Source organism: Poromitra crassiceps (assembly GCF_964638095.1).
Source record: "Poromitra crassiceps genome assembly, chromosome: 1".
In the NCBI taxonomy this organism is placed as follows: Eukaryota; Metazoa; Chordata; class Actinopteri; order Beryciformes; family Melamphaidae; genus Poromitra; species Poromitra crassiceps.
In genome coordinates this window covers 62,280,325-62,352,413 of record NC_139623.1, presented here as the reverse complement: position 1 = coordinate 62,352,413, position 72,089 = coordinate 62,280,325, and the positions used below count along the sequence as shown (strand labels likewise).

Sequence of the window (72,089 nt, the reverse complement as noted above, 5' to 3'; positions counted from 1 at the left end):
GTTTTCGCCTATCGGAGTTTTGAATGGGTTTTTGGCGCGATGCTTCTAATAATCTCTCTGAGCAATGCTGGCTTAATCAAACGCGAACCAGTGTTTAGTAATATCATCTTCACACACGAGGACCACTTTTACGAGTTTTGAAGCTTTTATGTGCCGTTAAAAGGACGGCTAGCTAGCAAACGGCTAAATGAGACTACACTTTTGAGTCGATGGGGATATATACGTCAATAACGTCACCACTTCAAAGGGCGAACACGGAAATTATCTTTCCCTCACCTGGTTCAGCCCGTTCATCCCGGGGTAATCAGTGCACACATCAACAACAGTCCAGACGTGACGTGGAAGCCTATGCGACAGTGTGTAGTTCTGGATTAGCTTAGCTCGAGCATTTTACTTCTAGGGCTCGCATTTACGCTACAAAACTCATGAAAGTGGTCCTCATGTGTGAAGATTATCCGACGGAACTCTGGTTTGATTAATCTTGCGTTGCCCAGAGACCGTATTTGAAGCATCGCGGCAAAAACCCATTCAAAAATCCCATAGACAGAAACAGTGAAGAACCAGGAAGTTCGGGACTTCCGCATTCTGCCTACAAAAATACGTCATCCCTGCGGCTCTCTATACAAAGTGGATGGGCAGCAGCGTCAGCCCGCGTCAAACGATGCGTAGATGTGGCCGTACCGTGAGTAAACACACCGCAAGTGCAGTGTCTACTGGGTTCCATCTGGTAATTAGCAACATCATTCCGGCTGTAACAGCAATAAAATGTCACATGCATGTCACTTACAAGCAACCAAAGGCAACCAAAGGCCAAGAAATGGTTGATATCCGTTAATGTCGAGCCCTGTAGCAGTAACAAATGCAGTTGTTGTGATGCCGTCAGGGCAGAGAAGATTTCCCAGCTCGTCGCGAAAATGGTGGCTGGAGCGAGCATATCTCCTTGTTGTGGAGCCGGAGTAGGCTACAAGCCACGACCAGAGAACAACAGCTACAAGGGTGGAGAAGAAACGTGCGGGTGACGTGCAGGGGGTGTTCAAGGAGAATTTAGTTTTTTTGTTAACCTGGAGCCCTCTCCTCACATTAATTATTATCTGACGACTCACCCAGTGTTCTCCGCAGCGATTTGGACCGTCGTAGGCGTTGTTGTGATCGAAATAGTACTCCAAGCCAGAGCCTGAGGGTAAATCTGTCAACATTCCCTGGGCCGTCTAACTACGGTCAGAAGGCTTTGACCAGAAGGTTAAAAAGTAACACATGGAATAACTTTAGCCTTCGCTTCCCTCAATGTAGTGCTTTGTTTTTCGTCCTACACCAAAATGCCACCTGCACAGAATAACAAATGTTGTGTCCAATTCCAGAATAAGATAGTTGTAAGATTCTTTCGTGCGGTATAATGCACGATGCAATTGTACAGAAATGTGGGTGTTGTTCAGAGTAAACGAGGGGCTACTCGTAAACTATTTCACATCCAAGCCGAGTTTCAAGTCTTGAACTACTGTATATCTGCGTTAGCCTCCCAAGCTACATAACATTAGCATAGCATGCTAACCGCGTCAAACGAAGAGTGAGAAGGGCCTTACAAAACGTGAGCTGTTTACCTGTTAGTTTCTTATCTGTGAGCTTTTTACTTGACAGTTCAGTAAAGCTCACAGCTGCCGCGGCACCGATGCTTAGAAAAGTAGAATGATGTAACCGGGTGATAATGCGGCCCCTCCACGCTGCTGTACGACACGAACAAGTCCAAGATAACATAGCATAGCAGGCAGTCTGACTGAATGGGTAGGTTGCGTTCAGGCGCAACTCGTAAACCCCAATTTCTTCTTCTTCTTCGCCTTCTTCTTCTTCTAATTCTTCTATTGTTTTATGGCGGTTGGCAAACAGCTTTTTGTGCATTACCGCCACCTACTGGAGTTTGATTTCTTCTTCATAGTGCAATATATTTACAGTGTTCATCCTGTATTCACCCATAGTGCTGTGCTCCCATTCACGATACTATGTCCATTCTACGACTCAGTCATCCCTCAGCGCCTTCTCAGTCTCCTCTCCGGAAATGTCAACAACATTCAAGAACTGACTAAACTGTTTGTATAGAAAAGACTTGTAGTAGGTTGAATTGTGTCAAATAAAAAGTACAAAAAAGGCACGCACATCCAGTGAGGGGTTAAAACCAGGTGCAGGACCGAAGTGCAAATAAGGCTTTGCCCGAAACGTCACTTTTTTGTGGTCAAATAAATAATTGGGAGCAGCTGCCAGTGTGCGGACTCTATTTTTATTACTGAATTGTGTCAAATACTGACAGTTTCGACTGCTAGTCAATTTAATTCGGTTAGACAAAATGAACCTATTTGGACCATTGAGATATAAGATTTGGACTAACATTCAAGAACCTTCTAGCTGCATCCATCATCATCTTAATCTTTACTGTTTTCCCTTTGATCTGCTCTGCCCAATTAATCACCATGTCAAAAATCCTTTTTTGTCCACACAAATGTTTCGTTCATCTCCCTTCCGTTTCTGCTCTGGTTTGTTTTCCATTTTATCGCTCTCCACTCTTTTAACCGCTTCAGCATATGATATACCCTTCTCTTTTACCCTAATCTTATTCACTTTCACCTCATTTACTCTCCTTGGGCACTGTGTTGATGATCGCCACAGTGTAGGCATTTTGCCTCATCTTCCTCTAAACACGTGTCTCTCTCACACTCCTCTCCCCCACACCTCCTGACCCCTCTACACACAGCAGCAACGTGACCATACTCCTGACAACAGTAACATCTCAGTGACGCTCTTTCAAACGGCCTTACCCTATAACAACAATAATCAACCTACACTCTCTCAGGCAACTCTCCATCAAAGGTCAAACACACAAACAAACTCTCCTCCCTTTCCCCCTCACGATATTGTGTCAACCTCTTTGCGTCATACACACCCTCCACACTGAAAAATAACTCAGCCTCTACCGACAGAGGCACACCACTCACCACACCCTTCTTACTTGCCTCAGATCCAAGTGAAAAACATGTCACACTGAGTTTAAATATCTTGGTGTTATAATAACACGGAAATATACAGATTTACTCAAAAATAACTTTGTCTCTACTCTTGAGCGTACCAGACGTGATTTCTCCCGCTGGTCCTCCCTCCCCTTGTCTCTTACAGGTCGTGTAAACTCTGTAAAAATGAACGTTTTGCCCAAGTTCCTTTATATTTTTCAGGCGGTTCCAATCTTTATTCCCAAATCCTTTTTTAAAACTTTAGACCAAGCCATTACCTTTTTTATATGGAATAAAGGCCCTGCTAGAATTCGAAAGAGTATTTTACAAATGCCTAAGGAATCCGGTGGGCTCGCCCTTCCAAACTTCCAAGCATACTACTGGGCGGCAAACATCCACAGTATCTTACACTGGCCACACTGCCACTACGGCCTCAGTGACTGGGTCCCCACTTGGGTACAAATGGAGGAAGCTTCATGCAGTCCAAAGTCCCTTACTGCACTGGCCTGTGCTCCATTATCCATGTCTACATCCAGACTAAATGAACATCCTGTAGTGAGTCAATCACTGCCAATTTTGAAACAGTTTAAACGTCATTGCGGAGTGCAAGCTATCTCAATACTCTCCCCTTGCAACAACAATCCAGTTTTTCTTTCTTCTTTGAACAATGCTTTTAGGTTCTGGCATAGGAGAGGCATTAAAACGTTCAAGGATTTATATATCGATAACATTTTCCCCTCCTTTTCTCAACTGTCTTTGAAATTCGATCTGCCCAATACTCACCTTTTCAGATTTTTTCAGATTCGTAACTTTGTAAAGAAAAACCTCATAGACTTCCCACTGCTACCCCCTAAAACTTTGTTTGACAGTATTCTAGAGACGAGTATTCATAGCAAACAGGTTTTTTCTCACCTGTATAATCTTATCACAAATTCTAACTCCTCTCAAGATCTGCCTGTAAAACAACAGTGGGAAAGGGATTTGAATTATGAGTTTCAGGATGACGAGTGGGACCAAATCCTGCGCAGAATTCACTCTTCCTCTAGCTGTGCCCGTCACAGCCTTATTCAACTTAAGCTCATTCATCGAATATATTGGACTAAAGTTAGACTGTCTAAATTCAATCCCGCCCTTGACCCCCTTTGTGATAGATGTAAGCAGGTTCCAGCCACTTTGTTTTGGTTTTGCCCCAATTTATTTATATTTTGGAAATCAACTTTTGATTCTATTTCTACAGTATTAAAAATAAGCATTGAACCCTCCCCGTTCATTGCACTTTTTGGCCTTCCACCCAAAAACACCTTCCTTTCTAAGCCCCAGAAAGATGCTCTGGCCTTTTCAATGTTAAGCGGCTGATTCTTATGGGATGGAAATCCACTCAACCACCCTCTCATGTACAGTGGATGAGAGACCTAATGAGTTGCTTACATCTTGAAAAGATCAGATATACTAGACAAAACAAGGCAGAGATACTTTTATTTCTCTCTGGAACCCATTTATTTCTCTTTTTTCCTCTCTCCCTGCTAGTGACCTCACTCCCGCAGTGGCTCCCCTAGTTAAAGTTCCTATAGTCAATAGTCATAGTAAATATTCTTACAAATCTTCTATCGCACTACCAGAGATAACTCCTTTGTTTTTGTTTTTTTGTTTTTTTGTCTTAGATGTATGTATGAATCCATGTATGTATGTTCTTTTTTTCTCTCTCTTCTTCTCCTTTGTTAATTGCTGTCAGGGTTGTGGGTGGGGGGAAGGGATTCTGTTACATTATTTTTTTAATGTCTTTTAGGTATAACCTGTTATTTACTGTCGTCTGAGATCTCTTATTTTGTCTGGCTGAAAAAATAATAAAAAATGTATTTACAAAAAGAAAAGAAAAACATGTCACACTAGCACTTTCACCTCCAATTTTTCTACACCATTCCCTCCCCACAGCATTGTCTCTCTGCTCTTTTGACACACACTCGATTATAACTAGCCCACTTCTTGCTATCCTAACTGATCTTACCTGCCCACTTACCTTTTCCACAAACTTCCCTACCTTACGTTGATCACTAAAGATTCCATCCACTTTCGATACGGCCACCATCCCTAGTAGAAACTCCGCCCTCTTTCTCACTGATCGACTGTAATCACTGTCTGAACTTCTTTTCCTTTAAACCTCAACTATCTCCCGCTTCAACGTCCGCCATCTTTTTCCTCAAGCCTTGGCTCAGGAGAGGTCCCATGTATCCGCCTCGCGTGATTTCTAACCCCACATAGGATAAGCAATAAAACCACGCCCTGTGGCGCAGGGATTGGCCAGGAGCAACACTGGAGGGCACGCAGCCCAGCGATTTCATGAAGAAACTGAATAGCTCTTGAGAACGAGAACGGACAGCGATTTCGAGAGCGGACATTGAGAGCGGACATTGAAATGAATTATGGTCACCTTAGCATAGTAATAATAATAATAAGCATAATAATTGTAATCTACACAATGTACACAATCTACAAAAACATGCAATAATATTGTAATAATCTGCTCCCGGACCGGAATGAAGGAGCAGAAGAGGCGAATACTTGGTGCAGTCTTTATTCACCCTCACACCCACAGCTTCTAGCGCCTAGCCACACTTGGCTACGCTCCTAGCTAGCACACACAGCTCCTAGCTACACACACGTCCAGTCTGCCTCCTCGTATCTTCAGACTGCCAACACACACACATTTCCCTGCCGACAAAATGGCCGCCTCCCGCTCAACCAATCCCCAGCGAGCTAGCAACCCCACATGACTCCATGTCCCCTTCAGGTGCGTTACTCCTATTCCCAGCGCGTTCACGTGTGGTGGGACACACTCTAGTCTACAACACCCCCAGCGAACTGAACCCAACACTCAGACACCCATGTTTACTGGCAACTAGGGGTGTCACGATACACTCAGTTCACGATACGATACGTATCACGATACTGGGTTCACGATAACGATACGATACGATACGATTTTAACAATATTTTTTTAAACTTGAATAATGACAATATATGACTGGAAAAGTAGTATTTTATTTGAAATGCACAAATACAAAACATGCTGTTGTGGGAAATTGTTATTACAATAACAACTAGAAAAAACATGATTGGAGATAAGGCTTATCTTGAAATAGAATGAGTTACACCGTCACTTACCGTAGATTTACTTTGAACTAAAAGGTTTCTCAGCAGTATAAATTCTCATTATGCATCTTCAGTTTTTCTTCAAACTCAAACAACAAGACTTTTCTTAGTCTATTTTTTATGCATCTTCAGTTTTTCCTGTCAAGTAAACAGTTTTGCCAGAAACTCAATTGAATGGTTTCTCTCCTGTATAACTTCTCATGTGTCTCTTCAGAGACTTGTTCAACTGAACTACTTTCCACACATTGAACTTCAACAAACAAAGACGTTTCTTTGTCTACTTTTGAAAAAGAAAAAAAAAAAAAAAAAAAAAAATTTTTTTTTTTTTTCACGATATGAGATTTCATCTCAACGATACATATCGTGACGTTTTACTATCGCGAAATTTCGTGGGACGATATATTGTGACACCCCTACTGGCAACCCCACATCGCTACACAGCCCCCCCTTCTAAACAAACACTTGTCCCAAGTGGTACAGTAAACATGCACAACAACATCAACACTACAAGTCTTTTTTTTTCTTTCTTTTTTGACAACGCAACCACCACCAGAAGCCCACTAGTCCCACTCACCCCCCAGCGGGGTCAGTCCTCCGCAGGGTAACTCTCCTCAGCCCCCCCTTGTGCTCTACAGACACCACATGCACGGCAATAGCTCCGCACATCCTCCTTGTGTTGGTTCCAATAGAAATTTTTCCGAACACTGCGGAGCGTCTCCTGAGCCCCCTGATGACCTGGTCCCAGTCCCCTGTGAGCCCACCGTAACACTAATACCCGCAGGTGGCTGGGTACAACCGTCTGGACCCCCTTTATCCCATGCCCTGTCCTCTCCAACAGCCCCTCTTTACCCAGACGCAGGTCGGTGAACATGTTCCACAGTCCCTTCGTGGTACCGGAAAACATGTGCATCTCCTCCACAGGGGGCCTGTGTCCGATCGCCACCCACGCGAGCATCTAACTGATGTCCGCGTCCTCCACCTGCCTGCGTCTCCACTTACCCACGTCGACATCCGTGATGTCCATGTCGTCATCCTCCAGGTCCACATCTGAACAGTACTCCTCTTCCTCCGCCTCTTGCACGCGCTCGTCCTCCCATCCCCCTCCCCCAGGGGGCGGCGTGTTCAGGTCAGCGGGGGTACCACAACCGGTCGCGATCTCCACCTCGGCCTCCTTCACAGCAACCGTGGGGGGTGTGGAGCAGTCAGGTTGGGCTGGCTCCTCCGGCATTGACCCCTCTCGCTCACCCGGAGACACGAGCGTTGCTCTCCCGACTGTAACAGCGTTGCAGGTGATGTCCTCTACCGTGGGGGTTGCAGAGCAGCTAGGCTCCTCCGGCGTTAGCAACACCCGTCCATCTGGACACACAGCCCACACTCTCTTGACCTGAATAACCGGCTCTGCACTGCTCCGCTGCTCCGCTGCCTGTTGCTCCGGCTGCTCCCCCGGCTGTGTGTCTCCTCCATTCCCCAAAGTCTCAGTGCACTCTCTGGCTAAGTGCTCAGGTGAACGGCAACTCCAACAGAGTCTCACCTGCCCGCCGCCGGCACGTCTCTCTTCTCTCGCTGTCCTCCGGTCTCCGACAGCCTCTTGACACTCCCTGGCTAGATGTCCAAACGCACCGCATGACCAGCAGACACCCGGGCGCCCCCAGTACCGTTGCTCCGCGTACCTGGTTTGCCCCGAAGGAATGCTGTGACACCACCTCGCCAGATGACCCTGTGCTCCGCAAGTCAAACACAGTCTCTGCGGCTCCTCCGTCTGCCGTTCTCCGCGCTGCGTGGCCTCCCTCAGTAGCTTCATAAGCACCTCTGCCCAGGCAGGCGTCGCCCCCAACAGCCGTCTGATCCCCTGCTCTAGGCGGGCCTCCATGCCGGCCAGCACCGAGCAGAACTCCGGAGTCGGTAGCTCCTTTTCCCCCCCGTCGTAGTGTCCACCAACGCGCATCATTTCCACGTGGCGTTTTTTTTACAGCTAGCAGACACAGCTAACTTCTTAGTAGTTTAGCAGACACAGCTAACCTTTCAGCAGCTAGCAGACACAGCTAGCCGCCCACGCCTGGCCGATCCTCCAAGGCGTTAATTTTCGCTTCCTCTCCGCTCCACCTTCCCGCTGCTACCGCGCGAGGCGAGCGGCCAAAGTTCGTAGTCACTTCTGACGCCAATGTAATAATCTGCTCCCGGACCGGAATGAAGGAGCAGAAGAGGCGAATACTTGGTGCAGTCTTTATTCACCCTCACACCCACAGCTTCTAGCGCCTAGCCACACTTGGCTACGCTCCTAGCTAGCACACACAGCTCCTAGCTACACACACGTCCAGTCTGCCTCCTCGTATCTTCAGACTGCCAACACACACACATTTCCCCGCCGACAAAATGGCCGCCTCCCGCTCAACCAATCCCCAGCGAGCTAGCAACCCCACATGACTCCATGTCCCCTTCACGTGCGTTACTCCTATTCCCAGCGCGTTCACGTGCGGTGGGACACACTCTACAACACCCCCAGGGAACTGAACCCAACACTCAGACACCCATGTTTACTGGCAACCCCACATCGCTACAATATAAACGGTGTTGTGTTCACGTTCATAGCTCATATAATATAATGTATCATATCGTTAATTTCAAGCTCAATTCTTACCCAGAGAAAAGGTACAGCACTGAAAATGTAACAAGCAATAGTTTTTTAAACATCTTTATTTTAAAAGATGAAAAAACCCAGGCGCTTTAGTCCCAAGCTTCAATGCTCCTGGCCAATCCCGGCGCCACAGGGCGTGGTTATTGCTTATCCTATGTGGGGTTAGAAATCACGCATCCGCCTCCTCACCACCTTCTTCTTCTTCTTCTTGTTCTTCTTCTTCTTCTTGTTCTTCTTGTTCTTCTTCTTCTTCTTAGGTCAAACACACAGACTAGCTCTCTTCCCTTACCCCTTCACAATATCGCGTCAACCTCTTTTCCTCAACCACACCTTCCACACTCAAAAACATTTCCGCCTCTACCAACAGAGGCACGCCACTCACCACTCCCTTCTTCCTTACCTCAGTTCTAAATGGAAAACAAGTAACGCTAGCATGACCAGCTCCAAACACCTTAATTTCTCCAAAGCTTTATCTCTTTGTTTCTTTGACACACACTATTAGAACCATTCCACCTCTCGTGATCAGGGCTGTAGTTTGTTTGTTTGTTTATTTGGATCTCTTTTAGCCCAATTGGACTATTCTTCCAAGAGTCCATAGCATAACATGTAATACAATTAACAGAAACATAATACAATAATAAAATCTGAAGTTTAAAGCTACATAACAGTACACTCAATGCAAATACAAAATATTTCAAAAATTACAACATGTTCTAATCCTAATATACAAAAACAAATACCTATATAATTACCTATACCCACATTTAAAAGTTACAGTGTACATAATCAAACTGAGCATATCAGAGATACAGAGATTTACTTCCAGTGTTCTTTGAAAATGCGTTTTGTTTAAATAATCTTTTTGGTAAGTTGCTAATGGGCTCAGGTAAACCATTCCACAGTTTAACAGCATGATAAGAAAACCTTATTTTCCCAGTTTCTAGCCTAATCTTAGGTAGTACATAATCACTTGTGCTTGCTGCTCTGGTGTTGACCAAATGTCTGTCTTTCACTTGCTGGAACCTGCTTGCTTTTCAACAGTTTTGGCCTCTTTTTGACCTGAAAGTTATAAAATGAATGAAGAACACTTATGTCTATTATATCCTTAATAGGTGACCAATCATGCTAGTATTTTATGTCGTTCATCAACAGGGGTGTATCTTGGGCATCTAAGAATAATTCTTGCAGCCTTATTTTGTGCAATTTGGAGCCTACTGATTTCTCCAACTCCAGCATTACCCCAAATGGCAGCACAATAATTCACTTGACTTCCAATTAGAGCTGGGGTCACTTGTCTTAATATGGCTAGTGGCTAGTAGTGGTGGCTAAACGCACGTAAACACCGTTTAGGTACCTTTTTCAATGCTCTGCAGCATTTAGGCATCTTTTAAGATAGTTTACTCACATTTTTAAATCATTTATGCACCTATTATTGCACAAGTTTTAAAAAGTTCAAGTAAACTCCGTTGATGCGGAGACCACGCCAAGCACGTCACACACCAAAAGAAAAGAAAAAAGATGACACATGGCACTGACCAGGAGCTCCGGGAACCGTAGCCTATTGTGGTGCGCTCCGCGGGAAAGGTACACGGCCCCGGTCACGTTGGTGCCTTTCTCGAGCTGTGCTTGCCTGCCCAGACAAACAACTTGACGGTGCCATTGTGCCAGTGATGTGCAATGCGCATTTGGAGACCAGCTCATGGTGAGCTGAATGTAGGTTGGTTAAAAATGTGTGTCAGGAGGGGGGGAAATCATATAGACCTACTGTTTTACAACTGAAGAGTGAATCACTGGTGTAAGAGACATGATTGATTTCCCTCTGATCAACTAGTTTGTAACATTAGGTGCGACTTGAATAGTCCAGGTGGTACTGTATAAAGCCAATACGATCATGTTGAAAACTATCTAGAAACATACTGGTGTTTGTTATGCCGAGATCTGTACCCCTGGCCTGGCTGCCGGCAAATTCACAAAATGTTTTATTATTCGCGAAACGCCAGAGGGCGAACTACAGCATGCAGGTGATTTTCTTCTTCACGCAATTAAGACAACATGACAATTTCTGACGCAGAAGAAGCAGAATGGACATTTGTCAGTTTTTCACGAATAACTTACTTTAAAATGTACAACATTTTCTTTGACTTGAGTCACTAGATAAACTCAGAACAGACTGCTTTCTTTTCCTTTCATTCTTTTCAAAAACTACCACTTCATCTTCTGATTCCATTTCCTCATAATCCGCCAAAACCCCCTTTTCCCCTGTTCTTCTTCTTTAGTGTTTATTGGCGGTTGGCAAACCAGAGGTGCATTACCACCACCAACTAGACTGGAGTGTGGCCAGTGGTGATCAAAGAAGTACAGTAGTATTTTTTTTAATTAAAAGTAGTAATGCCATACTGTAAAATACTTTGTTACAACAGATCAACCAGAATCAGGATTATAGCCAAGTAAGTTTTCACATTACAGGGGATTTGCCTTGGTTTGTCGATTGTGCAGCCTAGTAGGCTAATAAACACAGAGAAAAGTAAGAAAGTAGCGCAAGTACTGCAAGTGAAGTTGGTACAGTTCTGTACAATTTAGGGCCTACAACAATGGATGTAAATGATAGCTGATATACATATGCTATTCTGATTAATTGTCTGTTTACACAGGATTTAACAGGACGTGTGTGTGTGTGTGTGTGTGTGTGTGTGTGTGTGTGTGTGTGTGTGTGTGTGTGTGTGTGTGTGTGTGTGTGTGTGTGTGTGTGTGCGTGTGTGCGTGCGCATTTGTGTGTGTGCGTGCGTGCGTGTGTGCGTGCGCGTGCGTGTGCGCATGTGTGTGTGTGTGTGTGTTTGGATGTCATTACCCTGATGATCCGTCGGTCAGCTGCTCCTCATGCAGTGACAGACTCTCTGTAGAAGTAAGTCAACTCATCTGTTTCTCCTTAATGTCAAAGCCCTCACTGCAAAACACCACACACCTAGCAACTGTTTTGATTTTTACAGATTCATACAGATTATTTGAAGTCATTTAATCTTATCTACATCAGTCTGTCACTTCAAGAAACACTGTATCATTTTTCTTAAAACATTTGTGCTTCAAGATTGCTTCTTTGTTACAAGGTTGTGTCTTTTTCAGAGTATAGGCTACCACAGGGATGACATATTTTTTTTGTAGCCCCTGAAATTGCCGCCATGCTGGTTCGTAGGGGGAAAATGCAATCGGATTTTTGAATGGGGATTTCGGTTAAATGTATGAAATAAGGTGTGTTGTTAACAAAAGTTTATGAAACAGCTCAGTTTGTGTTCAGCAAGATAATCTTCACAAATGAGGACCACTTTTACTGTATAACTTTTTTTAATGCATTTACGCTTCAAAAGTCATAAATGTGGTCCTCATTTGTGATTATCTTGCTGAACAAACTTTGCTGTTTCATAAACTTTTGTTAACCACAGACCTTATTTCATGCATTTAACTGAAATCTCCATACTAAAATCCCATTGCCTTTCCCCCCTACGAACCAGAAGTGCTAATTCCGGACTCATTCCTGCGGTATTCTATTGCCATAGGTGGACTTTTTAAAAACAACCTAAATTATCTCGGTGTCATCATCAGTTATCCCTGTTATCAAAGTGGATTTTGGACAACTTCACTTACAGGTCACTGACAATATGAAAGGTCCCATAAGGTGTACTGTAAAGCAGTTACCTACGACCTCTGTGATGATAAAGGAGTTGGATGGGCTCTGAACTTGGAGAAAGTATCAAAATGCACGGTCAACTAAACCCAAGCCATATTAGAAAAGCCTCTAAACGAGCTGTTTCGACTTCCTCTTTGTGGCATCACAAGGTTCACTCATTCTCATTTCTGTAAGAAATAATAAACTAAAAAAGTGTTTTGTTTTTGATTGTTTTTCAAAAGCAGTTGAGTGATTGTTATTGTTTATTACCGGAGAGTTTTCCCTACCTGTAGCTGCTAGGGCCGTGGCATTTCACAAACGCTTAGCCAATCAGAACAGAGGCTCATCAATATTAAAGAACCTTAAAGACAGCTGGAAAATAAAATGTGGAAAAATGGATTGAGAGTGTTTTTGGGAGCCTGCCCTACATGACAGCTTTGAATGCACCTCAAGAAAACAAATGCCTGTCTAATAAAACACTAGACATTGCAGAATATGGAGCTTTAAATACACTTAATTCTTAAAAATTCTGAAAACAAACCCAAACAGCTTGCTATGTAGGCTATAGGCCTACTTTTTAACAGCGACAGTTGCAGGGAGGAAGTTATATCAGTGGGCTGTTTTATTGTTTCCACACCGTTTCCGTTCCTCTTTTCACATTGCAAAAGTCTAGCTGAAAGGTAATGAAACCACACACATCTGTGAAATAGAGGCGGCTGTTGGGAAAATAATGTGGTCAATAAATGGTGTTAGTGTCTTTATGTGGAGTCATGTGATGCCAGGATGTGCAGTCTGTGTTGTTGTGTGGAGTCTATGTGACTCCAGGATGAAATCACCAGGGAATCCCCATGAGCAGGGGCATATCTTCCACTGGGGACAGGGGGGACATGTCCCCCCCACTTTTCAAAACCTAGATTCTGTCCCCCCCACTTTTTAAACTGGTACCGAACTTAAATGTGTTTTTTATCAGAGATCAGATAAGGTGGAGAAGGTGCCTGAAGACAGGGAGGTTGATACATGGCCAAGCGGCTCTTTGCAGGTAGCTTGTAAGTGCTGCTGTGCACTGTGGAATATAATAATAATGATAATAATTATTATAATAATAATAATAATAAATGGTGCTGCTGTATAAAGGGTTAGGTGATTTTGCTTTCTTGATAATGAGAGGAAGGAGTGAACATGGTAAGCAGTGAACATGGTTGAATTTAAAATAAAGTACACTAATAATAATAATAATAATAATAATGATAATGATAATACAATCAACATGATTTCAATATGGCTCTGGCTTTCACATCAGTATTGTTCTATGCCTGTTCATGTCAACTGCTTTCATATCAGAGCTCTGATGAGATGGAGGAGGTGGTGTCTAAAAGGCATGTATTTAGTGATGTGTGTAGTTTTTCATAGATCTAGCTTCATAATCTTGCCCTCAGAGTGCACCAAATTGATGCATTTTACTTTAAAATGTAAAAAAAAAATCCTCCCAGGGAAGCATGCCCCCTAAAGGGTCGGCACTCCACATTTTACTTGCCCCCCCCCCACTTGCGAAACCAGGTATTCGCCCTTGCCCATGAGACAAATGAGGAACATTTCAGGGGGGAATTCAATATTTGTTTTATTATTATGGAGGCTTGACTGTTTCCTGGCTTACAGGTTGGAGACGGTCGATTTGACCAATCGAATATCATGGTGATATTTTACTGCAGTAGGAGAAAAGGGTGACGCTAAGCAAGAGCAGTGTGCGGGATCTTCTTCAAGACTGCAGTAGGAGTAAAAGTACTGGTGTAAAAATCTCCTTCAGTAAAAGTTAAAATAAAAGTTTAATTTAAAATGTCTTCTGGTAAACGTTATTATAAAGTGTTACCATTATTTTCACTGGTAATAGAAATGAGACAATAAAGAGCAGAAACAAAGTCAATTCAGACTCCTCTCCTCACTGTGAATGATCCATACAGTAGTTTGTCAGTTGACCTTGATCAGAGACACACTCTCCTCTCCTGTGATGAATGCATTTCAAATGGACTGAAGGACAAAACTGCAGGAGAAACCCACTTAAAGAGACAGTTCACCCCAAAATCCAAAAGACGTATCATTTCCTCTCACCTGTAGTGCTATTTACCCATCTAGGTGGTTTTGGTGTGAGTTGCCGAGTTTTGGAGGTATCACTATCAGCCGTAGAGATCTCTGTCATTTTCTTCTGGCCAAACTACAGGAGAAAGAAACTATTTCCTACATGAAACTGCTCACAGCAAGGTCTGTGGATTATCTTGGGTAAACCGGTTCATGATTTCTGGAAGGAGACATTGCTGTTGAGTTTTTCAAATGTTTTTTTGGAGCATGCAGTACAAGCAGAGTGCCATCCAGTTCCATTGTATTGGAGAGAAGGCAGACTCTCTTTCTATGGCCTATTGCTTTATGGCCGATATGGCGATATCTCAAAAACTCAACAACTCACACCAAAACCATCTAGATGGATACATAGTATTTGTATAGTATATGTATTTTTGATTTTGGGATGAACTCCTTTTCCTTCAAGTGAAAGTAAAATTACTGTCTTAAGAAAATACTCAAAAAGTACAAGTATAGTTTATTTCCTAGTTTCTTTTTCTCTGTGTACAATGAGCTGCATGAGCTTCAAAGGTGTAAAGGGGAACTATGCCTTGTGGTAGGATTGTGACACCCCCCCCCCCCCTCCCACACACACACACACACACACACACACACACACACACACACACACACACACACACAATACACACAGTATATAAGCCCCCTGGCCCTGCTGCCTTGCTCAGTGGATTCCTCTCTGAGTCCAGTGTGAACATGGAGGCAACGTACATCAGGCACGTGGAGCTGCTGGGCTGGGAGAAGAGGTTCTTCCCCAGTCAACACTATGTAAGACTCTCATACTTTTTTTCAGCTTTCCTGCAATATGGCTTCAAATCTCTGTGGAAAGTTAGCCCGGGCATTTTCAACAGACATGCTTGAAATTATTTCGTTGTTTTTGTCTCAATTTGGTGTTGTCAGACCTTTTTGTTTGTAAATGTGCTTGAAATTATGGCTGCAATATATCAATATTATATCGATGGTGATATAAGACTATGGTGTTAGATTTTGGTTATGGTTTATATTTTGGTTATATGGCAAAGTGTTGTCTTTCCCAGGTTTTAAAGGCTGCTTTACAGTAAAGTGGTCATTTTCTGAACCTACCAGACTGTTCTAGCTGTTCTATTATTTGCCTTTACCCACTTAGTCATTATATTATTGATGATTATTTATCAAAAATCTGTAAATATTTGTGAAAGCGCCAATAGACCAAATCAGCGGGATGTTTACATTTACTTCCGGGTACCCCTGGGTCCACACATTATAATGGCGGTGAACGGCACAAACTGACGTGTTGAAGACAAAAACAGACAAAGAAGACAAAAATGGTTCGTCCGTGTTGTGTTGTTGTTTAATATCATTCATAACAACACTTTCACTAACGTTAGTGGAGACCAGACTAGCTTATTTACCTGTTGGACCAGACCAGAGTAGACTTGACGCTAAATTAAATTAACGTGGCGTCGGTAGCTCTGTCTGTAACGTTAACGAGTCTGCTCTCGCCGAGAAGAGCCTGGTGACGCGAGGTTACGAGTCTGCAAAAAAACAGCGAGTTTGACAGACAAACAAACATTATTAGCTAGCTAACACTACATAAAACAAACACAGAAGAAAGGCTAGATACGTCGGACAAGCATGTTTACCAACCGTTTAACCATTTAAATTGAAAGTAGTCGGCCGAAAACAACGAGAGGGTTTGACAGCATTTATTTGACAACACGCACATTTAAACCTGCCGCCTTCCCCAAGTGGTACCCGGAAGTAAATTTGTTTACATGGTGACGTCACGGTGATTTGGTCTATAGTCACCCCTAAAATATTGTTGCAATATCGATATTGAGGTATTTGGTCAAAAATGTTGTGATATTTGATTTTGTCCATATCGCCCAGCCCTAGGCTATCTCACATGTGGCTTTGACTTTGACTTTGGGTGACTTCTGATTGTGTGTTTTCATTATCAGGAAACATGCTTGAATCATAAAAGTGGTTTGAAGTCTGTGTGCATCAGAAGGTTTCACTATACAACTAATTAGTGATACTTTAACAAGAATATCAGATACATATCAGCTTTAAAGATAAATGGCATTTCTGTCTACCTTAAAGGAATATTTAGGAATGACATGAAACTGTCTAGTCTGGCACTGGAAACAAAACCTTGACAACGGCCCTGGAAAGTTATTTAGGGAATCTGAATTTGACTTCTGAACAAACAAGGCCTGTTGACAAGTCAAAAATGTCCAAGTCAGAGTATGTCCCCAATAGCTGTCCACAATAACTACAGGCCTACCTCATTTCATACAAATGTGTAGGCTATGTGCATTTGAATCTGGGGAAAGGGGATATAAAGACCCTACATAGCTACTGTGTTCCTGTGGACAGGTGTACATGCTGATGGCTAAATGGAGCGACCTCTCTGAGAAGCTGATCTACAGGAGCTATCCTGAGATGCATACCTTCCATGTGAGTTCCTCTGCAATAACAAAACAACACTTACTTACTTACCTACCTACCTATACCTACCTACCCTATTACAGAAATAGTGGCCTATAGGACGAATCAGCGTTACGTCACTTGCCACCCAGAAATGCGGAACCCCCGCGGCAGTTAACTAGTATGAGTTGTGCCAAACAAACGTTAATATCTCAATTCATCACGTTGCTTTTATTTTGACATTCTGAGTGAGAGCAGAATTGGCTGAAGAGTTTGATGTATAATATATGCATGTCATGTTAAAGTTGTGTGAACTGCAGTTTTTAAAATGGAAACAGAATCAGCAGGCTACAGTCAGACACTCAAGCCTCCCAAAGCTCACGCTCCATAAGGTTCCATTGCCATTGCCACCCAGGTTTATTTACCTACTATTTAAAATGCTGCTCCGCTGATATACAGTATATATATATATATATATATATATATATATATATATATATATATATATATATATATATATATATATATGTGTGTGTGTGTGTATATTAGGGCTGTCAGCGTTACCGCGTTAATCGCCATGCGGGCCGACCATAACGCGTTTTTTTTTTATTGCGTTAATCGCATGCCGCTATTTTGTCCCTTCGTCGCACCCGTACTTGTAGTCAAGCCATTCGCAGCGGCTTCCCGTCTCCTGCCTGTGCAGGCATGTAAGAGAAAGACAGCAATACGGTTCTAAATGGCTCGTTTTACTTTAAAAAACTCCCCAAATGGCACAGTGGACAAGTCAAGAGCAGTAGTTTGCACCTTGTGTAAAACGGAATTAAAATATCACCGAAGTACATCGAGTTTTGAGCTATCACCTAAAAGCTAAGCATACCGAGCAGCTAGCGGCCAGCTAGCAGCCAGCTAGCTAGCGCGAGACTCATCACTCGTTCTTCCTTCAGAGTCTCGGATGCGCGGGTCCTCTAACCACTGGGAGGTCGGCTCCAATGGCTTCACATGATATACACGTTATCAATACACAGTTTCCAATACCGAGCCATTATTCACATGGAAGTGCCAAAGTTTTTAGCTCAGACACAGCCTTCTTCGTCTGTGTCATTTTGGGTTTAGACTGCTCCACAGCGCCGCCGCCGGAAGTATCGGTTCTGGAGCGTAATTTTGTTACCTCCTGTCTACATTGCACTTCTATTGAATTGAAAATAAATCTAAAATTCAAGATCACAAAGTACATTTATTTGCATTAATTTGATTCCCAATCACAACACACTGGTAAGAATTATTAATATCTAATTAAAAATGCTTTGAAATGCAAAATAATGGCATTTTAAACATGCGATACAAAGATGCGATTAATCGCGATTAACTATAGTTAATCGCAAGATTAATCGCGATTGAGAAAATTAATCGTTTGACAGTCCTAATGTATATATATATATATATATATATATATATATATATATATATATATATATATAATGTACCCTACATTTTCTCCTATATACCGCAATGCAATGCGGTCATGTTTGCCAAAGGAGAAGAGTGAGGTAGTGTGCAAAACTCGTTTGATAGTTCACATGATAAACACCGCATCTGGAATTAATGAGTTAGTGAATTAATGAGTGTAACATTCCGAACATGGCTACGGTCTCTTTTTTCATTTGCCATAAATTGTATCTGCAAATAGACAGAGACAATAGAGTGAACTCAGTCTGTGTTAACGGACGTGTTTTGCTCACAGAAAAACCTGAAGGACATGTTTCCCATCGAGGCTGGTCGGATCGAAAAGAGAGACAGAATCCTCCCTCAACTACCAGGTAACACACACTCAAAACATTGAGATCCACTGGGTTTCTGTTGCTCTCCTGCACATAGTGTATTTCTTCCCTTCCTTTTATCAAACTTACATTGATATGATAAGAACCGAAGGCTAATAGAGACACTGCATGAAAAACGCCACGCCCATCACAGGGGAAAGCTCTCCATTCACTCCCATAGACCAGTGTCATTTTCCTTGAATTAAACATAGCTCAAAGCTGTTGTGGGCTGCGCAGACACCAAATGTAAAAATCGGCAATTAAAGTTTTTTTGTACTCCCGAGCAAAACAAGGAAGCCATTGAGAATTGCAGATGAAGAAAAATGTGGATCTAGCTGTCAAGGAAGTAAGTTGGAGTGTTGATCTTCCGTATATATGATCTTTGTGTGCTACACGTGACATAGGAGAAGGCCAGGATTGGAGGTGTGGGGGAGTTTTTGTTTCCCCCCGTTTTGGGCGTGGTTTCTGAATGACGACGCGTTCGCAGTGTCTCTATAGGTTATTCCATTGCAACATCAGCGCACAGCAAATCTGGCTGTCATCTTCTTCTTCTTCTTCTAATTCCCTGTAGGCTCCTATAAGTGGAGCATACGGCCACAACCACAATGCACCAACGCCCTGACTTAGTTCTCGCATTTTTTATATTTTGGATATGCCCTAATTAATTAAAGGCTTTTTACTTCATCCTTGACTCTGTGTGCGAGTGCCTGAAGCAAGCTGTGGCTTTTCGTCTGTTTCAAGTTTATATTTTACTTCAAGAGCACCCGGCATCCACCTGGAGCCTATGTGAAGTGAGCACTCGGTAATCCTCTATTGGGGCTCCAGGCATGTGATTGTGATTTCTGTAGCAAGTGGGTTTTTTACGGGGTGGGGTTGCTAGCCCGACGGCCGATTGGCTGTCATGGTTCTATGTTGTCTCATTGGCCAAGGAGGAGGCTTTTTTTCAGGCCAAAACGGTGGCAGCGCTGTTGTAAAAAAAAGCACCACCAGAGTTTCGACTCTTGCCTTCAATACGCTTTGTTTTTAAAGACCCCCTACAGTTTTTCTTCTTGTTACTCCAATTGCATGTCTGAGCTTCACTGTGCAGAATGACGTCTGTGCAGAGTTTGCTGTTTCCATTATCGTCGGCTGAACATGGATTCTCTGAGCTCACTGAAAAGGCAATTTTCAACAAGCATGATTTGTGACATCAGGAGAATACTGGAGCCAATCGCTCTCCAGTATTCAGAAGTTAAAGCCCTTGTTTGTATGCTGTGATTGGCTAGTTATGTTCTAGAACTTAGATAATCCTGATTGGTTGCTTTGGAATTTCTAATGAGGCAGAAGGAGGGGACACCATTTTAAGGATTTTAACAAGATAATTTCACCTTTTTTGTGTGGGAAAAACCATCAGAAGTAGTAGGGGTCTTTTCATGTAAAGTCTGTTGCAACAAAACATTAAACTGAATGACTGTTGGCAGAAAGGTTCAGGTGAATTTGTCTTGATGTTTGTGTCAAGAGATGAGAAGTTACACAGCTGATGGAGCCTCAAACTCAATATGACTCCATGAGAAATGGAAAGCAGTGCTAGTTTGAATATGTGATGCCAGAGTCTAGTAATTGGGTGAAGTATCAGAGAAAAGCTAAAGACGACAGAAGGACTTCAGCTTCAACCTTTCAGTTAAAAATACATGCTGCAATAATGTTTGAGGAAGCACCTGTCAACCAGACGGTACATCTACTTCTTTTTTTTATGTTTATTGAAGCAATTAGAAAATTTGTGAATTTTTTGCATCAAAGCTTCAGAGCTTTTGGCAGGTGTGAGTCGTGGTTCTTTAAAACAGGACAACTCAAGACAAGACAAGATGAGACATTTGAGTGTTTCTACATTTCCAGAGACAAGAGAATTAGAAAACTCAGTCCAAACACGCTGCCGTTTCTTTACCACCTCGTGACAGGTGTCACAAAAGAAGCGGTAATGTTGTGTAGTTGTGGGTTTTCAGCAGAGTCTCAATTCCTCCTCAGCCCTTCAGAGCGAAGGTGTTCTGGTGAAAACAGAAGTCACACAGACAGCTCGCCTTGTGAAATGTTTGCTTACAGAACATTTGATGCAATATGGAGAAGGAGACGTGATGAGGAACCTCACCCCTCCTGCTACATGGACGAGACTTGCTGGCAAAACAAATTCATTGCTGATTTTGTTATTTCATAGGATTAGTTGACAGTACGCCAATGCATTATGATTAAAAAACAAACAAAACTAGAAGTACACATCGCGGTTGTACAGGGCCATGCAGAGACCTTTAGAGGGGCAGGTGCTCAATGCTAAAAAGGCCCAGCGAGCATTTTTAGATTGAAAAGACATTTAAAAAACGTTTAGGGTCAACATTGAAAAAACGTGCAAGAAAGGTTCAAAAGTGAAAGTTTTTTCACATTTAGACCATATTTCACCAGGATCTTATATTAAAAGTGCTGCGCCGCACACGAGATTCAAACCACAGATTTCAGGCCAGGGCGCTCTATCAACTGAGCTATCCGTTCACTTAAAATATATGGGGCGCCAGGCACATATATACTCTATCTCTATCTCATACACAACTTCTATACAATTGTACGTTACCACAGGCTAAACGATCATGGGACAGGTATTTTATATCATGTGTACCAGACTATTATATTATTATTATTATTATTATTATTACTATTATATTATGTAACAGACTAAAATTATGTTATATATGTGCGTGCGTCTATATGTAGTCTGTAGGCTGTACGGCTTCAGAGGTTACACCAGCAACTCAGGGGGTACACAGAGCCTCGTATACAGTCTGTTACAATAACATTGCGTGCCCACTGCCCAGAGAACCTTGCTCCACACTTATTAAGACCGGTGCAGACTTGCTTTGGTCTAGTCAGTCACCGCTAGCGACTGCTATGTACTTGCGCATGCGCATTACTGCAGGAACTCAATTCATTATTTTATAGTATTGCGTTAAAATATTAACCATAGTTGTGTCCTGGAAGCTTTTTGCATAGCCTATATAGTCCCATATTTATGATATTTCATGTGACATAAAATGCCTTGAAATGTAGTTTTTGTGTAGACCAGATTTCAACTCTCAGTTACACAATAAATTGGACAAATGCCAATTCACACACTATCAATATTGTCTCTATTCCAAGCTACAACAAAAAACAATATGATTAACCAAATTGTGTGTTTTGACACGTTGACGTTGTAACCGCATTTTAGCCGGTTGAAAAGAGGGTGAAATTAGGTCTTAGACGTTCAAACCCAATATCACCCAGATTTCAACTAAAAATCAACGTTGAAAAAACGTTTTGTGCTCACTGGGGGAATACATGCAGAGCTTGCGAAAATATTTTTGAGTACCACAATAATGTAAAGCTTTCGCACCACTTCACTTAGTTTGCACACAGTCATAGTGAGTTATTCAACATAAAAATATGCTATGAAGAAAACAATACAATCATATTATTCTTGATAAGATTTCCTTTACCCTCTTCTACTCCATCCCTCCCTATCCAGACACCATTTTGTTTCTTTTTAGGCGGAGCTGGTGAATTTAGGATGAGATTGCAGGTCAACAGTATGTCACATAGAAGTGGTACACATCTGAAAGCTGGGAACCTGAAGGTTCATTTGAGATGCAGCTCAGCCCTGTGTGTCAGGTTTTCTTGTCATGAAATGTCGTCAAATGTTGAATGTTTAGAGTATATAAGGGCTTACAACATTAGGATCACAATATGATGGCCATCCCCATACCATACAACCCCCGAATGCCCTGGGTCTCTAGTTTGTCGTTGCAAAGTTTCATGAGGCTGTTGTCCTAGAGGTCACAATAGGTTCTTTTGTACAGCAAGGTCAAGTTTTAAAAAATGGTCTAACTACAATGAAATGGCTACTATGGGGACTAACATCAACATACATGAATACAATTGGCTAACTGAATCCACAAGAGTCTCAGCTTTCCAGTCATACCGAATTTATCGAATTACAACATTGTTTAGGGGCCCCAGTATGCAGAAATATCCAAATCGAACAGGAGAAAAAAACACCTTTATACTGCATGCAAAAAACTGCATGGTTTAAACTTTTTGCAAATAAATAAATAAAATAAATGCATGGGATTAGCATGAAGTGGGCATGTCTGTAAAAGGGAGACACATATAGAACCCATTCTCATTCAGATATCTTCAGGTGGTCAAAGGACCACTTTGAAAATGACCATGCCCGTTTTTCCCTTGCCAAAGCATGCCATTGTTGGTACCAATGGATTCCTTACGTCTTCTAGTTTCATTATGATACAGTATCAGTTAGGGCTGGGTTAAAAAAATCCATATATGTGAAGGAACAAGTATCGATACATAAATCCCAGTATCGATATTTTACAAAAAAAAATCAAATTAGTTCATCCTTGAGTCCAAGTAGATGTTTTAGCCCATCCCATCAAGGCGTTCCTGAGATATCGCACTAATGAGCATGACAATGGTGTTCGTGAAGTCACAGTGATCTTGAACTTTGACCTTTGTCCACTAAAATTGAATCAATTCATCCTTGAGTCCAAGTGGAGGTTCGAGCCAAATTTGAAGCAATTCCATCCACTATTTTTTGGACTCACCTTTTGCAGCAAAGTGTTATCTGTCGCCATCTTGGGCTCCTTGCTTAGCTCACGTGAGAGGGCTGGTTTCCCAGAGCCGCAGCTCCGCCTGCTATTAGTCCGTGATCGGCAAGCTGCACGATCACTGGACAGGCAACCTGTCAGCCACCCGCTTTTATATTGTCTATTTTACTCCAAAAGGACGAGTTCTATAAGAAATTACCCCACAGTTTTACGAAAAGGTGAAATTAGCTATATAGACCAAAACCGTGTTTTGGACCAGGCTGTAAAGATGCTTAATCACTGTTACAAAGTGGGGCATTTTAACATGGGGGTGAATGGGAACAACGGGCCTTCTGAGTCCTGCCTCAAGTGGTCATTCCACAAATTACAGCTTTAGGGTTACTTCCGCGTCCTCGTGGGAAAACCTCAGAGCTTGTCCACTGGTATGGACGGACAGACAGACGGACGGACAATCTGAAAACATAAGTCTCTGGTCAAGGCTATCGCCGGCCGGAGGCATAAAAACTGCCTTATCCTTAAAGGAACACGGCACACCAACATTTTGGGAGATTTGCCCATTTGCCATATTCCCGATTGCATAACAAGAAGATAGATGCCCTTCTCCTCTCTGTACGTGCAGTAAAGTAGATTCTCCTCTCTGTACGTGCAGTAAAGTAGCTTCTCCTCTCTGTACATGCAGTAAAGTAGCTTCTCCTCTCTGTACGTGCAGTAAAGTAGATTCTCCTCTCTGTACGTGCAGTAAAGTAGCTTCTCCTCTCTGTACATGCAGTAAAGTAGCTTCTCCTCTCTGTACGTGCAGTAAAGTAGCTTCTCCTCTCTGTACGTGCAGTAAAGTAGCTTCTCCTCTCTGTACATGCAGTAAAGTAGCTTCTCCTCTCTGTACATGCAATAAAGTAGCTTCTCCTCTCTGTACGTGCAGTAAAGTAGCTTCTCCTCTCTGTACATGCAGTAAAGTAGCTTCTCCTCTCTGTACGTGCAGTAAAGTAGCTTCTCCTCTCTGTACGTGCAGTAAAGTAGCTTCTCCTCTCTGTACATGCAGTAAAGTAGCTTCTCCTCTCTGTACATGCAATAAAGTAGCTTCTCCTCTCTGTACGTGCAGTAAAGTAGATTATCCTCTCTGTACATGCAGTAAAGTAGCTTCTCCTCTCTGTACGTGCAGTAAAGTAGATTATCCTCTCTGTACATGCAGTAAAGTAGCTTCTCCTCTCTGTACATGCAATAAAGTAGCTTCTCCTCTCTGTACGTGCAGTAAAGTAGATTATCCTCTCTGTACATGCAGTAAAGTAGCTTCTCCTCTCTGTACATGCAGTAAAGTAGCTTCTCCTCTCTGTACATGCAGTAAAGTAGCTTCTCCTCTCTGTACATGCAATAAAGTAGCTTCTCCTCTCTGTACGTGCAGTAAAGTAGATTATCCTCTCTGTACGTGCAGTAAAGTAGATTCTCCTCTCTGTACGTGCAGTAAAGTAGCTTCTCCTCTCTGTACGTGCAGTAAAGTAGCTTCTCCTCTCTGTACATGCAGTAAAGTAGCTTCTCCTCTCTGTACATGCAATAAAGTAGCTTCTCCTCTCTGTACGTGCAGTAAAGTAGATTATCCTCTCTGTACATGCAGTAAAGTAGCTTCTCCTCTCTGTACGTGCAGTAAAGTAGATTATCCTCTCTGTACATGCAGTAAAGTAGCTTCTCCTCTCTGTACATGCAATAAAGTAGCTTCTCCTCTCTGTACGTGCAGTAAAGTAGATTATCCTCTCTGTACATGCAGTAAAGTAGCTTCTCCTCTCTGTACATGCAGTAAAGTAGCTTCTCCTCTCTGTACATGCAGTAAAGTAGCTTCTCCTCTCTGTACATGCAATAAAGTAGCTTCTCCTCTCTGTACGTGCAGTAAAGTAGATTATCCTCTCTGTACGTGCAGTAAAGTAGATTCTCCTCTCTGTACGTGCAGTAAAGTATTTTCTCCTCTCTGTACGTGCAGTAAAGTAGCTTCTCCTCTCTCTGTACGTGCAGTAAAGTAGCTTCTCCTCTCTGTACGTGCAATAAAGTAAAAGTAGCTTCTCCTCTCTGTACGTGCAGTAAAGTAGCTTCTCCTCTCTGTACGTGCAGTAAACTGCCTTTTATTTATTTACAAAGCACTAATTGGAAAGCTTCCCCTTTATCTGTCTTCACTCCTCACTCATAACAACACAAGTCATCATACCCGCTCACAGTCTCATATCAGACTGCTCATTCCACGTGCGAGGACTGAACTCGGAAAGACGGCTTTTTCTTTCTTTGCCCCTAACAAATGGAACAGACTCCAGGATATTTTGAAACTGGAACTCTTCATCCCCCTAGAGTCCTTCAAAGCGCACATCGAGAGTACCAAGCGCGAGGAGTGCGCATGTTTTATTTAATGTACTTAAGTACAGTACAGTATTTAATCTTGTCTTGTCTGTCTGCAATTTTGTTTTCCTGTATGTATATTGTTGTACCAGGGCGCCCTTGTAAATGAGAGCCCGCTCTCAAGAGCCCTCCCTGTATAAATAAAGGTAAAAAAAATAAAAAAAAAATAGCTTCTCCTCTCTGTACGTGCAGTAAAGTAGCTTCTCCTCTCTGTACGTGCAGTAAAGTAGCTTCTCATCTCTGTACGTGCAGTAAAGCAGTAAAGTAGCTTCTCCTCTCTCTGTACGTGCAGTAATTAGCTTCTCCTCTCTGTACGTGCAGTAAAGTAGCTTCTCCTCTCTGTACGTGCAGTAAAGTAGATTCTCCTCTCTGTACGTGCAGTAAAGTAGCTTCTCCTCTCTCTGTACGTGCAGTAAAGTAGCTTCTCCTCTCTGTACGTGCAGTAAAGTAGATTCTCCTCTCTGTACGTGCAGTAAAGTACCTTCTCCTCTCTGTATGTGCAGTAAAGTAGCTTCTCCTCTCTGTACATGCAGTAAAGTAGCTTCTCCTCTCTCTGTACGTGCAGTAAAGTAGCTTCTCCTCTCTGTACGTGCAGTAAAGTAGCTTCTCCTCTCTCTGTACGTGCAGTAAAGTAGCTTCTCCTCTCTCTGTACGTGCAGTAAAGTAGCTTCTCCTCTCTGTACGTGCAGTAAAGTAGCTCCTCCTCTCTGTACGTGCAGTAAAGTAGCTTCTCCTCTCTGTACGTGCAGTAAAGTAGATTCTCCTCTCTGTACATGCAGTAAAGTAGCTTCTCCTCTCTGTACATGCAGTAAAGTAGCTTCTCCTCTCTGTATGTGCAGTAAAGTAGCTTCTCCTCTCTGTACGTGCAGTAAAGTAGATTCTCCTCTCTGTACGTGCAGTAAAGTAGCTTCTCCTCTCTCTGTATGTGCAGTAAAGTAGCTTCTCCTCTCTGTACGTGCAGTAAAGTAGATTCTCCTCTCTGTACGTGCAGTAAAGTAGCTTCTCCTCTCTGTACGTGCAGTAAAGTAGCTTCTCCTCTCTGTACGTGCAGTAAAGTAGCTTCTCCTCTCTCTGTACGTGCAGTAAAGTAGCTTCTCCTCTCTGTACGTGCAGTAAAGTAGCTTATCCTCTCTGTACGTGCAGTAAAGTAGCTCCTCCTCTCTGTACGTGCAGTAAAGTAGCTTCTCCTCTCTGTACGTGCAGTAAAGTAGATTCTCCTCTCTGTACATGCAGTAAAGTAGCTTCTCCTCTCTGTACATGCAGTAAAGTAGCTTCTCCTCTCTGTACGTGCAGTAAAGTAGCTTCTCCTCTCTGTACGTGCAGTAAAGTAGATTCTCCTCTCTGTACGTGCAGTAAAGTAGCTTCTCCTCTCTCTGTATGTGCAGTAAAGTAGCTTCTCCTCTCTGTACGTGCAGTAAAGTAGATTCTCCTCTCTGTACGTGCAGTAAAGTAGCTTCTCCTCTCTGTACGTGCAGTAAAGTAGCTTATCCTCTCTGTACGTGCAGTAAAGTAGCTTCTCCTCTCTGTACGTGCAGTAAAGTAGCGATCCACCCTCTTGACAAAACCTGAATTTCCCACTATGTACTGTATTTTGCTTAGAGAATTATGTCATGGAATTTTACATTGTTATTTCATAACGTGGTGAATGCTTGAGTCACAACATGTATATAGGAGTACATAAGACCATTTTTGTGCTGTTGGAATCATCAACAGTAAATAATATGGACGAAGCCTACCGTTGTTTTTACCACGGAAGCGCAAGCGCATGGTCAAGAGAAGGCTTTTTGGGGTGAGTCATGCATTCATTAATTCATTCAGTCAGGAATGGATAATGGATAGCAGTGATGATGACATCAGAGACATCAGGGCGACAGAGACAGAGCTTTATTGCAGAGAGAGGCCTTTTGGATTCACGCCCTGCAAACAGAACACCCTAAAGGCCTCAATGAGGAGCTACTACTTAGCTGTTTTCTTTAAAACTCCTTTTTAAATTTATATTTTCTATTCTATAATTGTTCTACTCTTTCCACTGATATATTCCCAATGTATGATCCTATCTACTGGGAACAATAGGACCCTTTTGATCTGTTTTACTACAAGTATGGTTGACCCACCTCTCTTACAGTAATTCTGCTTCCAGCCCTGGTTGGCACTAGAGCCTATTCTATGTTGTGGTATATTGCGGTTCTTTACACAGAGCCTTATTTTGAAGTACTTCCGCCTTGGACGCTATAATTGTTTAGAACACGGCTCTCTTGAATACTCGATTCTGATTGGTCAATCAACAAGATTCACCGGTCATTATTTCTCGACAACCGACCGCTGCGCGCTGCTGGTTATACTGATTAATCCAGCTGTGTCAACACTCACACGTACACTACTAATTAGGCCAACCAGTTGCAGCTGTGGTGTCTTGTGTGCCAATTACGAATGAAACCGCTTTGTCGTTGAAAACGCTATTAAAAAATCTATTTGAATAATTATTTTTGTCAGATTATTGAATGATTTAGTTGTAGGCCGTGTTCTAAGCGGGATAATGTATAGTGAGCCTGTGATTACTGGAAATAATGACCTTCAGGTGAATCATTAAGCCCTCCGCTGCACGTCGGGCTCAATCATTCACCTGTCGGTCATTATTTCGCCAGTAATCACCGGCTCACTATACATTATCCCTTACATAATTGTTTATACAACTTTTTCTTGATTTGCGATTATTGTAATTGTATTATTGTAATTGTTTTTCTAATTGCTTCTTTACAATCAGATCCTTGCTTCTACTGGTGGGGCATATTCTGTTGTAAAATGTTTTATTTAATAATTGATTGTACTTCCGACATGATTGTATTTAGCCATCTTTTCTTGCCTGACACAGCACAACTGATGCGATTTCATGAAGTGGAAAGGGAAGATACTGTGCCAGTGTGTTTGACCTTTGATGGAGATATGCCTGAAAGACTGTATGTGGATTATATGTGTTACAAGACAAGGTAAGGCCGTTTGAGAGGGCTCCACTCAGATGTTATTGTTGTCAGGCGTATGGTCATGTTGCTGCTGTGTGTAGAGGGGTCGGAAGATGTGGGAGGTGTTGGAAGGAAGATTGTGATATAGATCACTGTATGCTAGGGGAAGATGAGGCGAAATGCCTAGCTGTGATGAAATCATCATGCAGGGTCAAAACAGTGCCCAAAGAGAATAAAGGAAGTCAAAGTGAACAATATTAGAATAGTGAATGGGATCTCTTATGCTGAAGCGGTTAAAAGAGTGGAGAGAAAGGATAAAATGGAGGAAGTGGCAAGGGAACCAGAGCAGAAACGGAAGGGAATTGAACAAAACATATGTGTGGACAAAAGAGGATTTCTGACGTTCATGGCCATGGTGATCAATTGTGCACAACAGGTCAAAGGAAAAAAGGAATAGAAAGATTACGATGATGATGGACGCGGCGAGAAGGTTTCTGAATATTGTTGACATTTCCGGAGAGGAGATTGAGAAAGCGCTGAGGGGCGAATTTCCACAGACTCAGACAAGTGCGTTTGGGTCATAGAATGGTCATAGGCCTACAGTATGAATGGGAGCACTATGGGTAGATACTGTATGAACACTGTAAATAGATTCCACTATGGTGAATTTCCCCATTGGATAAATAAAGGATAACTTAACTTAACCTACAGTACAGTAACTATGAAGAAGACGTCAAAGTCCAGTAGGTGGCGTTAATGAATGAAAATGAATGAAAAAATTTATTGGTCACCACCACCACCACCAAGCATACACTTAGGTCATAACCAAAGGTTTGGGGCAGAAGCAAACGCTTATGTAAAGCCCCCCCTTTTCTTACAATTAAAATAAGAAGATCATCATGATCAGACATTTTGGACATTGTCCTTACTTGCCATCAAATAAACAACAAAGGATTGCAAGGAAAAATATCCTAATACAAGAAACAAACAACAACAAAAACAAAAAAAGCAAAAATAAACAAATAATACAACAGTCAAAAACCAGTGGGTAGCAAATAACAAAACAAACACAATCCATACATGCATATTCATACATTTTATAATCATTGTTTTATTATTATTATTATTATATAATTTATATAATGCAACATTTAACGATGCCAACCGTCATTAAACTCGAAAGAAGAAGATACGGCTGCTGGAGGAAGAAGAAGAAGAAAGATATATATATATATATATATATATATATATATATATATATATATATATATATATATATATATCAGGGGCGTATCTACGGGTGGGCCTGGGTAGGCACAGGCCCACCCACTTCTTGCCCTGGCCCACCCAATTTTTTTTTTTTTTTTTTAATTGGTTGTTTTCTAGAGGCAAACTTGCTGCTGCCTTGCTAGCTAATGGTTTTGTAGCTTAAAAATGCAGGGCACATCATCTCCAGAGTCTAATGCATGACAACTTCATGACATCTAGGAATTTTGCGCGCAAAATTTCGTCATGCAATTGCCCCACCAATTTTATCCAGGCCCACCCAATTTTATCCAGGCCCACCCATAATTGAATTTCTGTCTACGCCCCTGATATATATATATATATATATATATATATATATATATATATATTTTTTTTTTTACAAAATGCCTATGTGCGAAGCGCTATGAAATGCTTTTCAATCCGCCTGGTAATGGTGCTCCGTGAGGGAAGCTCATAAACTGGCTCAATCACATTGATCACGTGTTGTAAACCGTTGCCCTCAATGATATGTATTGGGCAGCATATCCGACTCGATGAGGTTGCAGACCTCAGTGATCTTTTCTGCACGCCGCCGGCCATCACATCTGATCTCCTCGCCGCTAACTCCGAAGTGATGGTGGGCTGAGAGCTCGTTAACCAGGCTGGGATGGACGCTGTTCAAGTGGTGAATCATTGGCGTCTTAGCCGTGTTGTACCGTGTTGTAAACAGCATCACAGTTCTTGCAATGAACAATGTCGTCTTTTAACTCAAAATGGTACCACACAAAACTTTGCTTCGCATTTCCTCATCTGGCTGAGTGCTGACAATGTGCTGTTGCTGTTCTCACGCAGCCAGCCCAGTGAGACCACGCCCATAGCCCCACCCAGAGGTGTTCTATTCAGTTTTCTCTGTCTCATAGTCTCATTGTGCCCTCACCTGGTTGTGACCATGTAGTGAAATCCAATATTATAGTTTCAGCACATTTAGGCCTATTTGATTTGATTAAAAAAAGTATATAAAAAATCTATAAAAATTTCACATGATTGAATCAATTCCTTAACGATCAATTATCGATTTTCGATTATTGATGAACATACATTACATTACATTACGTCATTTGGCAGACGCTTTTATCCAAAGCGACTTACAATAACACATTTTTGTCAGCAATAGAGCAATCAACTATGGAGTACAGTCTATGACAACTACAACTTCTGAAGGAACAGTGGTACAAGTTTAGGTTAGTGGTACAAGTTTCAGTTAGTATTTTTTATTTTTTTATTTTTTTAAGAAAGAGAGAGAGAGAACGAAGTTAGATCAAGAAGGGCCCAGATGGAGCCTGAAAAGGTGAGTCTTTAGTCTTTTCCGAAAGATCGGCAGTGATTCAGCCGTCCTGACCGAAGGTGGAAGCTTGTTCCACCATTGAGGTGCCAGGGACGAGAAGAGTCGAGATCGGGATGAGCGACTTTTGAGCCCCCGTAGCGAAGGAGGGGCGAGGCGACCAGCACTGGTGTAGGAGCGAAGGGAGCGCTGAGAGGTTTGGAACCTGACCATAGATTGCAGGTACAGGGGAGCTGTTTGGTGTGCAGCCCTGTAGGCCAGTACCAGTGACTTGAATTTGATGCGGGCCGAGATGGGAAGCCAGTGGAGCTCCTGGAAGAGGGGAGTGACATGAGAGAATTTGGGTTGGTTGAAAACCAGACGGGCTGCAGCGTTCTGAATGAGCTGAAGCGGTCGGATGTCGGTGGCAGGTAGGCCGGCCAGGAGGACGTTGCAGTAGTCCAGGCGGGAGATGACAAGAGACTGGACCAGGAGTTGAGTCGCTTCTCTTGTGAGAAATGGACGGATTTTGCGGATGTTGTAGAGAGCGAACCTATCGAACATCCCTATTCTGAATTCATGTATCCTTTGTGAGGTTTGACAAAATTCTAACTGGTTTAACCGCTACATAAATAAATGGCCATGTGGTCATTTTATATAAACTATAAATTGAATTTACAGAAAATATGCTATATCATGATGTATATCGTTATCGCGAATCGCGATATGAAATTACCTACATCGGCATATGGTCCTATCGCCCAGCCCTGTTGTGGTGTGTTCAAGTGCAGCTCTTTGGCCCTGACACAGGAGCTGCAACAGTCCACCTTCGTTGCCGGTGGTCCTTTGAAGTTGGATTGGTGTGTTCCAGCCATAAGGGTGCAGTGAGCGTGTGAGGGGATAACTGCTCTGCTCTCTCCTCAGCTCCCAGGTGGGTGGACAGCCAGAAGTCCACAGAGACCAGGCAGAGCACTTTGGCAGAGTACTGCCACGCCCTGATCAGCCTGCCCCCTCACATCTCCCGCTCCAGGCTGGTCTGCAGCTTCTTCACCGTGAGGCACGAGGACGAGAGCCCCCCCGCCCCCAACACGTTAGTACTGCACCACACGCACACGCACACGCACACGCACACACACACACACACACACACACACACACAGCTAAACTGGTAACACAATCTTTAGTCTTATCCGGCCTAGACTACTGCCCAACAGTATGGTCTAGCGCCTCTAAACAAGACCGGGCCAAACTCCAGCTGGCCCAGAACAGGGCGGCACGCCTCACTCTCCGCTGCTCTATGAGGAGCAGTGTAGAGGGGATGCATGCCGCACTGTCATGGATCAAAGTGGAACAAAGAATAGCATGCAGCTTGGTAACCTTTCTGTTTAACATCTGGAACTCTGGGAAACCACAGGGCTTACATTCACAACTGTACCCCACTAAGAGTAGACATGGCTATACTACAAGACAGGCAGTATATGCTCAATTCACTCTACCTCTACCAAAAACCAATGCTCTAAGTAAATACGTACGTTGGTGACGTGGTTTTCCTGCGCAGAAGCATTTGATGACGAGTTGCGAGTGACGTTCAAATCAGATTTGGTGGATCTGTGCGTCCGCACTGAATTCACATCAGTCGAAAGCAGATTGGAAACTACCTCCATATGTGTTTTGGGACAAGTGACACAAATCAGACTTGGAGCGTCCAGACTCATAAAACCAATCTGGATAAAGTCATTAATAGGTCACTAAAGTTCACAAATCAGATTTGGCCTCCTAGTCTGAACATGGCCTAAGTGTAGACACTTTGCAAAGAAATGCAGATCAGGAAAAAGTCTCCATGAGCTCACACAGGCATACAAAGAGACTTATTCAAGATGATGAGGATTTCGCTTTCCTGGGCGAAGTGAATTCAGAGGAAACCAACAATGAATGGATCGAATTGTTAGAGCTGAATGGAGAGGAGGCTATGTTTAAACTGGACACTGGGGCTGAAGTTGCAGCAATTTCGAGGCAGCACATACTCCATTGAAAAGCATGGGAAACTGCAGCCATCACGTAAAGTGCTGTATGGCCCCGGAAAGTACAAGTTGGATACAAAAGGCTGCTTTAAAGGGAAGCTGACCCTTAAAAAGAGGGCAACAGAACAACTAATTTATGTTGTTGAAAGACTAGCCAAGCCCCGCCCCCTACTAGACCTGCCTGCAATAGAGGCGGCTATGGCGGCTGCCATATCTTGCCATACTGAATTGATGCCCTTGTATGAAATTAACCCCCGAGGCGCCGCTCATATAAAATTAACCCCAGAGGTGCCAGCTCATACGCCATTAACCATCGAGGTACCAGCTCATACAACATTAACCCCCGAGGCGCCGCACATATGAAATTAACCCCAGAGGTGCCAACTCATATGACATTAACCACTGAGGTACCAGCTCATACAACATTAACCCCCGAGGCGCCGCTCATATGAAATTAACCCCAGAGGTGGCAGCTCTTATGACATTAACCCCCGAGGTACCAGCTCATATGACATTAACCCCTGAGGTACCAGCTCATACAACATTAACCCCCGAGGTGCCGCTCATATAAAATTAACCCCAGAGGTGCCAGCTCATACGGCATTATCCCCCGAGGTGCCAGCTCATACAGCATTAACCCTCGAGGAACCAGCTCATACAACATTAACCCCCGAGGCGCCGCTCATATGAAATTAACCCCAGAGGTGGCAGCTCTTATGACATTAACCCCCGAGGTACCAGCTCATATGACATTAACCACTGAGGCACCAGCTCATACAACATTAACCCCAAGGCACCAGCTCATATGACATTAACCACTGAGCTACCAGCTCGTACATCAACCCCCGAGGAGCCAGCTCATACGACATCAACCCCCGAGGCGCCAACACACAGACACACAACGGGCCATCAAGAGTCCCACCAAACTAGGCTTGAAGGATGTGTAGCGGCCTGATAATCTAGTTATATTATATTTATACGTATATTATATTACGCGTAATTGTGCCATGTACATGAGACTTCATGTCTATGTTATCATTATTATCATATATACTGGTTTTATATAGTGATAAGCAACCAAGTGAAGGATCAAATTGAAGTTACTGCCTTTTTGCTTGGCATCACCCCTTATTATTTTGCAGACAATGCAAAGCCAGGGTAAGGTAACTTCCAAATAAAGGTCAAAGGTCAACTTTGAGCTAAAAAAAATATGTAGATAAATAACTACATTAAATAAACAAATTATTAACACATTTCCAGTTTTCTTCCTACAATACATTTGGCTGGACAACAACAAAACTTTAAAGTCATTTTTCTCAGTTCTACACTCTGGCGAGTTACCCCCTTTTAGCTTTGCAGGGCAGTATATATAACTGGAGGTAAATACATTGCACATTCATAAAACAAAAAATATATAGATTCCTCCGTGGTATCGTGATACTACCCGGTATCGTGATACTTTGGGTGGTGTAGTATCGCAGGGTAAAATCTTGGTATCGTGACAACACTACTAGAAGGAGCGCTCTGTTTCTAGTCAAAATAAAACACATCCACCAAAATAGAATAAATCTTTCAAACATTGTTTAGCATGGGGCAGCTTGAAGTGCAGCAGACTTGGTGCTCTCTGACTAAATCAAAAGCAATCTTGGAAATATTTCCTCTGCTTCTAACCTTGTGCACATTTGTTGTGTGCATTTTGTAATTTTGAGTTGATGTGTGTGAATCATAACATATCGTTTCCTCTTCAGACTGAAAAGGCAGACGTTTGTGGTGTCTGACTCCAGAGACAATGCATCAGGTAAAATGTATTTTAAACTGTTTTCTACATTCAAATTGCTCGTATAACTCCATTGCCTCTAATTATTCCAACATGTCCACTTATGAAAATTTGTTTTTATACATTCATTGCTCGTTATGCATCCGCCGGCGATAGCCAGGCCGGAGGCATTATGGATTCGTCCGCCCGTTGTTCGTTAACGTAATATCTGAGGAACGCCTTGACGGAATTTCTTCCAATTTGGCTCAAACGTCGACTTGGACGCAAGGATGAACTGATTAGATTTTGGTAGTCAAAGGTCAAAGTTCAAGATCACTGTGACGTCACGAACGCCATTCCCAAGTTCGTTAACGTGATATCTCAAGAGCGGCTTGATGGAATTTCTTCCAATTTCCGTCAAACATCGACTTGGACGCAAAGATGAACTGAATAGATTTTGGTGATCAAAGGTCAAGGTCACTGTGACCTCACCACCGCTGGTTACATGCTCGTTAACGCATTTCATAGACATATGAACAACCGATATAATAGCTGGAATGACGAAGGCACACATTTTGAGAACTTGTAACGTTAGTCCAACTTGCTAACTTCTCCAAGTCCTAATTTGTTTGGGTCCGTGGCCCCCTATAGTCACAAGCATTTGGAAAGTTAGCTAACTAGCTACGTTAGCTTCTGATGTCTTGTTGGGTTTGTTTTTGTAACCTTGTTTAAAATAAAACCCCAGCAACATGTATTAAACAGCTCAAAATAGCATAATATGGGAGCTTTGATCATTTTCGACATTTTGTTCAGTTGTGGCTTGAATGAGACGATATTGATTAGTGTGAAGCTCCCCTGGCGGGGCGTAACGTTACGCCAATCGATCTTATCAATAGATAGACACTGTCTGTCTATCTGACTTGCTGGCACCGCTGACTTGATATCCGCGGTGCGGTCTTTCTAGTTCTAGTGCTTATGTTTTTAAGTGTACATCTGATCCATCTAAAATACTTTAAATAGCAAATAACTTCAACCATAATCCATAGTGAATTTTATGTTCATGTCAGCAATTCATTTTAGGAAGCGCTCTTCTGTGTATCCTCCTGGCATTCACACATATTTTCCCTGTCCTTCTCAGAGATTTCCAGCCCCATGATAATGGACAGCTACAGAGTGGTCGCTGACTTCGGCAAGACGTCCAAACATGAGATCGAACTGCACACCGGGGACCTGGTGGAGATTGTGATGAAAAATCCTGATGGTAAGAAGACGAAAACACCTCAACAACTGCACAAACTTCATTGGGACTAGCTGAAAACGTTGAAGAGCCGACATTTATTTTTTATTTTATTTAACCTTTATGTCATTAAGAACAAATTCTTATTTACAATGGCGACCTGGCAGAAGGCACAGCCTTTTGAGGGATAGGGGGGTAGGGGGTAAAATAAATACAAAGTTAGGACAAGTTAAAACACAGTTAAAACATAGCAAGAAAAAACAACAACCGGAGCAGACAGGCAGGGGATAAGAACTAGTTCAGGAAGCTGTTGCAGGTGTCAGTGAAAATGTCCATGATAGAGTCCTTGAAAGCTGACGTGGAGATGAAATTGATCAGTTTTAGTGTTTTTGGTCAGCCATTCCAGTCTGTGGGCACAGCAGAATGGAATGATGAATGACCGATTACAGAATGAGTTTTGGGGATTTTCAACAGGATGAGGTTAGCAGAACGGGTGTTATAGGCAGCAGGTGCAATTTGCAGCAAACTACACAGGTAGGGGGGTGACAGACCAAGGAGAGTTTTGTAGATTAGCATGAACCAGTGTATTTCATGACGGGTGTGTAGGATGGCCAGTTTACAGAGGAATATAAAGTGCAGTGGTGAGTTCTGAAAGGGGCATTTGTAGCGAAACGGATGGCAGAGTGATAGATAACATCTAGCTTTTGCAGAATAGTTTTGCAGGCAGATCTGAAAAAGGTGTCACCACAGTCTAGCATGGGAAGAACTGTCATTTTAACCAGGGTGAGTCTAGCAGAGACAGAAAGCCAATTTTTGATTTGACCTTGGCTTGCAACTTGTTAATATGATGAGAAGATGACAGAGTGTTGTCCAGCCATATGCCCAGATATTTATATTCAGACACCTGCTCTATGATCGCCCCATTGAGGGTACTAATCTGAAGTGGTGAAATGTGCATGGAGCCCTTTTTACTGAACCACATGGCCTTGGTCTTAGAGGTGTTCAACAAAAGGCATAGGGAGGAGAAGACCTGTTGGATGCTGTTTAAACTAGACTGTAGTAGCATGACTACAGCATCTGGGGTGGGGCCAGAGGCGTACAGAATAGTGTCGTCAGCATAAAGATGAATGAGTGAGTCACCGACAAAGACAGCTAGATCCAGGGGCGGAGCGACCCTATCAGCCCAGGGGGGGGGCGAAGCTCTTAGGGGGGCCCCCCATCATTTTTTTTTTTTTTTTTTTTTTCAATTAAGGCCGGCGGCGAAGATTTTTTTTTCTTTTTTGCATGTTTGAATCTGTTTTAGCCATATTTAGTGGAATATCTAATTTTAAACACACCAATGTTATTGTCTATTGATTGAATTGCTCTCACACTCAGGCCTGGCCTGGCCTGGCCTGGCATGCAAAAAAAAAAAAAAAAAAAGATTGATGGGGCCCACTGACGAGTGGGCCCGGGGCGGGCGCACCCTCCCCTCCCACCCACCCACCTTTCTCACATTGTTTTGAGAAAGGTGCGCGAGGAATTAACGTTGGTTGGGGACTGAAGTAAGTTCAGAAAATATGTGTGTTTTATAAGTTACTCCAGCGTTTTTAACATAGCAATAGCATTAGCCGCTTTCGCTAGTCGGCTGTTTTTCATTATTTTGATTTGATTTGATTTGATTTGATTTTTATTTGTCTCAAACAAGCACAAGCATAAAAACAGGCAGTATGTAAAAAGAAAAACAGGTACACAGTGATAAAGTGCAAGTTCGAGAAGGGGCTGAAGGAAGCAAAGCTTATCATGTACAGCCCCCCCTTACATTGTCATAGACGATCCATAAGAACATACATAATCCATAAATCTGTAACATCTTTAAAAATGAAACATTAAACTTTAATATTAAAAAAACCGTATAAACATACAAAACTAAATAAATCCTTTCTAAAAAAAATTATGAAGTATAAATTAGCTGACCAGTTCTTTATAGCTGACCAAGAGTGATTGTTTGCATTTGCGTTTAAATAGTTTTAAGTTAGTGCACATTTTTGTGTCCTCATCTAGTTTGTTCCACAGTTTGACACCACAGACAGAGATGCACATACTTTTCACAGTTGAATGGATGGTAGGTTGTTTAAAATGATGCTTACCTCTTAAATTGTATTTTCCCTCTCTAACCGTGAACATCGTTTGGATGTTACTTGGTAATAAGTTATTTGAGGCTTTAAACAGAAAATGTACAGTTTTGAAATTGACTACCGTAGGTCCCTGAATTTTAAAATACCCGATTTAAAAAACAAAGGACTTGTATGATCAAGGTACCTACTACCCAGCATGATGAACCATCCTAATGACTCTTTTTTGTAAAGTGCAAATCTTTTGTAAAGTGCTTTTGTATGCATTTCCCCATACCTCAACACAATAGGACAAATATGGATCAATAAGTGCACAGTACAGAATTTGAAGTGATTTCTGATCTAAAATGTGTTTGGTTTTACCCAGTATTCCAACGCTTCTGGATACTTTGGAGCACAAATATTTGATGTGAGGTTTCCAGCAGAGCTTATGATCGATTAAAACACCCAGAAACAATCAACATTTTCAATTTCCAAGCGTACTTCTTGCTTGATTTGACGATTTCCAAATATCATGAACTTAGTTTTGTTCATGTTTTGTTTCAGTTTTGTCAGTTTTGTTTTATCGGCTTAATATTACTAACTTAACAACCGATAACGATAGCTGGAATAACACAATAATATACACATATTTTCAGAACTTACCAGGTTGTCCAACTGCCAGGAAATGTGTTTTATAACGTTAACTCCCGTCCCGGGTCAGATGGGGCCTAGTACGCAAGCACCAGCCATGAGCTAATCGCTAACGGGTTAGCCATTAGCGTCACATAAAGAGAGGTTTTATTTTTGGTATTAAAGCAACAAACGTTTTTATATGGATATCTCAGAGAAATGCTTTGACTGTGGGGATGTTCGTTCTTCACAAGCTCCTTTCTTAGCTGTTGTAAGGATATAGTTAACAGAGACAAGACTAGGCAGCTAGGCTAACGTTACCACTGAGCTATATTAAATGGAACGTTACAGGCTGCGCTACCCACACTATACCAGTAAACAACGTAGCGTAAAGCGTCAAGGTTAGATTTGTAAAACCAACATTTGCTCCAAAAGGAATTAAATCATAAAGTTAATCAAAATGCCACGGAAACATTAGGCTAGCTTAATCAACACAGCAGTGCATCGGATAATCCCCCCAGTGAGGCTGAGGGTGAGTGAGGCCTGCCTCCACTTCCGGCCCGGGCTGAGAGCGCTGAGAGCAGTTAGCAGCAGCCCGGAGGTCTGAAATCTCCGACAATCAAAATCAGATTTTCGTACAGGCGTCATTTTGATAAACTGATCTCATAGTGGGAATCTTCCTGGTTACTTTTGGTGAGACAAAAAATATTACAACTTAAAGTGCCATATTTACAGAGCTAGACTGTATATAAATACACAACGCACTGTGCGCATTCTAGAAACAGCAGCTCTACATAAGAAAGTTCAGAGGGGCGGGGAGCTCTCAGAGGTTCTAACTCAACGGAGCTACTGCGCAGACTCTGGTTCACTGATTTTCACAGGATTTTGGCTTCAATACACATACAGGGAGGAGATAGGGACACTCTCTCCATTCATATATCTCAGTGCATCAGACCCTGCAGGTTTTTTGGGGTCCAGCTCGAGCAGCTCTTTCAACACCTCATCCTCCAAAATGATTTGTAGTGAAAAGCTATGTAAAGGGGTTGGAGGTCTGGGGAGGGGACTGAGAAGAGGGTAGAGAGAAGGGCTGAAGGGTTCTGGGCTTTGAGGGTCAAAGGATTCCCGGCTCTAGAATTGCGGAACAGTGAAGCAATCAACTGTTATCCATTAAAAAACGTTTATTGCGTAAGTGCCACAAACATGCTGCTTATCATTGTCTCTCGCTCTCTGTCTCTTTCTCTCTCGATCTCTGTCTCCCAAAGATGAAGTTTTGAGGTGGTCTGTGGTTTATTTCCATATAGGCTACTGTAGCTTATTTAGTCAATTAGTCAATTAGTCCAGACAAAAGCTGTGATCCGCCCCTTAAAATAGCAACGCATAAAGTTGGAAGCGCACCCGCTCGTAAAGGGAATGAGAGATGACACACTGAGTTCATGTTACGCCTAAAACACGGACAGACTCAATAATTAGGCTACATAAGCCAGCCCATTTGAGCTTTGTGCAGCACCCAAGAGGCATTTTGCGAGCCACGGAGAATAGCTAGCAGACGACAGCTGTGTGGGAAACAGCTGTGCAGGAAACAGCTGTGCAGAATGGAATTCTTTACAGAAAATAATCAACTGCACCAAAGATCCCAACGGATCATCTTATCAAAACAGCGCATGAGGGGAGAGACAGAGCACATAGACACATAGAGACACATAGAGACACATAGAGACACATAGAGACAGAGCACATGACAAGTACCACAGAGGCTGGATTTGATTTTTTCAACAGAATTCATACTTTTGTTTGAAAGACCCATGAGACATGTTTTATAGCCTACAGTTAAAAATAGCATGATTTGGGACCTTTAAGTTTTATTTCTTTATCCAGTACTTCTATATCATGCTTGATCATTCTACAGACACAAGATCACATCTGTTGTCAGGAAGCGGAGGGTCTGACCCTTGTTGCAGTCACTGCGAGCCATGGATCAGAGCCTCAGCTAATTGCCAAAGATATGAATGTAAAATGTGAACATCGTGCGACCGGTCAGGTTCTGAGCGGGTCTCTCTGTTCCTCTCTGCAGGCTGGTGGTTCTGTCAGCAGGAGTCTAAACTAGGGTGGGTCCCTGCTTCCTACCTTGAGCCTCTGGATGGACCGGAGGAGGCCGAGGAGCCTGACCCCAACTACGAAGGCAAGTCTCCCCACCGACCGCAGCGACGCACAATCGCTCAAAGTTGAGCATGCGAGTGCGGACGAGATCACACAGCGGCCGAGCTGCATCTGTGAGCATGCGCAGCGTGTGCGACCCCAGGCGAGCACGCTGCGTCTGCGAGCCCGCGAAGCAAACCAACCTACCTGTCTGTCTGTCTGTCTGTCTGTCTGTCTGTCTGTCTGTCTGTAGGAGATGTGTACATCACCATCAGAGCCTACACAGGGGAGCAGGCAGATGAGATGTCTCTGGAGCTGGGAGAAACCATCGAGGTCATTCACAAGCTGCTGGACGGCTGGTGGGTCGTCAGGTATGGCACACACACACACACACACACACACACACACACACACACACACACACACACACACAGAGATGTAATGTAGGAGTACTTGAAGTAGTAGTAGTAGGAGTAGGAGTAACATGTATACTGCATGTTAACTCAGCATTACATGATTCAGTCAGTTTAGCATACAGATTTCTTACTCTACTCACTTAGTCTCTAGAGCAGCTGAACACCTACAGTGAGCTGTAAATCCTGACATTGTTGCTCTCAGGAGAGGAGAGGAGATCCCACTGGAGCTGTAGGCAGAACACGCCCTGCGCCCGCCTACGCAGCAGTCAAGCGCCGGGTTTGGCCTGGAGCGAGTCAATATGCCCCAGTCACAGGCTCACACTAAGCTTGCGTCAGCAGACCCTCTCTCAAAGGAGAAGGCTCACACACTCTGCAGCCACGCCACATATAATAAATAAATGATGGTCACATACGTTCCATAATGTAACATGCGAACGCTAACATGGCTTCATTGGATCAATATCGCTCGACTGTTGCTCATCTGAAGCCACCTTTCTGTTGTTCAATAATGCAAACAAACCTTGTGAGTTCTAAACCTGCCACCAATATTGCAACACTAACGTTAACGTGAGTTATAAATAAATTGCAGTAGAAAGTGCATTGTAATCCCCACACCCCTGTAATCAAACCTGAGTGGAATTAACGCCTGAGGGCATCTGAAGGGCAAACTCCCAGATATCACTTCCCAGATATCACTTTTGTTTGAGTCTTGCAATCAAGTCAGATTATCTGAGGAGAAAGATCATATATTTCAGACCATATTAGCCTATTTATAGTAATGTTATTCCATTTCAGACATCTGTATCTGCATAGGCAAACTTGAGGAGATAATGCCTGCTATTCAGAACTCTAACGTGAAATGGAGAAAGGGAAAAACACATGGTCAGAGCGCAGGACAGTAACCTAACGTAAGTGAGCTGTAAACTCTGATGTTGTTGCTCTCAGGAGAGGAGAGGAGACGGGACATTTCCCCTCCATGTTCCTGCAGAAGGCCGGAGAGAGAGGCACAACTGAGCCGGTGAGGAGCGGCCCACAGAGACAGAAGCCCCCGCCCCGCCGGTAACGTTACCAGGCAGCACAACACAGCACACAGCATGACAATATACCAACGTTACCAGGCAGCACAACACAGCACACAGCATGACAATATACCAACGTTACCAGGCAGCACAACACAGCACACAGCATGACAATATCCCAATGTTACCAGGCAGCACAACACAGCACACATCATGACAATATACCAACATTACCAGGCAGCACAACACAGCACACAGCATGACAATATACCAACGTTACCAGGCAGCACAACACAGCACACAGCATGACAATATACCAACGTTACCAGGCAGCACAACACAGCACACAGCATGACAATATACCAACGTTACCAGGCAGCACAACACAGCACACAGCATGACAATATACCAACGTTACCAGGCAGCACAACACAGCACACAGCATGACAATATACCAACGTTACCATCATCTCACATGTTTTGGCACACAGTGATTTTTTGCCCTGCTGCAGAGTCCTTGAGCAAGACTGTTCACTGGTCTATATGTGAGGTGTGTGTGTGTGTGTGTGTGTGTGTGTGTGTGTGTGTGTGTGTGTGTGTGTGTGTGTGTGTGTGTGTGTGTGTGTGTGTGTGTGTGTGTGTGTGTGTGTGTGTGTGTGTGTGTGTGTGTGTGTGTGTGTAACTTCTATGTAAATCAAATAGAGGCAGACACTAACCCACAAAACAATAGGAAGCTATAAAAGCCTGGAGAGGAACAAAAGGTTTTGTACTAGATGAATTTCATGTTTTGTTTTGCCATTTTGCCAATGTCTTACTTTTTTTTTAATTATATGTAGCAAAGATCTGTTCTGGTTGTTTACAACTGTATGATGTTTTGTTTGTATAGAGTAAATAAAATCTGAAATCTGAAAATCAGAAATCAGAAATGATTTATAGTTTATAGTGTGTGTGTGTGTGTGTGTGTGTGTGTGTGTGTGTGTGTGTGTGTGTGTGTGTGTGTGTGTGTGTGTGTGTGTGTGTGTGTGTGTGTGTGTGTGTGTGTGTGTGTGTGTGTGTGTGTGTGTGTGTCCCCTCCGGTCCCAGGTCCACCATCCGTAATGCTCAGAGCATCCACAGCCGTTCGCGGCAGCGCCTCACGCAGGACGCATACCGCAGGAACAGCCGTCGCTTCCTGCAGCAGAAGGGCGGACGGCCCGGAGGAGAGGCGCGGAGGAGAGGCCCCACCCACCCCAACTCACCGCTGCTGGAGAGGAGGAGCTATGGTATGCAACACCATCGCCAGAATCCAATTTTGGCAATGTACGTTTCTGCAATGATGCCAGGCGACATTCGCTCGAGTCGAAAGTCGAAAGCCAATCAGTGCTGAGATTTTCCCAACGTCACTGACATCCTGACAGTCTGTACACACAGCACAACGATATTCGCTTGTATTTGCATCGCTGGTCACTGTTGTTGCCTGTCTTGCTGTCTTTCCATCTTGAATTGGTCAATTTTAAATTGGCCCCTCCTCTCATCGCTGTAGTCCGCCACCAGGTATCCCAGCATGCTTTGGAAGGCAATGAGCGACTTATCCAATACATAATGAATGGGCAGCAGTGACTCCAAGCGAGTAAAAGCAACAACAAAAATGCTGCGGTGTGCACAGACCATAACCTTGACAGAAGTGATGGTAATTCACAAAAAGGAGCCTCGGGTAAACAGGTAATAGGCTGCTGCTTGTGGGTTCACCAGCCTCATGGACTATCTGGACCACAATACAAAGGAGAGGACTTCGAGAAAAGTGAACAAGGAAGTAGGACTGAAGTCGAGTTCTGTTTTATTCCACGGTTGTAGGCTACTACAAACCAAGTTAGCATGTAGCCTGATAACGTTTAACTGGAATAAAGTAAGGAGGACACAAATATTTTCAGAACTTACCAGGTTGTCCAACTTCCTTGCTGACTTTTCTCCAATCCTTCTCCTTTTACAACTCATACAACTCCCAGGGCCTACCCAAGTTAGCACACAAGCAGTAGCCAAAATTAGCTAACAGTTAGTTTGCTATTTATGTTTTTAGAATCACACAGACACGGGAGGATTTATTTCGGGTAAAGCATGAGGCAAATTTTTATATGCTTACAACATACACCAATTCAGGGAATATGAAGTAGCAGAAGTACACAGCCATTGTTGAGGCCATCCTCAGTCCTTACCTCATCGATCACCATGTCGATCACGATCACCTGCCTCTACCGCTAAGGACAGAGGCAGACTGCAGGAGATCATTCGGTTAGCCAAGAAAATCATTGTCTGCAACCTACCGTCTCTCCGGGACCTGTACAATGCCAGGGCCAAGAAGCGAGCAGGAAAGATCACCTCCGACCCTTCCCATCCTGGTCACCATCTTTTTCCAAAGCATTCCACTTGGCAAAATGTTCTGGTCTATCAGGACTAGAACCTCACGAGTCACGCTACCTAAACAGTTACTATCCCATGGCTGTGAGGCTCACAAACAAGCCCCCTGGTCCCCACTACTCTGAGACTTCCAATCTCTCCCCCTCCACTCTGTCACTCACACACACACACACACATGCAGGTACTGGCTTTTGAACGGACCGCTCTCAGTATCTGCGCCCCGACCGCTTCCAAAACAACAACAATCAGCTGTTCTAGGACCCCAGCATACAGCTGTCCCAGGACCTCCCGCCTTGGTGCCTGTCAAACGGATACAAATTTTCCTGTATTTTTGGACTATTGGCTTGCACATTTTTTCTACACCGAAACTCTCTGTGCCTTTTTGGCTCACAATCCTTTCCATTTTCTGGCACACCGTGCCCCGAACAACCTGCTTTGCCAGCGGGCACTCAGCATGCCATAATTTCCAATGGTGGCGATACACTGGACTTCGGTTTACCAAACAAAGACGTTTCATCCTTCTGGATTACAAACTCTTTGGGACTTCCTAATCGGTGTGTAATGAATTCTATTCATCTGTATTCTTACATATTATTGCAGCAGTTCTATGACTCTTCCCCATTAACTCATTGGCTGCCAGCCATTTCTGGAAAACGGACGCTCCCAGTGCCAGCCCTTTCAGAGCGTTTTCAGTGATTTCTCAAGACCCACAGAATATTGTGTGATATTACTATGTAAACACCGAACACGCCCAAAAATTATGAGACTCTCTTGTATCATCAGAAAAAAAGTTTATTTGTATCATTTTCCGTTCTTTAGTTATCCGCAGTATTAGATAGGTTGGTTTCACCAGAAACAGATGTTTCAAACTAGAACTGGAGATAATTAGCCTTTTGTGAAATGAAGCATTTCAAGCACATCACTGACTCTGAAGCTAATATTTTCTGATGTAGTGACACCTCAATATCTGAACAGTAATTTCCTTCAATAAAACAGCAAAAACAAAGGAATTTTGATGGCAAAATAATATTTTTTAGCTGCAACCAGCAGCGCTGGCCCCTGCGTGCGCAGACCCTACACCTTCTTGCTGGTCTTGATTTACTGCTGGTGGGCATCAGGTATTCCAGCTTGTGTTTGCCAATCTGTCCATCGAGCCTGCTGTCTGGGTCGGTGTTGTATGGTGCCCTGCGTGCCCCACCCCCCTCAACTGCAAACTCCTCCTCCGTGGGAGTGTCTCTGGTGGCTCTCTGCTGCACATTTGCTCTGAACTTTCTGCTGCACGTGTCAAAGTGCGCTGCACCCAGCGTCTATTTTCAGAGCGCTCCGCCGTTTTTGTGCGCCGGCTCCCAGCGCTCCCAGCTGAGAATAATTTAACTTTTCAGAAAGACGCTGGTGTCGGGTGCTCCTTTTCTGGCAACTAATCATATGGAGAAACTATCGCAACAGAGACAGAAAGGCTCAATTGTGGGAGCAGATTGGCTGCTGTTCACAGCTAACGTTACAGCATGCATCGGTTTCCGTTTCCCCACGGCTTCTTCTACTCTTTTTTCTCATCTTTCTCTAATCCGGAGAGCACTATCGCCACCTAATGGGTCCGTAAAATATACTTCAAAATCCCCCATATTTTTACAGGAGATGCATCAGGCTTTGATCCACGTCCCACCGTCAAAAAACGCAATTGACGTCTTTAGACGTCAATGGCAGCCTACGTTACTATTGGAATTGACCTCTTTAGACGTCAATGGCAGCCAATGACTTAATACTGACTCATTGGCTTAATACTTAATTTTCAGACATGTTTTAATCATTCTCATGTTGTTTATCTCCAGCAATATTCACCCTAACCCACTGCCTGCTATCCGCAGTCCTACTGCCTCTAATCCAGGGGTTCCAAACCTTTTTTGGCTCGAGACCCTATTTTGACACAGCAAACATCTAGTGGTGGCCCATGACATTCAAATTCTGGTACACCATCGATAATGTCATCAGTGACATCATCAGTGATGTAAACATCTAGTTTGAAGTCTTCTTTAATACAGCATGATGTTCATTTTGTAAATTATGGTCCCATTTATACTCAATAGACAATAAACCAGACTATGCTTTCTGGTGTGATGGGCAGGTTGCTTGGCGACAGTCAAAATGCCAAACTACGTCCATATTTTCATACAGTATGTTTCTAACCCCCATGCAGACAACATCCCCGGGCAGTCTGGCTCGGGCTCTGAAGGGGAGCTGAAGAAGCCGGCTCCGCTCATCCCACCCCGGCCCAGCCCGGACCTCATCCTGGAGCGCTGTACCGACAACACCCGCAAGAATGTCAGTATCCGCAAGACCAGCACCGAGTCCACAACCAGCACCGAGTCCACCGGCTAACTCAAGACCAGCACCGAGTCCCCTGACTGCAAGACCAGCACCAAGTCCACCTGCTAACTCAAAACCAGCACCGACTCCGCAACCAGCACCCAATCCACCAGCTAACTCAAGACCAGCACTGACTCCACGACAAGCACCAAGTCCACCAGCAAACTCAAGACCAGCACTGACTCCACGACAAGCACCAAGTCCACAAGCAAACTCAAGACCAGCACCGAGTCCAATGACCACAAGACCAGCACCGAATCCACCTGCTAAGTCAAGATCAGCACCAAGTCCATGACCACCAGCACAGACTCCACCCGCTAACTCAAGACCAGCACCGAGTCCACCCACTAACTCAAGACCAGCACCGAATCCATGACCAGCACCGTGTCCACCCGCTAACACAAGACCAGGACCGAGTCCACCGGCCGCAAGACCAGCACCAAGTCCACCAGCTAACTCAGGGCTTCCAAACCTTTTTACCACGTGTGCAGCAGCGCATGGTCAAGAGAAGGCTTTTTGGATTCAGTCAGGAACGGATATCAGTGATGATGTCATCAGTGAGGATGTCACTGATGATTGATGATGTCATGCGAAATATCTTGGTGGTTTCATCCTCGTTGTCAGGTATTTTGACTATTGACTGTAAGAGGGCCAAGTCTTCATTAACACATTCACTGCCAGCCATTTTTTTTTACTGTAGGTAGCTTCTGCCAGAGGGTTTTTTTGAGGATTCTGGCTCATCTTTCAAGACCCGAGGATTCTTTTCTGCTAAGATTTTGTGAACACAAAATATCTCAAAAGAACTAATAGAATGTGTGCTTTCTCTGTCTAAAAGACTTAGTTTGTAGAGTTAGTAGTTATGTAGGCATTAGCACTTGAATACAGCATGGTTTCAGCGTCTGAAAATTTAAGCTGAGATAAATAGCTTTTTGTGAAATTCGATAGAACAGTCACTTTAACCATTCATTTTTGGCATCAGTAAGACGTCAGACATCTAAACAATAGTTTTGAACAGTAATTTCCTCCATAACAGCAGGAAACCCCCCTCTACTTCAAACTCCTCCCTCCGTGTGTGTTCTTCTTGGCTGCAGCGGGCGTGTCACAAGCTCGTTTCTGCTGCTGCTGCTGCTGCTGCTCCTGTCTGCTGGCGGCCGCTGGGCGAGGATGGGCTCGCTCGTTTCTTTTGCGATTCTGGTCTTATTTATTGTGTTGCACCCATAATCTATTATGCAAATTTGCAATCCCCCACCGCCAGCAATCAGCGCGAAAGCGAAAGCGTTTTCGCCAATCCATTTTACAGTATGAGAATGGTTTCATTGCGCGTTCCCCTGCAGTTTTGGCTCGGCTTTTTCTAGTCTGGAGAGCACTGTCGCCACTTAGTGGGTCGGTGGAATGGGTTGTACACGTTCGGTGGCTTCAATATTTATATAAGAGATGTAAAAGGGTTAGATCAACGTCCCACCGTCAATTTTTTTTTTGACGTATCAACACGTCATTGGCAGTCAACCGTTGGATTTTTTTTGACGTATCAACACGTCATTGGCAGTGAACGTGTTAAGAAGGTCCTCATGTTTTTCTCTGAAATGCATTCTGTTTAGAAGTTCTGTGTATGTTCTGTCGTTACAGTGTTACACAGCTAAACATCTGCCAGAGATTGAAGATATTGAAAACATCTTTAAACCTGCCAAACTTGGGCTGTTGAAAGATCTAGTTTCCTCGAATGGGCTTGAGTTGCATGAGGTCGCCTGGTTGCTACATGACGCATGTGGTCCTGGGCCGAATTTGCCCTTGTTTGGCTTGTAACCCCACTTTGATATCACAAAAGGGACACCAAATTTTGGTACAGCATCAATGATGTCACATGTATGCTGACTTTTTTCTCAGAATTCTAACTTTAATATGAGAATTCTAACTTTAATATGAGAATTCTGACTTTAATCTCAGGTTTCTGACATTAAACTCAGAATTCTGACCTTTTTTCTCAGAATTCTAACATTAAAATCAGAATGCTGACCCCCCCTCAGAATTATTATTTTTAAACAAGGTTTATTTTCTGTTTTTAAAGTAAATAAGACAAAAACATATTGTGTAGTCTGATCCTGGCATAAGTCACTATCACAGACTGAGTTAACACAATGGTGATTGATCTTATGGCCCATTGAGGGAACCCTTTGCATTTTCATTTCATTTCATTTCATTTCATTTATTTAATGTTCAGTATTGCAGCATTTATGAACTGGGTGCTCATCGCCATAGCTGTCGCCAAAGAGGACGGAACTGAAATCTTTGAGATTAGAACTTTAAAGACGCTGGCAAGCAAAATGCACCAAAACCTTCCAACTATGTAATTTAGGGTCTTATGTGCCTAATTGTAATTTGTAAGCATCAAAAAGTTGTAGACATTAGTTTAAACCCAAATCCTAAATATTGCCATTTCCCTGTTTTTACTGTGTGCTGGGTTTGGAGTGGGTGGTACTTAGGGCTCACTATGTTAAAATTTTATCACGTGTTAAAAATGTATCAATCATAGAGAAGTTTAAAAAAAATGCCGCTTCCCTCCCCAGCCTGAGACAATACTCGCACATGCGCGGTGTCATTCGACATTTGCCAGTCCCGGGACCGTGACTTGCTATTGTGTTCCAGGAAACCCCCGGCATTCCAGTGTGACGAAGCCGTTGCCGAGTGCTCACATTCAGACTGCGGGTTGAGTAGCGTGTCGTAAATCATATCGTCAAATAACCATGTTGACCAATCATAGTACCAAACAGTCTTTTAGTGTTTTAGAATGATCAGTTCCTATATTTTGCAAGCTGTTGGCTACACAGGCAGCTATGTAAAAGACAGACAGACACAGCTACATCATGCTTATTTCATTATCCATCAGCCCAGAAGTTGCAAGTCCCTGCATGGTTTGTCTGCTCAGCTCTACTTCCCTGCCTACAGATGTGCCTATTCTTCACACTCACAGCATGCAAAGCTACGTTTCCATTTCAGAGCTTTGCCATTTTGGTCGCAGTGTTAGAGTTCTCTTATGCATGAAATGGATGTTTATTTTGAGGGAAAAAGTTTAAAATAGAAATGTTTGTGTATGTGAAAGCTTGTGAAGCTTTCTTTCTTTTTTCTTTTTTTAAAGCATTTGTTTATTGAGATTTTGCATATAAATCATGGATACAATAGTACACAATATCAGCAATATATACAATACAAAACATTTCCCACCCTCCCCGAACATCTCACCCGTCAAAAAAAACAAAAACAAAAGAAAAACAGTTCCCTTTTAAGCAAAGTGTTTGACCAGTATAGTAGTACAGCTTGGGGATTGACATACAAATGTAGAGCATAGTATAAGAATAATAATTGAAAATTGAAATACAAATGTACTGTGGTATCACACACCTATAGGATAAGCAATGAGGGTTAATGAATCCAGAATGTGTTGCAAATCTTCGCTTTCAAGAAGATGTAGAAAGAAGACCCAAATTTTGTCAAATTTATCAAGCTTACGTTTGAGACTGTTAGTTTTTCCCAGCGCAAGACAGGATGATAGTTCTTTAAGCCAGTGACTGATGTGAGGACATGATACATTCTTCCAGTACATAGCTATGAGACGTTTTGTGTGTATTAAGCAAAGATCACCCATTCTGATTTCATGCTCCCTCAAAGATAGATTTACAGGGTATAGGCCAAAGATGCAGAGTTTTGGGCTAAGAGGAATGGGTTTAGAGCAGGGGTGGGCAATTTTTTCCCCCAGAGGGCCACACTGACTTACATCAAGTAAGCGAAGGGCCACACATTGGACATCATGCCTGCCAACACTCCTGATTTTCACGGGAGTCTCCCTATTTTTTAATCCTCTCTCCCTCTGTGATTGATCATTTCTCCTGTTAATCCCCTGATATAATATAATATATACTGTGATACAAATCCAATGGCTGTAGCAGATGAGATTTATGAACATAATTCTGCCTTTGGTAACCCTTTATTTTACAGGTACCCTAGTTACATATGAACTATTTGTAATTACACATGAACACCAAATGTAATTACACAGTAATTACCAATAGTTATAAATGATGTTCATATGTAGTTACATTGTAACAGACCTGTAAAATGGAGTGAGTCTGTTCAACTGTAGTTCATATGTAGTTACATTGTAACGGACCTGTAAAATGGAGTGAGTCTGTTCAACTGTAGTTCATATGTAGTTACATTGTAACGGACCTGTAAAATGGAGTGAGTCTGTTCAACTGTAGTTCATATGTAGTTACATGGTAACAGACCTGTAAAGTGGAGTGAGTCTATTCAACTGTAGTTCATATGTAGTTACATTGTAACGGACCTGTAAAGTGGAGTGAGTCTATTCAACTGTAGTTCATATGTAGTTACATGGTACCGGACCTGTAAAGTGGAGTGAGTCTATTCAACTGTAGTTCATATGTAGTTACATGGCACCAGACCTGTAAAGAAGCTCTGGCCTGGGACAGAGATTGCTAAAAGCCAGTGGTGGATTCAAACCACTGAACTTCAGATTGCAAAGCAGGTGGCTTTAACCACTCAGCCACGAGGGCTTTCCAACTTTCTGAGTGGAGTTTGGGAGGATAACTGTATGTCAGTCAGATGTAGTCACTTTGTTATTATAAGCATAGACTTGGGGGAAAATGTTGATACTTTGTTAGTTGTAGCTTGAAAGACAGGCAATATTGATTAATGTGAATGCATTTCTGCAGTGTGACTGTGCCAGTCACACTGCATGAGCTGTAAATGGCTCATGGGACTATTTACACCACAATTCAGAAAATTATTAGAATGTATTTTTTTTATTTAAAATCTTTAAATATAACTAAATGTTTCTAGAGCACAGTGCATACAATTTATTTAGCAAATAGGGGGGAGTTCCCCCCTTATGCGGATTAGGGGATTTATAGACTTGGGGGGGTGGGGGTGGGGTGGGGGGTGGTATAGACTTTGGGGAGAGATGATCCGGGGGTCTGGTGACCAAAGGGGTCTTTGAGGGGCTTCGACTGGGTCCCCAACAAATTGAGAAATTGGGAAATTGATGGGGAAATGACTCATTTACAATAAGCTAACAATTAGAATGTAGAAGAATGGCCATTTTGATTATAGTTTCACTGTTACCTCTATACCTACAATACTTGTATTAGAATTTTTGTATGGGAATTCTGGACAAAGTCATACCTAGAACTAAATAATGTATCAATATTTTCCCCCAAGTCTCTGTGTATAATAACAAAGCTATGAAGTGACAGCAACTACATCTGACTGACATACAGTTATCCTCTTAAACTCCACCATGAAATTTGGAAAGCCGTCGTGGCTGAGTGGTTAAAGCTGCCTGCTTTGCAATCAGAAGTTCAGTGGTTCGAATCCACCACTGGGTTTTAGCAATCTCTGTCCCAGCCGGGAGATTCTTTAGAGGTCTGGTACCATGTAACTACATATGACCTACAGTTGAAAAGACTCACTCCACTTTACAGGTCCGGTACCATGTAACTACATATGAACTACAGTTGAACAGACTCACTCCACTTTACAGGTCCGGTACCATGTAACTACATATGAACTACAGTTGAACAGTCTCACTCCACTTTACAGGTCCGGTACCATGTAACTACATATGAACTACAGTTGAACGGTCTCACTCCACTTTACAGGTCTGTTACAATGTAACTACATATGAACTACAGTTGAACAGACTCACTCCATTTTACAGGTCTGTAACTTACAATGTAACTACATATGAACTACAGTTGAACAGACTCACTCCATTTTACAGGTCTGTTACAATGTAACTACATATGAACGTAATTTAGAACTATTGGTAATTACTGTGTAATTACATTTGGTGTTCATGTGTAATTACAAATAGTTCATATGTAACTAGGGTACCTGTAAAATGCCTTTTATTTAGTTATTGGGGGTTGTTGTTTTTTCTTTTGAGGATGTTGAGGTTGAGGTTGCCCATGTGTGGTTTAGAGGTTATTCTGGAAATTAAACTAATAACTTCTTTTGAAAATGTCTGCATCTTTTCACATTCCCAAATACAATGGAAAAGGGTTCCTTTATGAGTTTTTTCTTATTTATTTGTTGATTAAAGACTATTTATAAAAACAAAAATGTTTAGCTTGATTTTCTGCAGTCTTCAAGATTGCGTATATGATTTTCATTGAAAAAAGTAGTTACAAAATTCTCTAATACATTATGAAACACTTTGCAACCTTTTTTACTTGACCAGAGGCCTATACCACGAAGCAAGATTAGTGGCTTAGCGAGGTAACTTCAGGTTTAACCCTAGGTTTGCCGTATACCACAACGCTAGTTAACTTCTTACCAAGATAGATCACCATAGCAACTTATGCTCTATGGCTAACCTGCTCTGTAGCAGGTTAAGTTCAGAGGATAAGATCAAAACCCATGAAAGACCCACCTTCTTACCAATCAGCTCTCTGGAAACAGCGAGTCACCATTCATATAGACAGTTTTAACTTGACAACAATAACAAGCATCACAACCCACCTGGATATCCGGTTTACTTCCTGTATACATAGCTGAGCATAGGCTGATATTCGGCTCATATTAAATGTTAACGTTAGGCCGTGTCTCCGACAGTCACAGACACGTTAACAAGTTAGCCTATTTTGGTCTGTATGTATTTTAGTAGTTAGTAGTAGTTGTTGTTGATGATAGTTGCCATAACAACCACCGCTGTCGGAAAGACGAGCACACGCTGGGTAGTAGGAAGCGTTGTTGTCCGTTCTGGAGCTAGCCTGAGAGGCTAATAAAAGCTACATGTTACAGAGTAAGCTGACTGTCTGTACGTTATTGCACGCATAGGCATATCTTTACATAGAAAAAAATAGAAATAGAAGTAGGCTATGTCAGTGTTTCCCCCTGAATAGCTGAGAAAGTGGACACTGTCAATAGTTAGCACTGTGAAGCTCATACAATTCAGGTTGCGCTAATGCAACATTTAAGGATGCCAACCGCCATAAAACACAGAAGAAGAAGCTGAGAAAAAGGAAATGCCGTGGGGTTGCAGCTGGTGCAAACCATCTATAGGATCCCCATATGAAAAATAGATTGCATTCAAATGAAAAACAACAACATATGGCTCCTGTTGAATTAATCGAGGACTGAAGCCACTTGTTGCAGCCTACATAATTAAATTAAGCCCTACTTACCACTTTGGAATATGTTTTTATATTTATTCATTTTTGTGCTCTCAAGTAGCCTAGATACGTTTGACCCCGTCGATCGATTGCAGCTGAACAGTGAGTGGAGAAATATCACTAAACCGGCGTAAAAAGGTTACATAAACATCTCCAAAGCGCACGGTGCCGTGTGCGCAACGGTGCTGAGGCTGATGTTGGGTTGGACATGCATGTACATGCCAGAATAGCCTACATAAGCAATTTAATATGGGATCGCCTGCACACAGATTATTCATATCTAAGCTACTCCTGCATTTTGCAGCTGCAACTGTGTTGCTTTTGGCCCATATGATGTGATTGAACTTCATATTATTTCCAGCATAGTCCTTGTATGAAATATGGAGATATGCGACTCTGCTGCTCTTATGTGACCACAAAATAGGCAATTTTTTATCAATTAAATCTATGCCCGCACGTACCATGTCGATTCAGTTCAGCAGCATTTTTAAATTTTACTATCATTATTCGTTTATTGATAGCCTATTATAGGAATTATTCCATCAGTGCGACCAACACATCATGAGATCATTATTAGTCATTGAGCCTAAATAGTCTAAATACGCCTACGGATTTTGGAAATTTAGACTGAGATAGATTACACTTTACTTCCACTCGCAAAAAAGACATGCAGTTTTATTGAGTTTATTGAGAGGGTGAATTGAGCTGCTGTAGGATAGTACGTGGAGGCAGAAACCGCTCTTCAAAGAAATTACTGATGTGAATAAAAGCGGTAACTTTAGACAGTCATTCGGGAACAGACTAATAATATCCAACGCGGATTTTGATTCTGACATACAGTAAAGCTTCACTTATTTGCGCTTTGAATGAATGAATGAGGAAATAGGCGTGTCTGGCGCTGTAAAAGCTGGAGCATAACCTCGCGTCACCAGACTCTTCTCGGCGAGAAAGAGCCTGTCCTCCGTTTACAAGGGTTTTTGTCACTCGGCCTGTTTCCGGCCTAGAGCCCACCCTAGACAGGAAACAAGTAGCGGAACAATAAGAAAATAAAACGGCAAACAACAAAACAAAAAAGATGGACGTACCGAACAAAGTTTTTGAAGACGCTCTTGTAGAAACATTGCAGATTTACAATATCACATAGCCTATTTTAAGCCAATACAGAAGCTTTGCATGAGACAATCGAGGAAAGAGACGTTCTCGAGTGTCTACTGGCTTTGGGAAAAGCTTAGTATTCCAAACCTGGCCGACGGTGTGCCAACTGCTTGGGAATAACTTTTCACATGGCAAGTACTCCATTGTCTTTGGCTCTCCAGAAACCTTCCTCGGCAGTGACTACTGGAGAAATGTGCTAACCTACGCTACTATACAACTTGTGTTGTTGTTATTTCTATCAGGCTCTAGCTAACGTAACCTCGCCGCGTCAAGCTAACGGCAACAAATACGTTTTTTGGCGCACTTGTTTCCGGTATTGTTTCCTGTTTCCTTGGTTTGGCCAAAAGCGGTGTAAAGCGTGCCCAGACTAACTGGAGCAGTCCATATTGCATTGTGATTGGCTAGTTGTTAAAAACCACGCCTCTTTTGTGTGCACGAGCTCTCAGATGGATTAGAAAACCTTGGATCAATTTACCGAGTTGTGGTACAAGTTCGCTAGGTTGCAATGATCTGGTTAAGCCAAACCAGATCAAGGGACAGATCCTGGATCCTGGATCCTACATTCGTGGTATGGGCCTCAGTTGGGTGAGTGAGTGAGTTAGATAGATAGATAGATAGATAGATAGATAGATAGATAGATAGATAGATAGATAGATAGATAGATAGATAGATAGATAGAAACAAACCAAAGTTTCATCAATCAGACAGTAGATGGCGCACACAGACTAACCTCCAGACGAACAGTCCCTGTTTCATTTTAAGATGATGAATTTTGCTTCTTCTCACGAGGATTTTCACCGGCAGGGCGTAGGGCATAGGAGGATCACGGTGTCACCCCCCACGGTGCGGAGGGTGCGGCAGCACCCCCTGGTGGCAAGAGATGGAACACCAACACAATGCATTAAAAAACAGTTTGTGCTTCTCAGCTCTAATCTTATTTCATACGATCTCTCTTCTACAAATTCCTCGTATGTAACTTGCATACTGTGGCAATAAAAGTGATTCTGATTCTGTAGTTAAATTTACAGACTGCATTTATATAGCGCTTTTATCCAAAGTGCTTTACAATGTGCCTACATTCACCCATTCACACACCGAAGGCAGCCAGCTGCCACGCAGGGTGCTGGCGCAGCCATCGGGAGCAATTTGGGGTTCAGTGTCTTGCCCAAGGACACTTCGACATGCGGACTGGAGGAGCCGGGGATCGAACCACCGACCTTCTGATTAGTGGACGACCCGCTCTACCTCTTGAGCCACAGCCACCCCATTCATATGTAGTTCATATGTAGTTACATGGTACCGGACCTGTAAAGTGGAGTGAGTCTATCCAACTAGTTCATATGTAGGGCCATCATCCCCGTCCCGAAAAACAAGTCTCCCAATAGGCTAAGCCCTCGTTCACACAGGACGCTGAACGTAAGCAGAACTGAAGCTTGAAGCAGGCACAAGCTGAACGTACGCCTTACCGTTCACGCAAGACGCCTTCTCTTTTCCTCTCAGCGCCTACTCTCGTGCCCTGAACCTGCCCACAACTCCCAATGTCTTCATGCCTCACGCCTTCAGCGTCAAGCTTGGAAATTCGGCGTCAGTCCTGAGTGATCGCTTCAGCGTGGCGTGAGCGTGGCTTCGGCACGGCGTCAGCGTGCATGAGCGCGGGTGGTGTGAATGGCTCCACCTGTTAACAAGGACGCCGAAATGAAACTTGTGGGTACATCATCATCATCATCACTTTATTTGTCCGACACAAGGTCTAATAAAAAACACACAATACATATAAAACAGGTAAACGACACAATAAGAGCAACTCAACAATTCTACAATAAGGCACTGTACCAGTGTTTCCAGATGGAAGACATGTATCTCGTGTCACTGAGATTGGGTTGAGAGAGTAACATAATGAGCATATTCTGAGACATATTCAGACGACAGATAAACTTATACATCAGGTTTCTCAACAGGGCATGAAAGGTGCTAACTCCTGCTCCACAAAACATTTCACTGGCGCTGCTACACCTTGGCTTCCTAAGAAGGATCCTCAGGCAGTCATTATAAGCAACCTGGAGCTTTTGAATGGTAGCCTGCTTAAACTTGACCCACAGGGGGGCAGTATACAGAGGAGTACAGTAGGCTCTAAACAGGTTTACCTTTACATCATCTGAGCAAAAATAAAACTTCTTCCTCAGCATGTTAGCTTGAGCATACAGTACACACCTCTGTCTGTACATGTCATCATCATCACTCATTTGATCAGTTATAATATGACCCAAATATTTAGTTCTACAGCAAACTGCCAGCACCTGCCCAGACATATAAAAATAAGGAAAAGAGAGATCCTTATCACCTCTTGTTCTGCAGATCATAGTGACACTCTTTTTAGCATTATATTTCACATCAAAACGACCTCCATAATCAGAACAGATATGCGTAGGTACAGCTTCGGTTGAGCGTTGCTTCGGCGTCCTGTGTGAACGGGGGCTAAAAGACTACAGACCAATAGCACTAACACCTATTGCATGAAAATGTTTTGAAAAACTTGTTTCAAAGCACATCAAGTCCTGCCTCCCACCAATGTTGGATCAACACCAATTTGCATACGGGCCAAACAGATCTACAGACGGCGCTATCGCCACACTGCTACTCACTGTACTGACCCACCTGGAGGAAGCAAACACCTATGTCAGGATACTCTTCATAGCTCTGCCTTTGACACCATATAATCCCCCAGACAGTGATATCCAAGCTACTCGACATCGGTCTACACAATAATATCTGCACGTGGATACTGGACTTTCTGTCGGACCGGCGCCAAACAGTGCGGCTCGGCACACACACATCATCCACTCTCTCCATCAGCACCGCAGGGGCACGTTCTCAGCCCTCTGCTCTACACACTGTGTACACTCATGACTGCCAGGCTTCCCACAACTCCACCACCCTGATTACATTTGCGGATGGCACAGCCATCATAGGCCTAATAAAGAACAATGATGAGACTGCATACAGGCAGGAAGTCCAACGCGTCAGTGAATGGTCTGCTTCAAATAACCTGGACCTCAACTCAAAAAAGACAAAGGAAATCATCATGGACTTTAGGAGAAATAAAAGTCAACCTGCAGCACCACTACTAATCAACAAAGAGCCTGTGGAGAGAGTACCATCCTTCAAATGCCTCGGTATCAACATCTCTGAGGACGCAGCCTGGACACAACACACAGCAGCAATAACAAAGAAAACACAGAAGAGACTGTACTTCCTCCGCACACTGAAAAAAGCAAACGTAAGAAAGGAGTTGCTGGTGTCCTACAGATGTGCAGTGCAGAGTGTGCTGACCTACGCCATCACTGCATGGTACGGTAGTTGCACAGCTCAGGACAAAAAACTCTTCACAACATCATCACTACAGCAGCAAAGATCATCAGAACACAACTCCCCACCCTTGAGGACATTTACAACACCCGTTGCCTGAACAGAACCAAGAGCATCCTAAAAGACATCACCCACCCTGGTTATCACCTGTTCACTCCCCTACCCTCTGGGAGGCGGTACAGGACAATAAACATTTGCACATCCAGACTCCAGAACTCCTTCTACCCAAGGGCTGTCAAACTTCTTAATAAGTCACTTAATAGTCTCAAATGATTAATATCTATTGACTGACTGACCGACCCAGTCGGATGCACTGACTGCACTTTCAGTATTACTACTGTTACTATTATTGTTATAATCGTTATTATTATTGTGCCTACTGTAGGGTCTGGTGAGTTGATTGTACTGTATGGTTGCACGACGGGGAGTTTGCAATTTCGTTGTATGATTTATACAATGACAATAAACTAGGCTACTAGCCTACTACTACTACTAAATTATTTATTTTGTATAAGCAACTGATTACTTATACTCAGTGTTGGGGGTAACTCATTACAAAAGTAACATATTACATGTAATATATTACTTTTAGCAGTAACTCAGTAATATAACTTATTACTTATAGGATTTCAGTAATATTATACCAGTTACTTTGTCAAGTAACTCAAGTTACAAATTGAGTTACATTTTATTAAATCAAAGCACAAATTAAAAAAAGATACAATCATTTCCTAATCAAACTGTGTGTAGATGACAATAAGAAAGGAAAATAATAACATTTAGAATTTTGGACTGTTTACACTGATTTCAAGGCGGTTTAAATTATTTTTCGGGATGTTCCGGGGTGGCAATGTCATTCTGCTGCTGCTGTTGTTTTGCTGGACAGCGACTCACCCTGCCGTCTGCGTCTGTTACAGCTCCGCGACTACGATGGCCTGCTCTTCACATCGGCCGAAGCGCCTCCGCAGGGCCCCCATCACCACATTCAAGTCCTTTGTATCAGCTATTGCCGACACGCACGTTATAGCCTCGCCCTCGAGGGACATCACGAGATGGCTGGCTCTCTCCCCTCTCGTCCAGCCATTCCAGTCTGCAGCCTCCTCAAACTGCTTGCAGTACGCTTCCCACTCGCCTTTACCGTTGTATTTCGGGACGGCCACGTCCTTCCTGGTTCTGCGGGCGCCGTCCCCCGCTGTCGCGGGCCGTGCTTCAGCCTCGTCACTCCCCGCCTGTCTGCCAGCGGGGTCCGGCTCGGCTTCCGCTGCTCCGCACACGGGTCCCTGTCTGTTAGAGGGGTCCGGTTCGGCATCGTTCTCCTCCTGGCCGAGGCTCTCCCTCATCTGTCTGTATTCCTCCCTCATCCGTCTGTATACCCCCTTTACGCCCTCCACTGTATTCCTCATCTCCGCGCACACCGAGGCTTCAGCCTCCTCCATCTCCCTTTTCATCTTCGGCGCGGCTCCGTTCCGCACTTTATTCGCTCGTGCTCAAAGCTGTCGGTTCCAACTTTCTCCGTCGTTCCTCCTTACTCTCTCTCCTCTCAGCCAAATCAGAGGCATTACCGCTTCACTTCTGCACCAATGTAGCGAATCGTGTATTCGCCAAGGAACCGGAGACTTGAGTTGGTACAGGGCTTTTATTCACAGTTAGTTATCCTAGCTTTCCACGGTAGCCTTGCTGCTAGCTCTCCACACAACCACACCAGCTCCCCGCCTAACTTGTCTGACTTCCGCCACCGGCCGCTGGTCACATACACCCCCTTCCCCCTAGGAACAACCCACACATCTCAGTTCCTAGCTGAACACGGAAACACCACATTACCTGTAATTACCTGGATCGCTACAATAGTCACGTTATAAACTAACCAATGCTGGGGGTCCGTATGGAAAGTGGAAATCGAAATGGCGTTTTACTGCCATGTAAAGTAACGACAAGTAACAGTTAGCCGCTAACATATTAGCCACATTACCCATCAGCGGAGCGTCATTTGACGTCAGCACACTCTTCCAAACAGGTCGCGTGCCTCATTCCAGTCGATTCCAGTGGGCATTCCCATGCTTTCACATGGACCCATGTTGGGTGTGGATGCTACTGACAGTCTTGTGTCTAAATGATGTGTGTACAGTCCAGTGTGTGACCATCTTACATGGAGCATTTTGTCTTTCTCCAAAATTAAGAGCACTGTTACTGAAAATTGCACACCATTGTACTGTAAGATGATGATTTTATGTTGGACTGCTGCTAAACTCAGTTGACATTGCACAAGGTTTTTGGTATTCCTCCTGAAAGTGACTTGAATTTAATTTATTCTACTATTTTATTTTGAATTGCACTATATTCATTTTATTTGAGGACAAGCTCTTGCTTTAATTTTATTTGATAGATTTTATGTTGGACTGTTAAAGAGAATGAGATGGTTAAATAATATAGACATCAGCAGGTGGTGGTGGAGGTGAGTCAGAAAATATTAGTGTTTTACCTATATGGCTACATCTGGGCAAGAGCAGTGCCACTCACTCAGCAAATTGATGGTTAAGACTGAAAAACAGTCTAATCTTAATGTGATGGTCCTCTAATCTGGTTTCAAGGGGCCAAAAAAAATTTGCGCGGCGCCCAAATGACTCAATACACCTTGGCAGAGTTCTGCACTTTACTGAGCACACCGGCCCTATTCCAGGTTTCGACCTGGCCTTGTTATTGTAACCCACACGTGCTGGAGCCTCTCTACAAACCCTGGGACTCTGCGTTGTGTTTGATGGTGTGTGTGATCATGGGGTGTTGTGCGGAGAGAAGGAGCACGGGACACAGGCGTTCTGGATTGTGGTTGAGACCAACGTAGCGGTTTAATGGCTCTCTGCTGCTGCTTCACCACCTTACAAGGAGGACATGTAAACTCTTTAGAAAACATGTTGCAGTACCAACAATAGTGCAAAATGTATAACACTTGAATATAACAATTACTGCACATTTCAATTAAATAAGGCACTCTCTCTTAACATGTTTCAGTGTAGAAATAAATTAAATGACAAAACCAGGCAGCAGCCTTAACTACGGTAAATAAAAACGTCCTCTTTACACTGCACTGACTGGGGGAGCTAGTGCACAGCAAGCTACTCAATATCGCGGCCAGTATTTACACAATAAACACAAGTGTCTGCCGAAATCCGCCCGCCAAAATGTAAACAAACATCTCAACTCACACACAAGTAACACAAATTAAATGGATGGGTGGTTTTAGTGAGGATATTTTAAGATAACTCAGGACGACATAATCACTGCTTACCTTACAAGGAGGACATGTAAACTCTGAAAAAGACGTCACTTCCGCACAGAATGAACTTCAAAACTATGATGTCCCGTGAAGGACAAAAAGCGCTACTTGCGGAATTCTCCATGAAATACCAACGTAACGACGACACCTGGTGTCTAATTCAGGCTACTGCCTTACATCTACCCCTCCTTTACTTGATGGCGTCTCAGACATCAGACCAAACAAAATTAAAAAACAATACCACCCACCAAACAGAAACATTAGAAAACAGTTACACTAAGTGTGATGAATGAATGTGCTGTGTGTTGCATAGAATTGTGTGTATGTTTGTTAGCTTTATGGTGTTATGTATGCTGTTCGTCTTGCTTTGGCCCTCTGCCACAACTTCCACCCTCTCTCTATCCTCCGCTGGTCCTCTTCCGATTCCACCACTTGCGACTGGTAGGACAGTCTCTTTGGGGGACGTCGATTTCTCGGTGGGTTCCTCTTCGGATCACTGGGACCATGAGTTGAGTTTGCACCACTGACAGCAGGTACATTTTCTTCCTCTCCATTCATTTCTCCTGCCTCCTCTTCCTCCATTCTTTGGTGTTCATCCTGTCCGTTTGTTGTCCCAGGCAGAGCCCTCTCCACAATTTTCTCTCTCTCCACACTCTCCTCTCCATCCTCCCTCTCCCAGTCCTCGGCTGTAGCTGACTCCACTTCCTCCTCTTCAATTTCCTCTGTATCATCATCCTCCTCTGCTGTATCGGACTCCACCTCCTCTCTTCTCGCTTCACCGGCCTGCTCCACTGGGAAAAACATACACTGTGTAAGGAGGTTGCGGTGGACCACTCTCTCAGTTCCACCATCCTCTGATCGCACCACATACACAGGTATGCTGGGTTGCTTCTTCACCACTATGTATGGGCGTGACTGCCATTTGTCACCCAGTTTCTTCCGCCCCTCCACATGACACACCTTGACCAGGACCCTGTCTCCCGGGCTAAAGACTTGACTCTTTGCTTTTTGGTCATAGTATTTTTTCTGTTTCCCCTTTGCATGCCGAGAGGTCTGATTAGCCTGGGCGTAGGCCTGTGACAGACAGTCATGCAGAGTCTGCACATACTCACTATATCCACATGGCTCATTGGTGGTAGGGAGCGCAAAGATCAGATCGACTGGGAGTCTGGGATGTCTACCAAACATCAGGTAGTATGGTGTATATCCAGTCGAATCGTGTCGTGTGCAGTTGTAAGCATGTGTCATCGCATCCACATGTTCATGCCAGCGGCACTTTAAGTGAGGCTCTAATGTTCCAAGCATGTTCATGAGGGTCCGGTTGAATCTTTCGGTGGTCCCGTTACCCTGCGGGTGGTAAGGGGTTGTGTGGGTCTTAGTGATGCCAGTACATTTACACAGTTCCTTCACAATAGCACTTTCGAAATTGCGCCCTTGGTCTGTATGCAATTTTGCAGGGAAGCCAAACCGGCAGAAGAAGTTTTTCCACAGTACCTTAGCCACTGTGCAGGCCTTTTGGTCTTTAGTGGGGTAGGCTTGGGCGTAGCGGGAAAAGTGGTCCGTTACAATGAGCACATTTTCTATGCCACCCTTTGACTTCTCCAGAGTCAAAAAGTCCACACACACGAGCTCCATGGGGGCACTGCTGTGGATACTGACCAGGGGAGCCCTGAGGCCTGCGGTTGGGGTCTTTCTGAGGCAGCACCTCTCGCACTGCTCGCACCAAGCCTTGATTCCCTGGAACATTCCTGGCCAGTAAAATCTCTCCCTTATCATATGCAAAGTCCTCTCAAATCCTAAGTGCCCTGAGTCGTCATGAAGAGCAGTCTTGACTGATGTGTGCAGCCTCTCTGGCAATACCAGCTGCTCCACTACTCCCCTTTGGCTGTCTTGGATGCGGCGGTACAAGATACCATCCCTTATCAGTAACCTCCTCCACTCCTTTAGGAGAAGACACACTTGCCCACCACCGTTGACCCTCTGGCTGCGGCTTGGTTTTTGGTTCAGGCTTTTAAAGTGCAAGACAGTGCCAATCACCGGGTCCTCCTTCTGCCCCGCACGGATTTCCTGTTTTGTCATCGCAGGCAGCGACTCCGTTCCAACATCCCTGTAGGGCTCACTACACCCGAGCGATCGAGGCTCTTGAGTGGAGGGTTCCTCTGAGGCAGTGGTGTTCTCGCCTGGGGAGCTTTGTCGTTCTTGGGGGGGTCTTTCCTCTCCGCTAGCCCTCGCCAACTGAGGGCAGGTTTGCAGGACCTGGGTGACCTCTTGGTTGGACATACGGGAAAGGGCATCAGCGTTTGCATTACTCCGCCCCCTTCGATACTGTATGTCGAAATCAAATGCAGACAGCCGAGACACCCACCGCTGGCCTGTAGCATCCAGCTTAGCTGAGGACATCACATACTTCAGGGGGTTGTTGTCTGTCAGTACCGAGAATCTACGCCCATAGAGATGGTCATAGAATTTGTGGGTCACCGCCCATTTCATGGCGAGGAATTCGAGTTTGTGTGCCGGGTACCTGGTCTCAGCTGGAGTCAAGCCTCGGCTGGCATAGGCTATGACTCTCTCGATTCCCTCCTTGTCAGGGTTGACGGAAGCCATGTGGATCTATTCGCGGATAGTTGAGGGCCAAGGCAAACTTGATAAGTCTTGAGAAGTAGGGGGGTTGTGGAACTTGATAGCTGAGTCTGCACGGTTCAGAGTTGGGAACGGTTGCAGAGATTGAAGTGATCTTAGTTTAGTTTATGAATCACTAGAGAGAGCCTGCCGGAACGGGCCTTTATAGATCCGAACATGACATCACCTGTGCTATGACATCACTACCGTTTGTGACATCATCAGAGACATGACATCACCTGTGCTATGACATCACTACCATTTGTGACATCATCAGAGATCGATGACATCATAGTAGGAATGATGACATTATCTAACAGTACCCCCCCTCTACGGGCGCCACCCGGCGCCCGATCAGCCGCAAGGAAATCCCGAATGAGCGCAGCGTCAAGGATGAACCGGCGGGGAACCCAACTGCGTTCCTCGGGGCCGCACCCCTCCCAATCCACCAGGTATTCAAACCCACGACCCCTGCGTCGCCTGTCCAGCAGCCGCCGGACCGTGTAGGCAGGGTGGTCGTCGATTAACCGAGGCGGCGGGGGGGCCGCCGCAGGAGGGCACAAGGGACTAGAGTGCACCGGCTTGACCTGGGATACGTGGAAGGTATGGTTGATGCGACGGAGAGAAGCAGGTAGAACCAAGCGGACAGCCGCAGGGTTCACAACCCGCTCAATAACAAAAGGCCCGATAAAACGGGGCGCAAGCTTCCTTGACTCAACCTTCAAGGGAACATTCCGAGACGAGAGCCACACTCTCTGACCCGGCGCATAGGCTGGGGCCGGTGTGCGGCGGCGGTTAGCCTGGACTTGCGTCTTGGCAGAGGAACGTAATAGCGATGCGCGAGCCCTCTTCCACGTGCGACGCAACGGCGCAAATGTGTCTGCATGGAAGGCACCGCAACCTCCTCCTCCTTGGAGGGGAACAAGGGCGGCTGAAAACCGAAGCAGCACTCAAAGGGAGACATGCCGGAAGAGGCGTTGGGGTGCGTGTTGTGGGCGTACTCAACCCACGGCAACTGGGCACTCCAGTGGGAGGGGTCAGCAGCTGTGGTGCAACGCAGCATGGTCTCCAACTCCTGGTTGACCCTCTCGGCTTGGCCATTAGTCTGCGGGTGATAACCCGACGAGAGGCTGACAGTCGTGCCAAGAGCCAAACAGAAGGCCTTCCAAACCTGAGAAATGAACTGGGGCCCCCGATCGGACACAATGTCAGACGGAATGCCATGTGCCCGGTACACGTGTAAAACCAAGAGGTCCGCCGTCTCCTTGGAGGACGGGAGCTTAGGAAGTGGGATAAAATGATTCCCAATGCTGTTAGGATGATGTCATCATTCCTACTTTGATGTCGTCATTCCTACTATGATGTCATCGATCACTGATGATGTCATGATTCATAAGTGTCTTTCGTGCCTTTCGCTGGTGATGTCATAACACAGGTGATGTCATATTCGGATCTATAAGGGCCTGTTCCTGCAGGTCCCCTCTAGTGATTCATAAGCTAAACTTATATCACGTCAATCTCTGCAACCGTTCCCAACCTCGAACAAGTGCAGACCTAGCTATCAAGTCCCACAGCATTCCTACTCATCGAGACTTCAGTTACCGAGAGTGTCTTGGCCATCAACCACCCGCGAATAGATCCACATGTCTAACACCTTAAGCAAGGTTAAGACCAATCCTGACAGTATGAATCACTCAGAAATGGATTTAGCGGGCAAATTTCTCCCCCCGATCAAGGAGGAGGACCATGAGGCGCCAGTTTCCCTGTCGGCCGCCTCAGCTGACCCACCAGGCGAGTCAACGAAGGGTCTTGTCGCCGAGGAGACCGTACAAGCGGTGCTGGCCCTGATGTCACGCCTGCTTGACACCCAGAAAGATCAGGCTTCTGAGGTCGCCCTCCTGGCGAACCGGCTAGATATGTATGAGTTTCAGAGCATGAATCACTCTGAAATGGATTTAGCGGGTACCCCAATCAAGGAGGAAGCCCCCGAGAGGCCAGTTACCCGGCCGGTCGCTTCAGCTGACCCACCTGGCGGTCAGCTGGATATCTCCACTCATCCTGATGTCTCCACTCGTCCCATCACGTTCGGAGACTTGCCGATAATAGGCAAGGCTCTGGCTTCCAAGGCCGATGATCGGTACGCCCTCCTGGTTAGCACGATCCAGAATCTGGCTTCCAAGGCCGATGATCGGCACGCCCTCCTGGTTAGCACAATCCAGGCTCTGGCTTCCAAGGCCGAGGATCGGTACGCCCTCCTGGCAAAACGGCTAGATCGTCTCGACGGACTAAACCCTCCTGAGGGTGTCATTCTGCAGCCTTTCGCTCCCCCTGCCCCAGCTTCCGAGGGCACTGTCGTCCCGGAGGTTTCCAGACCTGCTACCCCCCCAGCCACTGCGGCCGTTGCTTCTAGCCCTGCCTCTCGGTCGCCTCCAGCTGCTAAGCGCATATTCTGGGGGGGAGTTTGCGTCATCCCAGAGCAGGGGCAGCCACATTTGAGTCCCAGCAGCCATCTGTACCGTGATCTGACCGGCAGGGTTCGCATCACACCAGAGGAGAGGCAGCGCCGTTTGGACACCCGGAGCTGCCTGTACTGTGGTCGAGCCGGGCATTACCTCTCCTCCTGCTCCCGGCGTCCAGTAAGTGGTCCCACCGCTCGCCGGCCCGTAGTGCTCTCAGTGGATCAAGACTCTACATGTCCAGCCCCGAAATCTGTATGGTTGGGCAGCGCCCCCTGCAGGACCCAGGAGTGGCAGTGTGTCTCCAAGAGGGTTAAGGAGTTGGAGAGGACTGTCGATCGTCTCATTGGGAAGTTCAATCACTGCCTGCAGATCAGCTCCGTCCCCCCGCAGGGGGCCTCCGAGTCTGCTGGCCCTGAGGCACAACCTGTGGACCTTCCCCTCGCCGAGTCTGAACCCGTACCTCAGCAGCAGCCAATTCCAGTTCTTGACCCACACGTAGGTTCCAGCTTGATGCTGGGAGGTCCCCGTAGTGTCGTCAGCCCTCGGTCAAGAGCAAGAGCAAAGAAGAGGCTTTTAAAGGAGGAGACGGTGGGTGTCCTCCCCAAACTACAGGTCGGGAGGGCAGGCCTCGCTGAGTCAGATCCCCCTGTGGCTCTGCCTTCGGAGACGGCGGCATTTGACCCTTTTGATGGTCTCCAGCCTCCCATGTTTGGATCGTGCCCCGGGGGATGGCCGGCTCCAGAGGATCCACCGGAGCCGGTAGAAGTTCTGTCTACGTATCGGTCTATCTATGGCTTCGATATCCAGTATTAGGGAGGAGCACCTCCACTGTCCTACACCCCCTTTGGGGTCTGACCACCTGCATCTAACCACCTGCTGAAGAGCACCTCACTCTCCTACACCCCCTTTGGGGTCTAACCACCTGCATCTAACCACCTGCTGAAGAGCACCTCACTCTCCTACACCCCCTTTGGGGTCTAACCACCTGCGTCTAACCACCTGCTGAAGAGCACCTCCACCAGAACCTGCAGATTTTCTGTCTCCCAGATGCCATCCTTGATGGCCTCATTGGACGCCAGGTGGCGTCCGTTGAGGGGAGGGTACTGTTAGGATGATGTCATCATTCCTACTTTGATGTCGTCATTCCTACTATGATGTCATCGATCACTGATGATGTCATGATTCACAAGTGTCTTTCGTGCCTTTCGCTGGTGATGTCATAACACAGGTGATGTCATATTCGGATCTATAAGGGCCTGTTCCTGCAGGTCCCCTCTAGTGATTCATAAGCTAAACTTATATCACGTCAATCTCTGCAACCGTTCCCAACCTCGAACAAGTGCAGACCTAGCTATCAAGTCCCACAGCATTCCTACTCATCGAGACTTCAGTTACCGAGAGTGTCTTGGCCATCAACCACCCGCGAATAGATCCACATGTCTAACACCTTAAGCAAGGTTAAGACCAATCCTGACACTCCTGGACTTGAACCAAGACTGCGCCAAGCCCCTCTCCTGAGGCATCAGTCTGAAGCACAAAAGGCAGGCTGTAGTCTGGATAGCCCAGCACTGGAGCACTCGTCAGCTTTTCTTTTAGGGACTGAAATCCCTTCTCGCACTCATCATTCCACAAAAAGGGTGGGTCAGAACCCGGGCTTCTCCTCCCCCCTCTCTTCTTTCTCCTGGGGTCACCAGTGGTGAGACGGTATAAGGGAGCAGCTAAGATGGAGTAGCCACTAACATACCGCCTGTAATATCCAGTGAAACCCAAGAACTGCAGCACTTCCTTCCGATTTGTGGGCCTCACCCACTCCTTGACCTTGCTGATCTTCTCTGGGTCTGTCCTGACCCCCTCCGTGGACACCAAGTGCCCCAAGTACTGCACCTCCTCTCTCACCAGCTGGCACTTGGAGGGCTTTAACTTCAATCCATGCTCCTGAAGGCGATCAAACACCAGCTGCAGCTTCTCCAGATGCTCATCAAAGGTTTTGGAGAAAATGATGAGGTCATTGAGATAGATCAGCAGGTGGGTGAAGTTTAGATCCCCAAAGCAGCAGGTCATGAGTCTCTGAAAGGTGGACGGAGCGTTCTGCAGGCCGAAGGGCATTCTGTTGGCCTCAAACAGCCCCATAGGAGTGCTGAAGGCCGTCTTGTGTTTGTCGTGCTCCGCCACCTCCACCTGCCAGTAACCAGATGTGAGATCGAGTGTGGAGAAGTACTTTGCCTGTCCCAGAGCCTCCAGGGCCTCTTCTATTCTGGGCAGAGGAAACGCGTCTCTTGTGCTGTAGGAGTTGAGCTTCCTGTAATCGACTCATAACCTTAGTGACCCGTCTTTCTTAGTTACGATCACTACTGGTGAAGCGTATGGACTCTTACTCGGCCTGATCACCCCTGCTGTTTCCATCTCCATCAGCATCTTCCTCACATCTTGCCACTGTGAAGGGGGTATCTTGCGATATGGTAGTCGGAAGGGCTTAGAATCAATTAGGGGAATGTCATGTTGGACTGTTTTCGTGTGGCCATAGTCCAGGGGATGCTGGGAAAACACACCTACATTCCTCTCCACAAGATCTTTAAGCAGGGAGCGCTGGTGCTCATTCTCCACTGCCGCTTCACTTAGGTCCACCCCAACACTTGCCACCACTTGATCCAGACTCAGGCATGCCTCTTTGCTCCCACCACTGTGATCAACCCTCTGCTCTTTGTCTGAAAAATCCACAACATTCTCCACCAGGAAAGCATTGGCTAGGTGTGTGTGTGGCTTGATTGTAATAGCATGCTGGGACAGGTTCATCGCTCGGACAGGGGCACCACCTCTCTTTACATCGGCTAGAACCTTGGCAACTAAGAGGTCTTGGGGAAGCTGGCGGCAAGGGTCACCTTCAATCAGAGCTGTATAAGTCTTTCTTTGTGGGCCAGCTTTGATTTTACACCTTAAATCCATCTCTTTCCCCGCAGGGATGCGTATTTTACGGCCAGTATACACAGCAGGGCCCACCATGTCATCCGTTCCACTGTGTTCGGTGCCCCCAATCTCCAGCAGAGCAGTGTACCACTCAGGGTGGCTTTCCTTGACCTGGTGAAGGAATTGCTGGCCATAGGCTGCTTGGAGGTGGCTCCTGGAGGCACGAATGACGTTGGTTCCCACAAGCAAAGGGACAGAGGAGCGATACTCGGAATCAGGGACGACGAAGGCTGGCACAGTCTTGAACTCTTTCCCCAGCACTTTCAAGTTAATGTGCAGGACACCATGGTAGGGCACACCCTGACCTGCCGCACCCTCTATGGGTATTTTAGAGGACTGTAGCTTTCGTTTATAGAGTTCGGGGTGGTTGCTCCAGAATCCGTGAGTGATACTGGTTATCTGAGAGCCAGAGTCAATGAGAGACTTGCACTTTATTCCATTGACTTCCACCTCCCCCTCGTTCCTGGGACCCACCAAGGGGGTGTCCCCTCCTCCATCACCAGTTTTTGTCACATGCAGTGGGGGGTCTTGCTGCTTGCCCATGGTTGCCCCGGTTACCACGGGCTCTAGGCGTTTAAAGGCTGAGCTGAGTGAGGTGTGTTCTCCTCTGCAGAGGTCGTAGGTTGGGGTTGGCGAGCCCAGGCCAGATTGGGATCCAGCAACACCGCTCTGCAGACCCGGGCTATGTGTCCTTGCTTCCCACACCGGTAGCACGTAACACTCGCGCTCTGGGTTGTATTTCCAGGAGATGGCTGGACTCTTGGGGGGGGAATGGTGCGAGGAGCAGCAATTCTTGATTCAAGGTGAGACAACTTGGCCATCTGTTCCTCTTGGCTAAGAGCTAATTTCTTGACCATCTCTGTCAGCTCTGACAACTCTGAGGTATGCTTTGCCCTTTCTGTCTTGACATTTGCACCAGGCTCTGAGGTGACATGCACCTGGGCATATGTTTTCTTTGCCTTGTGTTGTGACTGGAACTTCTTAGTCTCTTTTGTCAGATTTCTGAGCTCAGCTTGCAATTCTCGGAAGCTCAACATCCTGGGCTTCATTGGTGCAATCCTTGCATACACATCCTCGTCATTAAGCCCTCTTAAGAACTGTCGGGTGAGTTTACTATCGTGGTCAGGGAAAAGCCTGCCTCCTCTTTGACTTTCCTCCACAGCCCGCAATGTTGCCTCCAGCGCTATAGCATAAGAGCATGCAGACTCCCCTGACCTCTGGCTGCGCTCATAGAAGTCTGCCAGTGGATCTAAGGAGCCTTGTGTGTCACTGTACTCCGCCCTCAGTTCCTCAAATGCGTTTTCAGGGGTTTGGTCATGGGGAGGCAGATTCAGAACGAGCTTCCTGGCCTCACCACTCAGGTGTCACACAACAGTGGAGAAGCGGAGGTGCGTGGGGAGCTCTATTGCCTCCAGGAGATACTGCATGTCACGAATCCAGTCCTCTACAAGCATCTTGCTATCAGCATTACCAGTGAAGACTTGGACATTTTTCACCTGATGAGTCTGCATGAAACCACCATAGGCAGCCAGGGAAGGCTTGGGTTGGCTACCGGCCTGGCAGCAGTCTTTAATGGTGGCTCGGACAGGTGTAACGGCATGTGTGGGGAGGAGGATGGAGGGAAGGGGGTGGGTGGTGGAAGGGCTTTGGGATACATGCTGACTTGAGGGTGTG

General features: G+C 44.5%; 1 protein-coding gene across 1 annotated transcript; it reads left to right on the top strand.

Moving 5' to 3' along the window:
- Positions 1-15,265: 15,265 nt before the first annotated feature.
- Positions 15,266-47,410, top strand: ncf1 (neutrophil cytosolic factor 1; the record flags this gene model as incomplete). Its single annotated transcript, XM_083635693.1, has 11 exons — positions 15,266-15,337; positions 16,928-17,008; positions 18,720-18,795; positions 32,250-32,415; positions 35,095-35,144; positions 36,241-36,363; positions 41,137-41,244; positions 41,455-41,572; positions 42,563-42,676; positions 43,720-43,898; positions 47,225-47,410. 11 exons carry the CDS (start codon positions 15,266-15,268, stop codon positions 47,404-47,406), a joined length of 1,269 nt encoding a protein of 422 aa, XP_083491819.1. The 3' UTR covers positions 47,407-47,410.
- Positions 47,411-72,089: the final 24,679 nt, after the last annotated feature.